At 43.2% G+C, this 71601-nt stretch overlaps 3 protein-coding genes across 3 annotated transcripts; 1 reads left to right on the top strand and 2 right to left on the bottom strand.

The window, feature by feature from the left end:
* Nucleotides 1–16804: 16804 nt before the first annotated feature.
* Gpr148 (G protein-coupled receptor 148) lies at nt 16805–17884 on the bottom strand. The gene has a single exon (XM_047543850.1). The coding sequence runs from the start codon at nt 17882–17884 to the stop codon at nt 16805–16807; it is 1080 nt and encodes a 359-aa protein (XP_047399806.1).
* Nucleotides 17885–38127: 20243 nt separating this feature from the next.
* On the top strand, nt 38128–46085 carry LOC124979426 (serine protease 40-like). The gene is made up of 6 exons (XM_047543848.1): nt 38128–38275; nt 38966–39128; nt 39234–39413; nt 40884–41170; nt 43127–43302; nt 45792–46085. Exons 1-6 carry the CDS (start codon nt 38128–38130, stop codon nt 46083–46085), a joined length of 1248 nt encoding a protein of 415 aa, XP_047399804.1.
* Nucleotides 46086–58055: 11970 nt separating this feature from the next.
* On the bottom strand, nt 58056–64932 carry LOC124979425 (cryptic protein-like). Its single transcript, XM_047543847.1, has 6 exons — nt 64910–64932; nt 64570–64619; nt 64306–64476; nt 63446–63560; nt 63230–63339; nt 58056–58210 (listed from the first exon to the last, which is right to left on the bottom strand). The coding sequence occupies exons 1-6, from the start codon at nt 64930–64932 to the stop codon at nt 58056–58058; spliced, it is 624 nt and encodes a 207-aa protein (XP_047399803.1).
* Between the last annotated feature and the right edge of the window lie 6669 nt (nt 64933–71601).

Here is a 71601-nt window from a genome sequence, read left to right as displayed (position 1 = left end):
TCTGAAGTATGATTGGCAAAGATTTTCTCCCACTCTGTAGGCTCTTTCTTCGCATTGCTGATAGTTTCCTTTGCTGAGAGAAAGCTTTTTAGTTTGAATCTATCCCAGTTATTAATTCTTGCTTTTATTTCTTGTGCTATGGGAGTCCTGTTGAGGAAGTCTGGTCCTAAGCCAACATGTTGAAGCTCTGGACGTACTTTTTCTTCTATAAGATGCAAGGTCTCTGGTCTGATTCCGAGTTCCTTAATCCATTTTGAGTTTAGTTTCGTGCAAGATGAGAGATATGGGTTTAGTTTCATTCTGTTGCATATGGATTTCCAATTCTCCCAGCACCATTTGTTGAAGAGGCTATCTTTTCTCCATTGCATATTTTTGGTCCCTTTGTCTAGTATGAGAAAATTGTATTTATTTGGGTTTGTGTCCGTGTCCTCTATTCTGTACCATTGATCCACCTTTCTATTTTGGTACCAATACCATGCCGTTTTTGTTACTATTGCATTGTAGTAGAGTTGAAGATCTGGTTTTGTGATACCCCCTGCTTCACTCTTTCTGCCAAGGATTGCTTTAGCTATTCTGGGTTTTTTATTCTTCCAGATGAATTTCATAATTTCTTGCTCTATTTCTGTAAGGTACATCATTGGGATTTTAATTGGAATTGCATTGAATCTGTATAGCACTTTTGGTAGTATGGCCATTTTGATAATATTAATTCTTCCTATCCAAGAACATGGGAGATCTTTCCATCTTCTAAGGTTTTCTTTAATTTCTTTCTTTAGTGTTCTGTAGTTCTCATTGTAGAGGTCTTTCACCTCTTTTGTGAGATTGATTCCCAAGTATTTTATTTTTTTCGAAGCTATTGTGAATGGGGTAGTTTTCCTGATTTCTCTTTCTGAAGATTCATCGCTTATGTATAGAAATGCCTTAGATTTATGTGCATTGATCTTATATCCCGCTACTTTACTGAATTCACTTATGAGATCTAAAAGTTTTCTGGTGGAATTTCCTGGTTCCTCTAAGTATACAATCATATCATCAGCAAATAGGGATAGTTTGAGTTCTTCTTTTCCTATTCGTATCCCTTTAATTTCTTTGGTCTGTCTAATTGCTCTGGCTAGAGTTTCAAGGACGATATTGAATAGAAGTGGTGAAAGAGGGCATCCCTGCCTTGTTCCAGTTTTTAGAGGGAATGCTTTCAGTTTTTCACCATTTAGAATGATATTAGCCATGGGCTTAGCGTAGATGGCCTTTACAATGTTAAGGAATGTTCCCACTATCCCTATTTTTTCTAGTGTTTTGAGCATGAAGGGGTGCTGTATTTTATCAAATGCTTTTTCTGCATCTATCGAAATAATCATGTGATTCTTGACTTTAAGTCTTTTGATATGGTGAATGACATTTATTGATTTCCTGATGTTGAACCAACCTTGCATCCCTGGGATGAAACCCACTTGATCATGGTGCACTATCTTTTTAATATGTTTTTGTATGCGATTTGCTAAAATTTTGTTGAGAATTTTTGCGTCGATGTTCATTAAGGATATTGGTCTGAAATTTTCTTTCCTCGATGTGTCTCTGTCTGGTTTAGGTATCAGGGTAATATTGGCTTCATAGAATGAGTTTGGGAGGGTTCCCTCCTCTTCTATTTTCTGGAATACTTTGAGAAGTATTGGAATGAGCTCTTCTTTAAAGGTTTTGTAGAACTCGGCTGAGAACCCATCTGGTCCTGGACTTTTCTTTGTTGGTAGGCTATTGATGACTTCTTCTATTTCATTATTTGAAATTGGTCTATTTAAATTGTGTATGTCCTCCTTGTTCAGTTTAGGCAATTCATATGTCTCTAGAAACCTGTTGATGTCTTCAAAATGTTCTATTTTGTTCGAGTATAGTATAGATTTTCAAAATAGCTTCTAATTATGTTTTGTATTTCAGTCGTGTCTGTTGTGATATTTCCTTGTTCATTCTGAATTTTAGTGATTTGGGTTTTCTCTCGTCTTCTCTTTGTTAGTGTGGCTAAAGGTTTATCAATTTTGTTTATTCTTTCGAAGAACCAACTATTTATTTTGTCAATTTTTTGTATTGTTTCTTTCGTTTCAATTTCGTTGATTTCAGCTCTGAGTTTAACTATTTCCTGTCTTCTACTACTTTTGGTGTTGGTCTGTTCTTCTTTTTCTAGGGCTTTGAGCTGTAGTGTTAGGTCATTTATTTTTTGAGTTTTACTTCTTTTATTAAATGCGCTCCATGAAATAAATCTTCCTCTAAGTACTGCTTTCATAGTGTCCCAGAGATTTTGATATGATGTTTCTTTGTTCTCATTTACCTCTAACAATTTTTTAATTTCCTTCCTAATATCTCCTGTTATCCATTCATCATATAATAGCATATTGTTTAATCTCCAGGTGTTGGAGTAGTTTCTGTTTTTTACTCTTTCATTTATTCGTAACTTCAATCCATTATGATCTGATAGAATACAAGGTAGTGTCTCTATCTTCTTGTATTTGCTGACATTAGCTTTGTGGCATAATATATGGTCTATTTTAGAGAAGGATCCATGTGCTGCTGAGAAGAAAGTGCATTCGCTCTTGGTTGGATGGTATATTCTATAAATGTCTGTTAAGTCTAAATTATTGATTGTGTTATTGAGATCTATGGTTTCTTTGTTCAATTTTTGTTTGGAAGATCTGTCCTGTGGTGAGAGAGGCGTGTTAAAATCACCTAGTATTATTGTGTTATGGTCTATTTGGTTTCTAAAATTGAGAAGAATTTGTTTGACATACACGGATGAGCCACTGTTTGGGGTATAGATGTTTATGATTGTTATATCTTGCTGATTTATGCTTCCCTTAAGCAGTATGAAATGTCCTTCTTTATCCCTTCTGACTAACATTGGCTTGAAGTCCACATTATCTGAAATGAGGATGGATACCCCAGCTTTTTTGCTGAGTCCATGTGCATGGTATGTTTTCCCCATCCTTTCACCTTTAGTCTATGGGTATCTCTTTCTAAGAGGTGAGTCTCTTGCAGGCAACATATTGTTCGATCTTTCTTTTAATCCAATATGCCAGTCTATGTCTTTTGATTGATGAATTCAGGCCATTAGCATTCAGGGTTATTATTGAGATATGATTTGTATTCCCGGTCATTTGGTTCATATTTAAAATTTTATTTATTTATTTATTTATTTATTTATTTATTTTTTGACACATCTTGGTTCCTCCTTTATTTGACAGTTCCTTTAGGGTAATTCCTCCCTTTGCTGATATGCTTCTTTGTTTTTTATCTCTTCTTCATGGAATGTTTTGCTGAGAATGTTCTGTAATGCTGGCTTTCTTTTTGTAAATTCTTTTAGCTTTTGTTTATCATGAAATGATTTTATTTCATTGTCAAATTTGAAGGTAAGTTTTGCTGGGTATAAGATTCTTGGTTGGCATCCATTTTCTTTCAGAACTTGAAAAATGTTGTTCCAGGCCCTTCTAGCTTTTAGGGTCTGAATTGAAAAATCTGCTGATATCCGTATTGGTTTCTCCCTGAATGTAATTTGGTTCTTTTCTGTCACAGCCTTTAAAATTCTGTCTTTATTTTGTATGTTAGGTATTTTCATTATAATGTGCCTCGGTGTGGGTCTGTTGTAATTTTGTGTATTTGGAGTCCTATAAGCCTCTTGGACTTGATTTTCCATTTCATTCTTCAGATTTGGGAAATTTTCTGATATTATTTCATTGAATAGATTATTCATTCCTTTGGTTTGTTTCTCTAATCCTTCCTCAATCCCAATAATTCTCAAATTTGGCCTTTTCATGATATCCATAGTTCTTGCAGATTCTGTTCATGATTTCTTACCATCTTCTCTGTTTGTTCAACTTTGCTTTCGAGATTAAATATTTTTTCTTCAATATCTGAAGTTCTGTCTTCCAGGTGTTCTATCCTATTGGTTATGCTTTCTATGGAGTTCTTAATTTGGTTTATTGTTTCCTTCATTTCAAGGATTTCTATTTGGTTTTTTTTTCAATATCTCTAACTCTTTATTGAAATGATCTTTTGCTTCCTGTATTTGCTCTTTTAACTGTCGATTGGTGCTATCATTCAATGCCTGCATTTGCTCTTTCATCTCATCATTCAATGCCTGCATTTGCTCTTTCATCTCATCATTCAATGCCTGCATTTGCTCTTTCATCTCATCATTTGCTTCCCTAATCATTTTAATTATGTACATTCTGAACTCCCTTTCTGTCATTTCTTCTGCCATGCTGTCGTTGGATTTTATTGATGTAACATCTAGATTTGTTTGGGGCATTTTCTTCCCTTGTTTTCTCATAATGTTCAGGAATCAGTGGGTCATTAAGATATTGCAGATTTCCTCTATCGACTTATAATGTCCCTGAAGATTGCTAGTATATCCCCTCTTATCCTTCAGTAGCCTGCAGACTTGGAGGAAGTTGATAATGCTGAGCTCCACGAAGAAGCTGCCTCTCTAGGGGTGGTGACCCTCAGGTGGCGTATATTCCCTGCTAGTGGGCAGAGGTGCCTCCACTTGTTGACCAATGGTCATCCAACGGGGAAGTAGGCTGCGGGCTGAGGCAAGTCCTGTTTGTGCCTGTGTCTCTGGTTTTACTGTCCCTGTGGGAAAACCTCACCGGGCAGGGAAGATTCACTCGGTGGGGACGTCTTGCTGATCAGTTCCCCTCCTAGAGGTTCCCCTCAATCTACAACTACCGCCTGGGCTGGGCTGTCTTCCTCTGCAACGTTCCCAGGGGCCCGGACCTACCTCCTGGGCCTGGGAGCCTCACCCTTCACAGACGAGTCTCCTTAGGCTGCCTCTCCCAGAGAATCTGCCCGCAGTCCTGGAAACTTTGCTCCACCCCTAGGCGTGTCTCTGTGCGGCTCTTCCAGCAAGAAGCCACCTAGCTCCTGAGACCCTGCTCTGCACCTAATTGCCTGGCTATGCGGCCCCTCCTCTGAGCCACCACCTGGAGCCCCGTACAATAGCTCCGAGACCCAGAGACCCGCCACACACCTCCTCCTCCGGACAGCGGCCGGGTTTCCGACACAGTCACTAGGAGCCCAAGCACTTCACTTCGCGTCTCCTCCTCCCACCAACCGCCCATAGCCCTAGGCAGTCACTCCAAGTCCAAGTGACCCGCCCTGTTCCTCCTCCTCCTCCTTGGGGTAGCCCCCCGGGTGTTCAGGAGTGGTGGCTCTGAGACCAAGTGACCCACCACGCTCCTCCTCCAGGCAGGCCACCGGTGTTCAGGAGGGGTCGCTTTTAGTCCAATCAACTCACCACTCGCCTCCTCCTCTGGCAACCGCCTGTGGCTCTGATGCAGTCACTCCTAGACCAAGTGACCCGCTGCGCTCCTCCTCCAAGCAGGCCACCGGTGTTCAGGAGCGGTCGTTCTGAGTTCAAACAGCTCGCCACGCAGCTCCTCCTCTGGCAACCGCCTGTGGCTCTGATGCAGTCACTCCTAGACCAAGCGACCCGCCGCGCTTCTCCTCTTCCTCCGGGTAGCTCCCCGGTGTTCAGAAGCAGTGGTTCTGGGTCTAAACAGCTCGCCACGCAGCTCCTCCTCAGGCAGCTGCCCGGAGCCCCAGCGGTTGCTCCGAGTCCAAGCGCTGTGCTGAGCTGCCTTCTCTATGATGATCCCAGTTGTCCGTGTTTACCGCTCCAGTGGGGGGAGGGGCGTCTCACCGAGCAACTCTACTTCACAAAGTTCCCTGCGTTCCGGGGCTACCGCCCCATCCGGGACGCCTCCCCAATGGGAGAGACTCACCCAGCGGCTTTGAGTTGGTCCCAAGTCTCTCACTATCTCCTCTTTTGAATCTTGCGTCCTAGAGCAACGTGAAATGCAGCCGCCCCCTAGTCCGCCATCTTGAAACTCGTAGAATGTGGCACATTGCTTTTTGTCTGTGGTGAGGCAGCACATCATGGCAGAAGCACATGGCAGAGGGGGCTGTTCATTTCATTGCCTTCAAGGGCATACCTAGAATGACTTCTTTTCCTCTCAGTAGACCCGACCTACAAAAGGCTCCACCACCTCCCTATTGCACCACAGACTGGTGGCAAGTCTTTAACACATGGGCCTTTGAGGGACAGTCAAGATTCAAACTATAGCAGTGGGTGAGATCCATCACTTTTTCATGTATTTATGAGCCACAGCCATTTTCCTTTATGTGGACTGTGTGTGTGTTCTTTGATAATTTTTAATTGAGTGCTATGTTTTGGATATTAAATGTCCTCTAAAGGTCTGTGTGTTAAAGTCATGGTCCCCAGAGTGGCTCTGCTGGGAGGTGATGAAACTCTGAAGAGGTGAAACCTAGTGGGAGGTCCTTAGGTCTTTGGCAGTGTGCCCTCGAGAAGGATTGTGGGGTCCCAGTCTCCTTCTCTCTTTTGTTTCCTGCCTCACGATGTATGCAATTTTGCTCCACTATATGCTTGCCATTATTGCCACCCAGCATCCTAAAGCAACAAGGCTACTTGAAATGAGTCTTTTTTTAATATTAGTAGCAAACATTTTGTCACAATTTTTCATTAGTCTGTTTGTTTCACTTATGATACTTTTTTTCTGTAGAATGTTATGGGTTTTATATAGATAAAAATTGAACATTTCCTTGTAACATTTTTATGTTCTAGATCCTATTTAGAAAGTCTTCCATGCTGTGAGAGTATAACAAAATAAGCTTATTATGACTTAAATTTTCTGTTTAAATATTTGATTAATCTAAAGTTTGTTTTTATCTGATGGCCTCCCACATGTCATAAGATGATTGATTGAATAATACATTATTTCCCAGATATGTGAAATGACTTCATTATCTCTCTGTCTTTCCAACTATCTTTCTCTCTGTCATCTTGTATCTATGATCTGTCTCCCCATCCATCCATCTATCTACCCATCTCTCTATATAAATCATTTCCTGTAATCTATCCATCATCTTCTAACTATTATCTTCATCTATTATCTATGTATCTATGTGTCTATCTCTATCTTCTATCTAATTGTATTAGTCAGAAACCAGTAAGAAAAACAAAACCAGTTTAATCAGAAGAATTGAATGTATGGAATTGCTTGAGCATGTTTAAACATGTGGGAAGGGATCCTGAGAGAGTAACACAGAGATAATGACCTTGAGGAAGCAGCTGTTCCCAAAGGACTGTGGAACAAAGGGAAGCATTTGGAGTTAGGAGAACATAGAGGCTCAGAGGAGGGCTTTGTGCTACTGAGACTCAGACCTCTGAGGAAGGAGTGCCAACCCAGCAGGTGCTGGTACTTGTGAGGGCACATTAGGAGAAAGAATATGAAAGGATGTGTGGCACTGTAAAATAATTATTTGGTCTTCCTCCTTATTTCTGGTATATAACTCTGAAAATCCTTGAAATCTTCAGGTGATAAGTCTCCTTGGTATGCTAATGAACTGTTGATGACTGGCAGTCCCCACCGGTTTCTGGGGCTGGGCTCAGAAAAGACCAAGGCAGGAATAGAGCCTGGATTTTAGCCTCACCCCCCAATAGCTGAGGAAATGACTAGAATTGAAATTTGAGTTGATCCTCAGTGGCCAATGATTTAATCAATCATGCCTGTGTAATGAAGCCTCCTTAAAACCCTAGAAGAACAGGGTCCAAAGAGCTTCTGAATGAACATCTGAACACACGGAGTTTCATGGAAAGTGGTGTCACAAAGAAGTCGTAGATGCTCTATAGCCTGTTCCAATACCTTGCCTTGTACCATTCTTCATCCATATTCTTCGTAATGTCCTTTACAATAAACCAACAAACTTGTGTCCCTGAGTTCTGTGAGCTGCTTTAGTTAATTAATTGATCCTGAGGAGGGGATCTTGAAAACCTGGATTTTTAGTCAGTCGGCCAGAATCATAGGTAAACCAACCTGAGGTTTTCAGTTAACCTCTGAAGTACCGGGTGGGGCCTGAGCCCAGCCTGTGGGATTTGATGGTACCTCCAGGCAGATAGTGTCACTCTATTAGGTAGAAATAGAGGACATGCAGCAGGTGTGTTTGGGGGGGTAAACCCACACTCACCTGGTATCAGAGCCTGTTGTGAGAGTACAGTGAGAAAAATAGAGTTTATTCTTTCCACCCAGAGTAGAAACTAGAACCAACTGTTCCTGCTGAAGGGAAGGCCTGCATAAAATAACATGGAGCAAGATAGGATGCATCGGTGTCTTGTCACCCCTCAGGCTTTTCAGTCCCTCTCTAGTGATCCTTTTCTGGCAAAGCCTGGCAGGATACCAGTTGATAAAGGAGAATTCACAGAAATCCAGTCCCACCATTATAAAGAGAAGTATGAAGGGCAGTTTTTGAGGAGAGACTATAGCTTAATAACCTGAATGTCATATACTTTAAAAATATTTCAGAACTTTTAATTTCATTCCATGCATCTGACTGTTCATGCTCTAGTGTCACATTTTCTATATATGTGGTAGGGCTAACCCCCTTCATTACTCTTCTTTTTCAGAATAGTCCATTTGCCTGCACACCTGCCTGCACACCTGCCTGCCTATCTTCCTCTCTCCCTCCTCCTCCCTCCCTCCCTCTTTTCCTTCCTTCCTTCTAGGCCTTGTGCATGCTAAGCATACTCTCTACCATTGAGGTTCTCTACACTCCCCCACAGCCCAATTTTTTTTTTTTTTTGTAAGAGTGAAATGCTGCAAGTATTGATTGGGATTGTGCTAATTTACAAATTTCTGGTGAGAATTATCCTGTTGATCATGTAGAGTTTTTAGGCCAGTGCTTCCTGGGAATTCAGTTCTTCTTTTGCTATTATTTAAAGCCATAACTTGAAACAACTCTGCTTTCTAGTACCAAATTCTGTGTAAATGCATGTTCTTAGTCATAGCAACAGAATCCTTGACTGGTTTAAGCAGAGAAGAAGTGCACTGAAAGATCCTGGTAGACTCAGAATGATCAGGAGGCCTGTATAACCATAACCCAGGCCAAACCACAGTCCCATCCTTGCTTTGAGTAAGACAGTAGTCCTGTTCTGCTGACCACACAGCATGGAGGAGGTGGTCTTTGCTGCATAAGAAGGTGATGTTTCACTGACCACCATGGCTGACACTGACTCCTGACTCTGGGTCTGATATCTCGCCAGTCTCACTCAGGTTGCATGACCTCCTAGCAAGACTACCTGCTAGTGAAGGGAAGGCTGTGTCTGGTTGCAGCTCCAGGAACATGAGGCAAGATCAGTACTCTGTTCTCTGGTGGCTACAGATGGCTGCTATGGGCCAACAAGCTCTCAAATGAGAGTGAAGACTTGTACCCATAATATCCAAACCTTTCCTTCTGTAGATAGGTGACTTATAATCCATGTTCACCCCTTGGACAGTAACAGTTACCTGATGCTATGGTTTGAATATGTTCTTCTAAAAGTTTTTTTGTTGGAAGTTCAGTCCCCAAATTCATGTATCAGTGGCATTTGGAGGTAATTAGGATTGGATGAGGCCATGAGGGTGGAGCTCCCATGATGGCATCAGTGGCTTTATAAAAAGAAGAGAGACTCAGTCTAGTATGTTTGCTCTGTCTCACCATGTGATTTCCTCAGCCATGTTATGATGCACCCAGAAGTTCCTTTCAAGATGCTAAGCAGATTCCAGTAGTATCTTCTTGGATTTTCCAGCCTCCAGAACCAAGAGGCAGATAAACGTTTATTCTTTTAAAAATAATCTGGTGTCATATATTCTGTTATAGCAACAACAACAGACTAAGACACCTTAGAAATGTCATATAGATTGACGATGGCTGGCTCCTGATCAGGAGTGAAGAGAAACCAGCTTAGGTGTCAAGCATGGTGCCACCACCCTGACAGCAATAACTGTGGCCCTCTCAAACCAGCAAGTCACATGATTAGGAACTGTGGAACCAGCAGGCTAGCTCCTTAGTGAATAGGTGAAGGACCCTTCTCAAACGCAGAAGTGTCATGGAGAGACTGGAGGAGAGGCTAAAGGTCATGCAGTTTATTAATTTTTTCATTTGGAAAATACTGCACATTAAACAGTGTATAGAAACTCTATGTGCAATTTTAAACACTGAAGAGTTACAGATTAAGTTACAGAGGATTTACATCCTGATAAACCCATTATAAGTTAAAAATATTATACATCAAAAATGCATTTAATCCACCTGACCTACCACACATCATAACTTAGCAACACAGCACAACCATAGAGCACATCGTAGAGTGTCAGTTCATGATTATGTGACTCTCTGGGAGTTGTGTGGCTTGCTGTGCTGCCAGAAAGGATCATGCCATTAACTTAGGAAAAGATTCAAATGCAAACTCTGAAGTAAGGTTCTACTGAATGTGTATCACTTTCACACAACCATAAAGCCAAAAACTTTGAAGTGAAACCACAATGAGTCCAGGACTATATATACAACAAATGGAATAAGGATGTGCAGCACCCATCATGCTACTTAAGAAATTTATTAGCCATAGCTGAGAACCCCTCTGTTGTTCCTTCCCAATAACATCTTTCTTCCTCCCACATATTAATCACTGCTTCACTGAATTTTGTGTTAATTATTCTCTCTTTCTCTTTCACTGAACTCTGCCTACAGTATTAATCAGTTCAGGTTGCCATAACAAAATACCACATAATAAGTGACTTAAACAACAGAGTATTATTTTTTCACCGTTCTGGGAGCTGAAAGTCCAAGGTGAAGATGCTGGTAGAATTGATTCCTAGTGAAGTTTCTCTTCCTGGCTTGTAAATAGCTGTCTTTTCACTGGTGTTTTTCTCATGTGGTGGAGAGCGAATTCTCTTTTTTTCATATAAGACCACCGAAACCTATTTTTATGACCTCATTTAACCTTAATTACCTTCTAAAGTCTCTATCACAGTCATTTTTGGGGTTAGGGTTTTCATGCATGATTTTGGGGAGGTTGCTACTTACTGTCTAATATATACAGCCCATTGCATGTATTACCAAACTACTTGTTTAATCTCCCAATATATTTGTATTTTATATTAATGAAACTAGAAAGCATATACTTCTGTGACTTGCCTTTTACCAAAAATGAATATATGAGATTTATCTTTGTTGATGTGTACAACAGTTTATTCATTTTTAGTATTGTGTAGTATTTTATGGTGTGAAAATTCCATAATGCATTTACCCACTCGCTTATGGTCATTTGGATTATTTCCCATTCTTAGTTAATTGTGCTGCTAGGAACATGGAGTACATGAACAAATGTTTCTCTAGGGAGTGTATCTTGGAATGTAATTACTGCAGTACGGGCATCTTCAATCTTGCTGTTTTTCCAAAGTGATTACAGATTGCAAAGGTAGCCCTAACATTTCCTTCCCTGTATCCTTTTCCCTTGCAATATGACTTTGGGTCTCTCCCATCAGAGGTAGAGTTTATTGTTTTCTTCCATGGACCAGATGTTGCTGAGTTTTATCCAGAATGCAGCAGCAGAAATGGCATGCGAGTTCCAAAATGCTGGGCATTTCTACTCTCTGGAAAACTTGCAACTGCCCGTGCATGACTTGGGTTAACCTGCTGGTAGGTGCAATACCATGGGGAGCAGAAAAGCACACAAACCAAGGCCACTGGATTAGTTTCTTATTGGTGCTGTAACCAATTACCCAAACCTTAGTGGCCTAAAGCAACATAAATACATTATCTTAAAGTTCTGAAGATCAGAAGTAAAATATGAATCTTACTGAGTTAAAATCAAAGTGTTTGCAGGTCTGTGTTCCTCCTAAATCTTGAGGGCAGAATCTGCTTCCTTGCTTTTTCCAGTGTGTGGAGGCTGCCAGCATTCCTTGGCTGATGGTCCCTTCTCCATCTTCAAAGCCAGCAGTACAGCATCTTCCCATCTCCTCCTGTCTCTTATCTGGCACCTATTGTCATCACGTATCTCTCTCTCACCTCCCTACTTCCTTCTTTTCCTAACAAGGGCCTTGTAGGATCCTTAATTTAATCATATCTGCAAAGCCCCTATGAGGCACAGCCAATGGCAAGCTGATACATAACCTGAGGTCCTTTTTCTGATTTCTTAATTTAGAACCTAGCTCATTTATTTTGAGCCTTTTTTCCTCTTGAGTAAAACATATAAACATACATTTTCTTCTACATTCTGTTGGCTGCAAATCACACATTTTGATATATAACAATTTTATTATCATTCAATTCTAAACATTTTCTAATTTTCATTATTATTTACTCTTTGATCTACAATTGCTGGAAAATGTGTTTGTAACCATTGCATATTGTGGTTATGGATCATGCACCATACAGAAACTGCCAGCCCAGAAAAGACAGTGAAATAACCTCTTAAAGATATGGTTATGGCACAAAATAAGTGTGTGTGGTGGGGTGCAGAATAGAAGTACTTTGGATTAAACAAAGGGGAATGAAGGGAAGGGAGGGAGGATGGGAATAGGAAAGGCAGTAGAATGAATAGGACGTTATTTTCCTATGTTCATATATGAATACATGACCAGTGAAACTCCATGTCAAGTACAACTACAAGAATGGGAATTTATACTCCATGTATGTAAAATATGTCAAAATACATTCTACTGTCATGTACATCTAAAAATAACAAATAAAAAATTTAAAAAATAAAAATAAATAAAGACATGGTAAGGCACTAGATTGGAGATGGTACCTGCAAAGAATGGGGAACTATCCCTTGGGACATGGAACATGGGTCTGGTAACCAACAAATGAGAGTTGGAATGGTCCCACTATCACTTCCAGTGACCCACTGGGAAATTATAATTCTCATTGCCACAAATTTAGACTCTGTTGGTCTAATGTTCCTGGTTCTACCAAACAACACAGGAAAAAAAAAATCCCAAGGGCATGGAGTGGTGGTGCACAGCTATAATCCAAAGACTTATTGGGAGTCTAAGGTAAGAGAACTGGAAGTTCAAAGCCAGCCTCCGCAAATTATCAAGCCCTAAAGGATATGGCTCAACTCAAAGGGATATGGCTTAGTGGTTAAGCACCCCTGGGTTCAATTCCCAGTACAAAAAAAAAAAAAATCCCAATCTGTTTTCCAAAGTTGCTGTACAATTTATAGTATATTCTCACCCGAAATTAGAATTCTTCACCAATATGTAATTTTATAAAACTTTTAAATTTGTTAAGTATGGTGAGAATGCAGAAGAATTTCACTGTTTTAATTAGTGTCTGTTTACTAATTATGATAAGAACACTTTTCAATGTTTAACCATTTGGATTTCCTCTATTGTGAAGTGCATAATCAAGTTGTCTATTTTTCTATTACGTTTGCTGACTTTTTTTTTTTTACCAATTTTATATAGTTCTTTATATATTTGAAAACAAGATCTTTGTTGTCATTAGTTGAATATGAAGGGTACAAATATTTTCTCCCATTCTATTGCTTGTGTTTTTATTCTTTTAATGGTATTTGTTGGAGAACAGAAGTATTTTAATAAAGTCAAATTTACCAACTTTGCTTTCAAAAATGTGGTTCCATATTTTCAAGAATATTTTATTTAATTAACTTTTTGTTATTTATTTCTAACTTAATTGCACTAAATTCAAATAATGTGATCTGAATAAGACTTGAGTCTTTGAAATTTACTTCTGACTTGCTTTATGGGGTAACATGTTGGCAATTTTCTTAATGATTCTAGGCAGACTTAAATATACCAATTGCCAAGTGTCACATTTTAAATTTGTCCACTAGGTTGAGCTTGTCAGTTGTGTTTTTCAAAGTTCTATATGCTTATTTATTTTACCTGTTTGATCTGTCAGGGAGAGAGTAGTCTTAAAATTCTTTTCTATGTAGGTTGGTTCATTAATTTCCCCTCAAATATGTGTCAAATTTTGCCTTATACATTTTTAGACATGCTTATAATGTGTGTTAATTTTCCATATTTTAATAAATTGGGACTTAACTCTGTTAAAACTTTGCTTTAAAGTTTATCTCTTCTGTTAACTTTTCTTTAGTGAGTATTGCTTTCTGTATCTTTTCCTTTCCCCCTCCTACCCTTTCTTCCTCTCTTTCTTTCTTCCTTCCTTCATTTCTCTTTTTTCTTTTTTAATTGCTATACTGGGGATTGAACCCAGAGGCATTTTATCATTGAGCTACATCCCTGGCCCTTTTTATTTATTTTTTTCTTTGAGACAGGGTCTCACTAAGTTGCTGAGGTTGGCCTCAAATTTTTGATCCTCCTGTCTCTGTTTCCCAAGTAGCCAGGATTACAAGTGTAATCCCCTACTCTACATCTCTTTCTTCATTTCCAATCAATATTTTCACTCCCAAACATTCTCTATCATTTGTTGAGGGTAGCCTCTTATAAATGACATGTCTGGTTTAAAAGCAAACTGGTAATATTGGTCTCCTTGCTATCAAATTTTAGTCCATTTACATTTATTATGTTAGTTCATTTAAATTTGTTTGGATTTCATTATATTATTTTATGCTTTTTACTTGTCTTGCCTTTTCTCTGTTTTTTCTTTTCTTCCTTCTTTTGGATGATTTGTCTTTTCTCTTACTCCTTTCATCTGTTCCTTAGAGCATTTAGAAAACTGTCCTCTTTTTGTCTTGTTTATTCTTGATTACCTTAGACCTTTTGACATGCATGCTTATAAGAGTATTAGATTACTACTTCAACATCACCAGAACCTTAGAATGTTTTAGATACAAATACATTTCCAATGCACATACTGCTGTTGCACAATACCTTCATTTTTCCAACACTCAATTAGTATTTTAATTACTCTTTATAGACACAGATTTTCAGACTTATGTGTATAGTTTCCAGTGTTTTTCTCACTATTTATTTATTTATTCTTATGGTATTGGAGATTGAACCAGGGACGCTTGACCACTGAGCCACATCCCCAGCCCCCACCTCTTTTATTTTTTTGAGATAGATCTTGCTAAGTTGCATGGGGCCTCACTAAGCTGCTGAGGCTAGTTTTCATACATCTCAAACTTTCCATCTGAAATAATATTCTTCTGCCAGAAATACATCCTTTAAAGTTTTCTGTGTATGGTTAGAAATATTGTCTTTCAGCTTTTGTGTCTATCATAGCCCTTATTTTGTGCTCTGAAAAGAGAGTTTCCTGTATATAAAATTCTAGGTTAATAGTTATTTTCTCTCAGCACATTGACAATATTATTTCTGTAGTTTCAGGCTGCCACTGCTTTTTGTCTCAAGTCAGCTGTCAGTTTAATTGCTCTTTCCTTATTGTTATCTCTGTCTGCTTTAAATATCTTTTGTTTGTGCTTGGTTTTCTGCAATTTCATGTGATGTGCCTCAGGGAGCTTGTCATTTATCTTATTTGTGACTGGTTGGATTTCTTGGATGGGAAGCTTGATATTTTTCAACAATTTTGAAAAATTAGCCAAGTATGGTGTCATACATGGGTAGTCCCAGAGACTTTAAAGGTTGAAGGAGGAGAATCCCAAGTTCCAGGCCAGTTCCAGCAACTTAGCAACACCCTATCTCAAAAAACTCAAAAATAAAAAAGGGTTGGCGGGGGTGTGTGACTCATTGGAAGAGTGTTCAATTCCTACTACTGCAAGCAAAACAAAACAAATTCTGAAAATTATCAGCTATCATATCTTCCAATATTTCCTCTTCCAATTTTTTTCTATTATATCCTCAAATTGGATGTATGTTTATCTTTTCTATTCTAACTTTAATGTCTCTTACTCCCTCTTTTATATAGCTTATCTCTTTGTCTCTCTGGGCTGCGTTTTGGATAATTTATCTGGACATATCCCCCAGTTTGCAAATTCTTTCTCTTGTTGTGTCTAACACACCATTTAATCTGTATTAAGTTCAATCATTTTTCACAATTCTAATAATTTTACTTTCATTCCTAGAAATTCTATTTATTTTCCAAATCAAAATGTGTTTTCCTTGCCCATATTTTCATGTCAGTTTTTTATCTTAGAAAATATTGAACATTTTTATATTAACTCACCATCTGAGAATTCAAGGAACTATAGTACAATGCCATGATCTTGTGTCTTCTTGCTCCTGTTTACTGTACCTTATTTCCCCATATGGTTTTGTAAGGTATCTATTATCCATTTCTTGGAGTTTTTTTGCCAGAGTTGAAACTCAGAGCTGGCAAAAGGCCCACACCAACCACAAAAGGAGGTATCTGAAGCAGGACTGTGGTTTGAAAAAGCTGGGGATGTACCTAGCATGTGCCTTGGGTTCAATCCCCAGAACCCCCCCTAAAATATTAATAAATAAAATGTATTTGAAATTCTGCTCTAACCCTCCCTGAAGGACGACTTCTACTTAAGAATTCTCAAGGAATTTTCTTCCTCTGTCCAGAACAATGTCAAGACCGGAAGATCTCTTGCATTTACCTTTTGTAATAGTTAGTTTCATTTCTCTTTATTCTAAAAGGGTGCTCTTTCGGGGGTCCAGCTTCATGGTGGTGTTTCGAGGATGCTCCCACTGAAGTAGGTCATGGGCTTTCTCGTTTCCCTCCCTCATCCTGAGCAGCTGCCCATGTAGGGCCCAGGGACTCAGGAGTCAGCAGGTTCACTTTCCTACCTCCCAGCTTCCAGCTTTCATAATGTTTTGGTGTCTGTCTTTTTGTCACCTGGATTCTTCCTCAGTGGCGAGGGTTGTAGAGGGTAGAGAGAAAGTCATGGGAGGGAACAGATCAAAGCCTGATCCCCCTTGGACCAGAACCTGGCTGGAGCACCTTTACTTGTTTTCATTTCCAAGTAGGATCTCATTGTCACTTTAATAGAGCTCCTTAACAACTTGAAATGTTAAAACATTAGCTGAGGCCATCCTAAAGATTTTAGGATGCATTCAACGAGTAACATTTAATTTTAACCTGCCAGATTGTGGACCTCACAGCTCTGGAAAATGGTGAAAATGTCTCCATGCCTCCTGGGTGAGAAGTGGTCTCGGACCACCCCCAGCAGCTGGCGGTAGCGAATCACGTATAGATAGGGGAGCAAGGCACGGGGCAGCATCGTGAGCACCTCACTGTTGGCTGCCAGGAGCCATGCATGAGTGCTGGGACCAATGTGGTGGTACTTGGTTAGCATGATGTCCAGGAAGAACACCACCCCTGTGCCTACATACAGTGTGATCAGCACCATGTGGATTAGCAGGGTGCCCCTGGCCCGGGAATAGCCTTGTGTGCAGATGCCTGAAGGCCTGACCTCTGCATAAATCCTCCAGAAGCAGTAGGTAATGAAAGCTGTGCACAGAAAGAGAATGCACAAGATGGAGGTGTGGGTGACAGTGACCAAGGTGCCCTGACTTTGCTCGATGTCCAAGCCTAGCGGCAGGATGCATAAGGCCCCTTGTTTTCCCAGACTGGCGTCCTGCTGCTTGCTAAACCAAAGGAGAAATGTGGGGAAGAAGAAGGCCACCAGCCAGATGAGGGCCACTGTCTTCCGGGCAGCTCTGCCAGACACGAAGGAGAGGTAGCGCAGAGGATGAGTGACTGCCAGGTAGGTGTGTAGCACAGTGGCCACGAAGGACAGGATGGTGCTAGTGTAGGAAGCAAAGACAGCATCCCTGAGAATGCCGCAGACGATGCGGCCCAGCTCCCAGCCACCCAGGCTGCTGGAGGAGATGAGTGTGTGGAAGAAAATGTAGGTAAGATCCGAGAGCAGGATGTTGGCCAGCAGCAGGTAGTGGGGCTGATGCCTCAGCCTCTGGTTCCGCAGTATGGTCACCAGCATGAGGGGGCTCAGGGCCAGTGTGGCAGCAGTCAGTAGACTGGAGGGAAGGAAGAGCCAGCGCAGCCCGGAGATGGGTACCCTTATCTCCCTGAGGCCCTGGGAGGTGTTGCTGGCTGCCTGGGGGGTGCAGAGTGTCTGGCTGAAGAGCTGGACTGGACCTGACCAGTTAGTAGTGACCAGGGGGCAGGGTTCCAGGGGGCAGTTGCTCCCCATGCTTCTTGGCAGGTTGGACTGACTGTGTTACAGGTTGTTGGTTCTGCACTTGCCCAGAGTATTGATCCACACTTCAGGGATCCTGAAGTTACCCGCTCCTTTGCAGAGATATTGGGCTGGGGCAGACTCTAGGAATGACTGTTTAACAAATGCAAAAACGACAGTGCAGAACTTAGCTCACACATGGCTCCTTTGCTCAGGCACGTCTCTGCAACTGTGGGTGTGGATTCATGTACCAGATCAACTCATCCGACAGGTGCGGGGGATGTTGAGTCCCATCTTGACGTCCCCCCCCACACCTGTCTGGGTGGCTTGCAGGCAGTGCGTAACAAATGGTCACCACGTTGGATTAGATTCAGCGCCACCCTGTCAGAGGGAAGGAATAGTCATCAGGGAACCAAGATTGCAAGTCTGTGGATCCACCTGATCTCTGACCTGCTGGAGGCTCAGGAAATGGGGCCAGGCTGGAGGAGCCTGGGCACCTTCACATTTTGCCTCACAGAGCACTGGGTCCCTGTCACTGTGGGGGATGGCAGTGTTGCATGCATTACACACCCCTTCTACACAGGGCTCCATGTGAGAGCAATCTGCAGGCTCAAAGTCTCAGAAGACTTGTGTGGGGTTTCTGTGTGGCGAGAACTTCCTTTGCACTGGGGAGGAAGAAAGAGGCTGGGCAGGCAGAGACCTCAGAGAGGCCAGTGAGGAGGAGGGGGAGGCCGGAGGAGGTCAGTGGGTGGCAGGCTTCTGGGCAAGGGGGGCAAATTGAGTTGTTGGGTGATGTAAACAGTAGGGTGCACTCAGATGAGGCCCATGGCTGGGGTGGCAAGTCACATGAGCCGGCTCCCCTCCCCTCTCTCTTTCTGTCTCTGTCTCAATGCTGGAGAAGATTTGCTCGCCTTTCTGGAAAACATGAATACTATCCATAGTGACAGCATAGAAACATTGCAAAAAGTCCAGAGGTATTTTCACTAATAGATTTTAAAATAGTAATTACTATTATACGTATTTACAATTATACATATTTTATAATATTAATTACTATTATACATATTAATGGTGTACATTTAAATACATGTATGTGATGTATAACGATCAGAGTATTTGGAATATCCATCACCTCAAACATTTGCAATTTCTTTGTGTTGGGAACATTTAAAATCCTATTAGTCAATTTGAAATATCTAATTACATGTTATCATTTGTAGTTACCTTTCTGTGCTATAGAACTTTAGAAGCTATTCTTGCTATCCAGCTGCACTCCTGTGCCTATTAACCAGCCTCTCTCCACCCCTCCCTTCATCAGACTCTTCCTAGGCTCTGATAACCACGATTCTCTTTACTTCTTTGAGATCAACTTCAGCTTCAGCATAATAGACAGGGAGGCAGTGTACAGACTGAGGTAAATGTCTAATAAATATGAGCCCTGCCACTCACAACACCCTCTGAGGCTTCAGATCCTTTGCTATCAGTGCAGACCCTGCGTGCTATGCTCTCCATGCTCCTGAGACACCTGCCCCCAGTCCTGGCACTCTGACTGCTCTCTGGGGCAGCAGCCACAGGGAACAAGCAGAATGTTCTTCCTGAGAATAGGCAGAATATTCTGAGGGTCAGAAGTTAAGTAGGAATTTCAGCCCCTGGGTTGTGAGAGGCCCTGCTAATGTTTCTTGGATACACCAGAACCTGCCCGATCCATCAGCCACGGGCCCTTAGACCTTGTGAATCGCACACCTCTTGCCCATCTTTTCTTTCTCAGCGTGCTGTGGCATTCTCCTCCGTGGACTTCAGAGGAATGTGGCTCCACCTGTAGTCACTAGCTCTGTGATCCTGACCAATTGCTTCACTTCTCCAGGTCTCCGTGTCCCCTTCTAGGGTCTGTGATGGCAACACACCTGTCTTGCAGGGCTGCAACCCATCACTCATAGGAGCTGGTGTCCCCTAGGAGGCAGCCTCTTTCCTAAATGTGCTCCATAGACTGATTCTACCCTCAGATCTTTAGGACACAGTGAAGCGATGAGGCAAGGAGAGGCTGAGACATTCGGAGTTCACACACTTGGAAAACCTAGGGAATCTTGTCCAATACTTGTTCTTCCCATCCATGAGGCCCTCTCTGGAATGGATTTTCTTCAGAACCCATGATGGCACGGGGAAGACTGTCTTCCTGCCCCAGTTTCCCTGACTTGCACACCCTAGGGTGTCCCCTAGTACTTCTATGAATTGCTTTGCAAGTCTAACTGGGCCCAGGCCCTGGAGAGGGAGCAGAGCCCTTCCTAGCACATATATACTCGGTCAACGCCCTGGGGGCAGCAGAGCTGGGGCCAGGGTCAGGGCCACTCTTTGCTCTTGTTGAATGCAAATTTCCTGGGAGAAGGAAACTTGTTAATTAACAAACTGTCAGTAAAATTGTAACTGGGAGTTTAATCCTTCTGATAACTGGTGGCAGGTGTGACAAATCACAGTTCCTTGGAAACCGGAAGAGCATGATTCCCATGCTGAATGAGCTACTGTTAAGTGTAATAAAGAGGACTGCCTTCTGGTGAGGATCATTTTATGACCAAAAATGTACATAAAATGTCTCTTAGCAGAGTTCCCCAGGGTGCTGCCCTTGGGGAACATCAGTTTCGTCTCACCTTCCCTGAGTACCCCCGCTCAGATTGCCCTTCCTCCTAATTGTAGAGTGGCATAGATGTGGGATCGCTCAGGGCCAGCCTCGCTTGGACAGGATGAAAGTGTCCTGGGCTAAAGGGGTGGGGCTGGAGCCAGGGCAGATGGTGGTGGCACTGCCTTTCCCTGGTTGATTATCCCTAACCTTTAACTGGCCAGTCACACTCCCCACACTCAGCCTTGCCAGCATTGTGGGTGCTAAGTGGGGCCAAGTGCATACTGACACAAGATAGGTACACTGCACAGACTGGTGACTGACATCGCTTTGGAAATCCAATTCCACCATTTGTGTCACCTCAAAGTCTGAGGATGCTGGAGCATCCCTGCCCTCCAGGAAGGTAAAGGTCTACGCAACTGTGGAAGGGCCTGTTGCAAACAAGTACAAACCACAGAATGGACAACACCCTAAAGTACCCCATGCCCCAGATAAGGTAATAGTGACTCTACATGTCCTCATCGTGGAACACCTACTGCATGCAGGCACTGGGCACATTATCTCACAGAAACTCCATGCTGCTCTGTGAAGTAGGGATGATGGGTGGCAGGGGGAAAACTGAGACCCAGGGAGGTTAAGTGCCTTGCTTAAGGTCACATTGCAAGAGAATTATGAAAAACCATCTTTCTCAAACATCCAGAGTCCCTGTGGCCTTGTCACCCAGTTGGCGTGGGATAGGAGTTACTCACTGTGGCATCAGAAAGAGGCTCGGGGAGTCAGGAAGTGGGCAGCAGGCAGTGGCGAGATGGCTGAGACTCCCCCAGTAGGACCCCTTTTCATACACTGTTCCCACAGGCAGCTAGCAGCCAGGACTCCCAGGTCTGAGAGGATGATCTAAATGGGGACTTTTGGTCACCTGGAAGCAATACAATGTCCCTCAGCAACTGGCCATGTCACCTGACCAAGCTTCAGGATTGAAGCAGGGAAGGAAATCTCCACCCCCTGGGCCCTTATCATTGCCCATCTGGATGCATGCAGACATGGCAGGGGTGAAGCTCAGGAAACTAATATGGCAACTACTGGGAGCTGGGCACTTTTATACAAACCATTTCATCCTCGGGAAACCTGCTGAAGACAAGGAAATTGAGGTGCATGTGGGGTCAATTAATTTTCCCAAGGTTACCTAGCAGGTAAGCAGCAAAAGTTGGTATTATCCAGCAAAATCTGGATGTGAGCTATCTCCCAAAGATCATGTGTGAGACAATACAAGAAGCTTTAGAGGTGAAATGATTGGGTTATGAGAGCCTTACTCAATCAGCAAATTGATTCCCTGATGGGACTAAGTGGTAACTTACTGAAGGCAGGTAGGGTGTGGTTGGAGGAGGTGGGTCACTGGGGGCATTGCTTTGGGGTATATGTTTGTATCTGGCAAGTGGAGTCTCTCTCTCTCTCTCTCTCTGCTTCTTGATCATCATATGAGCCACTTCCCTCTGCCACACTCTCCCACCATGATATTCAGTTTTACCTCGAGCCCTGAAGAATGGAGCCTACTGTCTGCAGACTGAGACCTCTGAAACTATGAGCTCCCAAGTAAACTTTCCTCCTCTAAAATTGATTTGGCCAGATCTTTTTAGTCACAGCAGGAAAAAAAGCTGACTAAAACAGCCAGATTGTATAATCCCCTCAACTCAGGGAGACCCTGTGTAAACAAACACATAAATAGATAAATGAATAAAATAAACAAATGTCAGAGCATAATGTCTCACTCCAAATTCTCTGTTATTTCCAACTTCACTCCCTCAGTTTCCCTGCCTCTGTCTTCTGGAAGGCATTGGGCACCAAACCCTTCATCATTATTACCATTTGGATCAGCATCTCGGTGTTGCCAGTATTGCCATGTCTTCATCACTGCCATCATCACCCCATCCTGTCCCCATCACCACATCTTCCTTTTCATGATCATCATCATTGTCATCACCAGCACTCCACTACCATCCTCATCAGCATCACATCATCAGCATGTTGCTGATAATCAACAAAACTCTCCACTGGTTTATCATTGCTCTTGAGATTAAAAAAAAAAAAAAAACAAAGACCACTATTCTTGGGTCTGAAATGTCACCAAATGCCCATGCATTAAAGGTTTGATCCTTAGCGTGTGACACAGTTTGGAGGTGGTGAAACTTTTAATATGTGAGGCCTAGTTGGCAGAATTTAGGTCATTTAGAGTATGTCCTTGATGGTGGTATTGTGGTCCTGGACCCTTCCTCTGTCTTTGCTTCTCAGCTGTCATGAGGTGAGCTGACCTCCACCATGCACTCCTGCCATGATGTGCTGTCCTGTCATGGACCTAAAGAAATAGGGCCAAGCAATCATGGACTGAAACCTCTGAAAGCACCGGTCAAAATAAACCTCTTGCCTTTTTATGTTGATTACCTCAGGTAGTTTTTCACAGTGATAGAAATCTGACTAACACAAAGAACTTCCTTCTAATGCACAAGATGCAGTGCAGCCTGTCTTCATTCCTCCCTCCCTCTTTAGTCCTTTCTGTTCCAGTGATTTTACCTCCTTTCCACTTGTTGAGGCATGAATGACCCTTGTAACCTGGAAACATTGCTATCCTCTGTGCATACTTCATTTCTGCTCACTCAGGTGTCAGTTCTAATGATTCTTCTTCTGGAAAAAGCCCCCTGACATGTAGGGTGGACCTTAGCTCCCTTCTTTAAACTTATATATTGCCCTTTAGTTCTTTTATAATGTTTACCCAATTTTTTCTTAGTATGTTCTTGTGTGGTTTATACTTGTGGAGAGTGGTGACAGAGGATGGGAGAGCAGTGACTGAGACTGGGGGTCTCTGATGACCTCATGGCTGTGGCATGCCTGGTGCCTGGGAATGTTCCTGTGCAAGGGCACAGGATGCTTAGCTGCAGCGGCAATGCCCTGCATGAGGAGGCTCTGTGCAAGAGCCCTATCAGCTCTGACCTTGATCTCAGGCATACAGCTCCTTGGGAATAGAGGAAGTCTTCTGCTAGACAACCAAAAGGTTTCACCAGCCCTGCTTCTCCTGAGCCTGCCCACTTCACAGTAAATTTTAACAATGGACTTTCTTGAGAGCTACACAAAGCTCCTAATATTGTACTTTCCAACTGTGGGTAACAATTGAGGAAAAGCTACATAGATGTCCTAGTTTCTTTGACTTAAAATCTTTAACCTCTTAATGAGACTTATATAAAGATTGCTGGTATAACTCTTTAGATCTGCTTCTCCATCAGAGATCAGCACTCCACCTGATCCCAGTTTTATCTTCAAAATCTACGTTTGTGAGTCTTTATTTTCCTCCCCTCACAGGTACCTCAAGTTTGGCTGCACTGGATATGACGCATACCTAACTTTACTATCAGGATCCAGTTCATGAAGGCAGGGGCTAAGTCTGTTCAGCCCACCAGCACATGCTGTAACACAGAGAGGTCAGTGCTGGACTGAAGATTAAAATCATTTGTTAACACCAGGTAATTTAAACGAAGGCAAAAAATGGGGGAGAAAATTCCAAGTGAAGCACTCAGTTTGAACAGAGCCAGAAGTGTGAGGGACCTGGTACTGCCTTGGAACATGTGGGACAACTGGCTGCAGTAGGAAGGAGGAAGGTAGGTAACCTAAACTTCAAAGTGACAGGACCAAACTCAGCATCTGCAAGGACAAAAGGGCACCCAGGTTCACAACTGACTGGAGAGGACCTGGAGTCAGAGGGAGGTGTCCTTATGATAGGCCAGATGTACGAAGAGGACTACCCTTGCAAAGGCAGCAGAACTGATCAGGAATATCACAGTAGTGATATGGTGCTTTTCCAGAATGGAACTTGAGATTCTAGAGACTTTGACCACATTGACACATTTGGAATTACCAGATTTTTGGTGTATATCAAAAAATGTTGGAATGTTGGCTGAGTCTCCTGGTTAAACCCAAATTTTTAAAAAATTGAGTCATATTTATTGCTAATGACAACTATTCTTTCTTGCCCTCTCCTTCCCCTCCATTCCTCTCCCTCTCTGCTACTTTCTTCTCTGCTCCCTTTGATCAGTCACTGATCCAGCTCTGCACACATTTAACTTCTTGGATGCAGGGCTGGATCTTATTGTTATCCATGCCCCACTTCCACTTCACAAGGTGACTCCTAACTCAGCCCAGTTGCCCATACCAGTTCTGGGACAGATGAATAAATGATTGATGACACCTGGATCCATAGCTGGGGAGCTGGCAGGAAAGATCATGGCATTTGGTCTTCATTTCTCACATGCAAACTGCCAGTTTCCTGCTCTTGGATAGCCACATTTACTTCCGATACACATAGCAGCATCAATATCATCCCTTTACCCAGCAGTCAGACCTTTATATTATTCCATTCCATAGGTGGTAGGATTCATATTATTGGCTGTCAGCACAGATGCTTTAGAAAAGTCTCTTTAGTCCATGCCCATGTTTCTCTTCTGACCACCACGTCCAATCCCCTTTGGAAGCCACCTGAAAGTCCGTAATGTCTGGAAAATAAACAAAGTAGCTCCAACTGCTCTCCAGGTCTATAAAGCTCTGTGGCTGTCCTCTAGCACTGCAGGCTGCTGTCCCCCTCAACCCTCTTCTCCTTAGCATAGCGTGACCAGTGTGCGCCAAGCCTGGAGTCTGTGTGCTCCCTGTTCCCCACCCTGGAATGCTCCCCTCTGGCCAAAACCTTTAACTGGCTCCTGTGCCTGCTCTGGAGGTTTCCTCCTTCTCATCTTCTGTCTTCCATATCATCCTGTGTCCTTTGTTGTTTAGTTTACAACCAGAATTTGTTTTATTCATTTATTTAAATTAAAATGTTACTGCCAGCACTATTTTTTATTGACACTGTGAACTATCCTAACAGATGCTCATGGATGACTATACACAGTTAACAAATGTTCATGTTTTGCCATATTTGCTTCCAACCATTTTTAATATCAAATTTATTCTTCATAAAATATATTTTATGTTATGTAATATTTCACCTTAAAATATTTTATGTAATTATATTTATTTATATGATAAAATATATTACTTTATTTTTAAATAACATTTAGAATATTTCAAATATTTCTTTCCTCAGAGGCATCTTCTACCCTGGATTAACTGTATAGTCTTTAAACCCATTTTTCACAAATTCAGTGCAAATGTGTGATTCCCAAACTATCTATTACATTGATTTCTATGTTTGGTATTTCAGTCACTTCATCTGTTACTTGCACTTTCCATGCAGTACCCTCTCTTCCAAATCAATGTTGTCATACATGGATCTAGTTTATTCTATGAAAATACTCTATAGCATTCTGTTCTCTGTTGCACCACTTACTTGCCTTCCTGATGGGTGTTGGTTCCATTTCTAGAATTACAATCTGAAAAACTGTAAGGATGCTAAAGCAAGTATCTGTATGTGCACCTGTGATGTTTCTCTAGAAGTATGCTGTATCATGAAGAATCACATCATCATCTATGCAAGCTGCACTGAGTGGCCCTCCACAGTATTAATCCTACATTCCCCAGGATGTGTGAGGGAGTCATGTCCTAGTGACAGGACAGTCCAAATGAGGGCTGGACTCACATCAGCTGAGGTGAGTGTCCTTCAGTTCATTCCGGTACCATCTTGGAGACAGACTGCATCTTGGAGAAGGGACTCTTGACATTGAGGAAGATGCAGATTCCTGGATTGATCTAGATGTGTTATAGGTAACATGAGAAGCACACTGTGTTTCCCCAGCCCAGCGAGGTGGGAGTACAGCCACAGTTGACTCCATCCTTGAGCACCAGCATGTCATGATGCCAGCAAGAGTGGACAGCGCTCCTCTTTCGGGTATCCTCACCTGCTGCTTCCTGGAACCTGCTCACCTAGGCAGCACTGAAGGTTTCTTCATATATTGTTGAGACTGGGGAGGGGATCCTTGGCATCCAGTATCAAAAACCTGTGTCCTTGGAGCTACCCTCAAGGACAGTAAAGACAATTTTCCTTTCTCAGACAACATGCAGGTAGGTGTGGGGGGTGCCTTTCATTTTTGTAAAGGAACAAACTGCTGAGTGCCTTATCACATCTCAAGGCCTCATTCAGTCTCACCACCCCCAGAATCAGAGGGGAGGATCTTCACAGAGGCATGGATGGAGCCAGCTCCGCTCAGTCCTGCCCACTCTAGGATCCTTCCCGATCCTATACAACGTCTCACAGGAATGCAAGGGATCACTTCCCTTCTGCCATCCTTGCCACCATGGTTGTGGATGAAGGGACAGTCACAGAGGCCTTAGGACATCATATCCAAACTGGACAGAGCTAGTCCATTACGACAGGTCTATGACACAAACAAGAGACAGATGCAGTCTCTTCCTCAAGGGACTCTTCAGAGCAGCTGGGAGAGTGAGAAAGGTGTACGTCAAGTCCATAGGACAGAGGAAGAAAGTCTTTCCAAGGACACACAAAATACAAAGGGGATTTCCAGAGAGAATAAACTTCAATTGATAAGCGAAGAGGAGAAAGAGGGACTCCTAAGGGGTCTGGGGTGGTGCTGGCAATGGGAAGGATACAGAGATCATAGGTAAACTGAAGCCGAGGATAGTTTAAAGAGTGGGTACCAGTCCAAGGATTTGGAGCCATGACTTTAGGTCCTGGTTTAAGTATGCAAGTGGGTTAAGGCTATATCAAATGGGTGAGTGCTGCCACCTGGTGGCAAAGCTGGTAGCAACTTATTCCTAGGAAACCTGACTGGGCAGGAAAATGCAGAGAATGTAGAGATGTAGGTCTGCCCTTTGCTGAGTTTGGGTGAAGGCAGGCACTCAGCCAGCAGAGACTGTGCAGAGAACTGTGTGGATAGCAGTTACTGGTGTGGTTCTCATGTTGATGACTGGGGCCAGGCTGGCACTGACCCTTCCCACAGGTCACTTTGCTCTGGGTGATGCTGGTTCCTCCTCCGTAAGTTTATATCCCAGAGCCACCGATGTTCCATGTCCAGCCTGAACTCAATTTACCTTCTGCACCCTGTTTGGAATTGCTTGGAGTGGATGCAGGTAGAGGTAGTTGTTAGGTCTGGGACCCACCAGGAGCAGGACATCTGAGGATGCCCTTAGAAGCAGCCCAAATGGTGGAGAGCAGATCCTTGACACTCCAGCCTCTCCAAAGTGCCTTTCCTTTCCCAAATTTCTTTAAGACATTTTCCCCAACTTGCTGGCTTTGTCCTCAGACCACCTGCCTGGTTTGTCCTGGCCCTGCCCAGTTGTTGCTCCTGCCTTCTGGAACCCTGCCTGTCCCCACATAGAGGCCTCCTCTGAGGCCCTCATCATATTTCTTGCCTCCCCACTCCGTCCACTCCCTCCAGATTTCCCATAAATTTCTCCATCTTATCCTCTACATCTCTGACCATATTGGAGAGGGAACTTTTTCTTAAGTTTCTAAAAAAAATTGTGGTAAAATGTACTTAACATAAATTTACCATTTTGACCACTTTTAAGGACAGTTCAGTGGCATTAAGTGAGCTCAAAAGTAGTTTATATCCCAGAGCCATCAGTGAACCTGTAGCCAGTAGACACACTGAATGTGAGCTCCTGAATGGAGAACCAAGTTGAGCCATACCATAAATTTCTGATGTTTTAATCAGAATTTAATTTCTAGGCTTATGATTTGTTGCTCAGTATGTTAGTCAGTTTCCAGTTACTGTAACAGAGAGAATCCATTTATAAAGGCAAAATGTTTATTTTGACTAAAAGTTTTGAAGCTTTCAGTCCATGGTTGGTTGGCCCTGTTATTTTTGGTGAGACAGCACATCATGGTGGGAAAACATGGCAAAACCCTGCAACTCATGACTGGGAATCAAAAGAGAGAAGGAAGAAGAGGTGAGGTCCCTTTGAGGGTTTACCGCCTGTGCACTAAGACCTCCCACTAGAACTGTGCTCCCTGAAGCCCAAAAGGAACATGACCAAGCAAACATGGACTGAAACTCTCTGAAACCAAAAGCCAAAATACACCTTTTGCCTTTTTATGTTGAATACCCCATGTATTTTGTTATAGTGACACAAAGTTGACTAACACCAAAACAAAAAATAGAAATTTTGATTCTAGGAATAGAGTGCTTCAGTGCTTCCATAACTAATACAGTAGGACCCCCTTATCCATGGGCCACATGTTGTAAGAGCCCTAGTGGATGCTTGAAACCTACATTTCTGCCCTTTCCTTTTCTGAACGTCTAATCTTATTCCTCTTTAGTTCAAACTTATTGGTTATACATCAGTGCACCCTTCTTGCACAAGGGGGCCTAGGAAGTTTTTTCAACAGGCTTAGCTACCCAGGCACTCAAGAGACTGCTACAGTCAGGGTCCCTGGAGGCTTGGTTACTCCAGGTGGCAGTAGACGTTGGCATCAACCACATGGTGCTGGTTTTACAGAAATGCGGGATGCTGGAGTTAGGGGGTTGTAGAGTAATATATTCCCATTGGTGCAAAATACAAAACCCTCAAATGATTGGTGGTTCTGGGAGACTAAATGATTGGTGGTCTCGAGTGGTGTGACACGCTGAGTGAGGCGCTGATTGGATAGGTACTCAATAAAAGAAGAAGCAGCTTCCGCAATAAAGGAGTCAGCAGCTCTGGTCTGCTCTTACCTGGCTCCCAGTGTCTGGGTGGTTATTGACACTGCTCTCTTCACCCCCCATTACATGAGCCCCTGTGGGATACAACATCTGGTGTCCAATGATCCCACCGCTGCTGGTCGGCCCCTTTCTTCGGCTCTCAGCTCCCGTGGTTTCTTCGGCTGTCGGGTAAGGGCCCCTATCGACACTATATGTGTCTCTCGGGGTTTTTTCTATGTTTTGTGTTATACGGAACCTATAGGGTAAGATAGGCTCCTTCTTTTTCCCCCGTTTTTGTTTGTCTCGTCATATTCTCCCTAGTTTCATTGAGCTGCAACACTTTCGTCTGGGGCGTTTACTTCGGCCCTGATCACGCCTAAACGCTGAACCACTCTTGCCTGAATTGGCTTGGGAACAATCAGAGACACTGTGGCAGGCATACGGGCAACGCCTGAAAAACGTTGCAAGTCCCCTGTTTAAGCATTTACACTGATCCACCACATTTTTAGGGCTCCCTTCTTTGTCTCCCTTTTTACTTTCACTTTCTCTCTTACGATTTCCTTTCACTTTTCTCTTTTTGTGTGCCTCTTCTTTGTTTTCTTCGCTCTTTTTTTCCTCTGTTCTCTTCTGCATCCCCTCAACATGGGCAACCTCCTTTCTACCTGGAAAATGCCTCAATTATCCGCTTTACAAATTCTTCTGTCCCAGATAGGCCTTAAAGTAAAAACTTCTGACCTTGATAAGTTTTGGGATGAGACTATAGTTCTGGCACCTTGGATTAATCCTGAAAATATTTGGGACCCACAAATCTGGATGCGGCTCCTTCTTTTGGCCTGAAAAAGGGAGGTTTAGATGGTCACTTTCCCTCCGCTACCTTTTTTCCAATTCTCCTAGCTATCATCGCGTCCCTCCAGGGTTCCTCCGCTGAAGCTATACTTCAAAAACTTAATGCTTCCGTGGATGATGATAAGTTGACTTTGCACTCATCTCCTTTGTCTTTGTCCTCTAAAGACGCTCCGTCTTTCTCTGATTCTGAGGAAGACACTGAACCTTCCCCTTCTAACGTCCCGCATTCCATTCCTTCTCCTCCCCCTAAACCCCCATGGACTTCTTCATACATGTTCAGACTGCTGTTGATCGCACTATTTCTGATGAGCTCGTTAAGGATATTCTTGTTAAAAAACTTGTTTGGGAGGGAGCCACTACCGCTGTTAAAAATGCCATTGCTCCTCTCCGTGCCGAACCTATAGCTAAATGGATTCAAGCCGCCAGAGAAGTTCTTCCACTCCCTCCTTCTGACCCTGGTCTCTCCTTTTCTGCCCCAATCTCTGCTCTTGCTGCATCCATGGAATGCTTATCTGCTTCTCTGCAGACTGCCTCTCGCCCAGCCGCTTTTGCTGTTTCACCTACGGGACTCCTTACCAGCTCATTCTCCTTTGCCTTTAGTTAGGTGGAAAGACCCCATATCATCTCAATGGCATGGGCCCCATCCCCTTCTCTCTCAAGGTAGGGGTTATGCTTCTGTCTTTCCAGAAACCAGCAAAACTCCGGTGTGGGTACCTGTGAGGAATGTCAAACCTGTGCTTGACTAAAATGCTTCTAATGATATACCTTTCTATGCTGTTAAGGAATTCATTACAGGTTCAAATCGAAGATTACAGGGAGCAGAGCTACCTAATAATGATGATGACCTCCAGAAATATGATGATGTGTACCAACTAAAGAGGAAGAAAAAGAAACAACAGCAAAAAACTCCAAAAGCCCCTACATCAACATGTTGTCTTTATAATATGTGCTATACACTCAGGATTGATGATGGCTGGTAGGCAACGATGGGTAAGATCTCCAGAGGGAGACAACCTAAGACAGGCACAGTCACCTATCTCCTGCAGTGTCCACGCAGGTTGGCCACCTGGTGGTGTTATAGTGTTACTCTTGGCCAGAGGACACTTAACAATGCACAAAAAAAAAAAAGAAAAAAGAAAAAGGGGAAAATGTAGAGTAATATATTTCCATTGGTGCAAAATACAAAACCCTCAAATGATTGGTGGTTCTGGGAGACTAAATGATTGGTGGTCTCGAGTGGTGTGACACGCTGAGTGAGGTGCCGATTGGATAGGTACTCAATAAAAGAAGAAGCAGCTTCCGCAATAAAGGAGTCAGCAGCTCTCGCCTGCTCTTACCTGGCTCCCAGTGTCTGGGTGGTTATTGACACTGCGTCCTTTACCCCCCATTACATGAGCCCCCATGGGATACAACAGGGGGTCATGGAGGCTTCCATCAAGGAAGGATTTAGAGGCCAGGCAAGGTGCAGCAGGGTTGGAGTCCCTGTGGGCACCCCCAAGAAGGCAAAGTGCAGAGATTTGAAGAGGAAAACAAAGTTGCTGTGGAGACCCCTGAGATTAAGAAATGCGAGCAATGTGGGACATTGTCCTAGGAAGGCTGCAGGAATTGAGCAGACACAAGCCAACAGGAAGGCCACTTGGGCTGCAATGAACAAGGTCATGGGAGTAGAGCTACACAAGCCCTTTGGAGAGACCATCACGATGCCATGTGCCCCAGATGCTAGATATGGACCAACAGGACTAGTTTGCCCAGCTGAATTTTGGGCTTGCTTTGGTCCTATCCCTTCTTTCTATGCCCCTATTTTTGCAAATGGAAATGTTTACTCTGTACCTTTATATTTTGGATACTTGTCAATACCTTTTGAATTTTACAGGAACTCACAATGAGAGACTACCTTGAGCCTCAGAGAACTTTAACAATCTTGGAACTGCTGAGACTCTGAGGACTCTTAGGAATGACTAAATGTATTTTCCATTGTCAGGTGAGTATGAGCTTTTGGGGACCAGGGTTGGAATGTTATGGTTTGGTTTGAGGTATCCCAGAAAAGCTCACATGTGAGACGATGCAAAAGGGTTCAGAGGGGAAAGGATTGGGTGGTGAGAACTTAATCAGTGAATTAATCACCTGATTGAGTGGTAATTGAAGGAAGGTAGGGTGTGGCTGGAGGAGGTGGGGCATTTGGGGTGTTGCTTTGGGGTGATTTTTGTATCTGGTGAGTGGAGTCTCTCTGCTTTCTGGTCATCATGTGAGCTGCTTCCCTCCACCACACTCTTCCACCATAATGTTCTGTCTCACCTTGAGCCCCGAGGAATGGAGCCAGCCTTTTATGGACTGACACCTCTGAAACCATGAGCCTTCAAATAAACCTTTCCCCCTCTGCTGTTGTTCTGGTTGGGCCTTTTAGTCACAGCAGCGAAACAGCTGACTAAAACAATGCCTAACATGTAGAATAAAGATAGAATTTTAAAGCTGCAAGAGAAAAATGACTGGTCACATTTAGAGGTAAACCAATTTGAATTTCAACATAGACCCTAAAAGTGAGGAAGGCTTGGAATATACCAAGCTCTGAATGATAATGATGCCAATCAAGAATACTCTACCAAGCAAAAATAAGCCTCAAAATTAAAGATGAAATAAAATCTTCTGTGATAAACAAAGCTAAAAGAATTTATAACTAGAAAGCCTGCACTACAAAACATACTCAATAAAATATTTCATGAAGAAGGAATGAAAAATAAAAATAAAAACCAGCAGAGAGGAACTACACTAGAAGCACAGTCCCTTGATTCAAAGGAAAATCAAATTCAACTTAAAAATTAGAAATAAATCAAAAAGGCAGAAAATAAAAATTCTCTCCTAATAATAACATTGAATGTAAATAGTCAAAACTCTTTCATCAAAACACGGGTTGGAAGATTAAATTAAAAAAACAAGACCCAACAATATGCTGTCTGTAAGAGATTCACTTCACAGGCACTTCACAGACATTCACACACTGAAAGTAAAAAGATGGCAAGAAACCATACCACTCACATGAATCTTGCAAACAAGCACGATTACCATTTTCATGTCAGATAAAGTGAACTTCAAGCCAAAATTAATCAGAAGAGACAAAGAAGGACATTTTATACTGCTTAAGGAAATCATACATCCAGAAGATAAAACAATTTTAAATATTCATGTTCCAAACAATGGAGCATGTATGTATAGCAAACAAACACTTTTCAATATTAAGAATCAAATAGACCACAATACAATAATACTGGATGGCTTTAAAATGCCTCTTCCATAACTGGATAGATCATCCAAACAAAAACTAAGTAAAGATTCCATAGAATTAAAAAAACTACAATTGATAATTTGGACCTAACAGACATCTTTAGAATGTTTCATCCATTAATGACTAAATTTATTTCCTTCTCAGAAGCACATGGAACATTTTCTAAAATAGACCATATTTAAGTCACAAAGCAAATCTTAGCAAATACAAAAAAATAGACAAATACCTTGCATTCTATCAGATCATATGAATGAAATTAGACATTAATGGTAAGATAAAAAACAAAAAATGCTGTAACACCTAGAGATTAAATAATAATTTCTTGAATGATAAATGGATATCAGGGGAATTAAGGGAGAAATAAAAAATTACTTAGAGGTAAATGAGAATAGGGATATTACACAAAATCTTTGGGACAGTATGAAGATAATTCTAAGAGCAAAGTTCACAGCATTAATACATTGATATATGCATACATACATTAGAAGTATGGAATGATAATAAACAACCTAATACTACTTCTTAAGACCCTAAAAAAAGAACAAACCAACACCAAAATCAGTAGAAGAGAGGGAATTATTAAAAGCAGAGCCAAAATCAATGAAATTGAGATTTTAAAAAATACAAAAGATCAATGAAACAAAGAATTGATTTTTTGAAAGAATAAACAAAATTGATAAACATTAGGTCAAACTAAGTGACTTGGGAGGCTGAGGCAGAAAGATCACTAGTTCAAAGGGTGCTAAACAACTCAGTGATACAAAATAGGACTGGGGATGTGGCTCAGTGGTCAAGTGCCCCTGAGTTCAATCCCCAATACCCTCCAAAATAAATAAATAAATAAATAAGAGTGAAACCCCACAAATTATCAAAATCCAAGATGAAAAAGGAAATATCACCACAGATACTACTGAAATCATCAGAAACTGAGATCATCAGAAAATTTATATGCCAATAAACTAGAAAATCTTGAAGATAAGAACAAATTCCTAGAGACATACAACCTACCCAAATTAAACTGGGAAGACACAGAAAACTTAAACAGATCAATTTTACTCATGAAATTGAAGCAACCACCAAAAGCCTTCCAACAAAGAAAAGCCCAGGACCAAATGAGTTCTTACCAAACCTTCAAAAAAGAACTAACATCAATCCTCCTCAAATTATTCCATCAAATAGAAGAGGATGGAACTCTTCCAAGCTCATTCTATGAAGCCAGTGTTACCCTGATTCCAAAACCAAAGACACATTAAGGGAAGAAAATTTCGTGCCAATATCTTTGGTGAACATGGATGAAAACATTCTTAATAAAATATTGGTAAATCACATAAAAAACACAACAAAAAATTATTGCCTCATGATCAAGTGGGATTCATCCAAGAGAGGCAAGGTTAATTCAACATACAGAAATCAATAAATGTAATTCATCATGTAAATAGACTTAAAGACAAGAATCACATGATTATCTCAATAGATGCAGAGAAAGCACTGGGCAAAGTACCATGCCCATTAAAGTTTAAAACACTAGAAAAACTACCGATAGAAGGAAACTACCTCAACATTGTAAAGAACATATGACCAACCCAAGGTCAATATTATTCTGAATGGAGAAAAACTGAAAGCATTTTCTCTACAAATAGGAACAAGACAAGAATGACCACTTTTACTCCTCCTATTCAACATAGTTCTTGAAACTTTAACCACAGCAATTAGGTAAGAGAAGAAAACTAAAGGAATATGAAAAGGAAAAGAAGAACTCTAACTATCCCTATTTGCAGAGGATATGATTCCATATTTAGAAGACCCAAAAATTCCACTAGAAGACTTCTAGAGCTATAAATGAATTCAACAAAGTATCAGGACACAAAATCAACACCCAGCAATCAATTGAGTTCTTATTCTCCAATGATGAATCTGCTGGAAAATATATTAGGAAAACTATCCCATTCACAATAGACTTAAAACAAAACAAAATTTGGTAATCAATCTAACAAAAGAGGTGAAGGGCCTCTACCATGAAAACTATAGAATGCCAAAGAGAGAAACTGAAGAAGACCTTAGCAGATGGAAAGACCTCCCATGTTTTTGGATAGGGAGAATTAATATTGTCAAAATGACTATATTACCAAAGCACTCCAAGATTCAATCTGATTCTCATCAAAATGCCAATGATATTCTTCACAGAGATAGAAAAATCAGCCATGAAATTCATTTGGAAAAATAAAAGACTCAGAATAGCCAAAGCAATCATTGATGAGAAAAACAAACAGGAGGTATCACAATACTGAATCTCAAATTACACTACAGAGCTATAGTAACAAAAACAGCATGGTACTAGCGCCAAAACAGACAAGAAGACCAATGGATGGAATAGAAGACACAGAGCCAAACCCACATAAATACTTATCTTGTGCTAGACAAAGGTGCAAAAAACATATGTTGAAGAAAAGATAGCCTCTTTAACAAATGGTGCTTTAAAAACTGAAAATCCATGTAGTAGAATGAAATTTAACCCCTATCACTCACCCTGCACAAAACTTAACTCAAAGTAGATCACAGACCTTGGAATTAGACCAGAAACCCTGTACCTACTAGAAGAAAATGTAGGCCCAACACTCCAACATGTCAGCTCAGGAAGTGATTTCTTAACAAAACTCCAAAGTGCAAAAAGCAAATTTCAACAAAATGGATTCTACTGTCATGTATAAGTAAGACGAACCAATAAAATAAATTGCTTTGAAAATTAGAAAACACTGTAGGCATGTGCATATATATATATATATATATATATATATATATACACATACACACATACTCATAGAACCTAGTACATGTTATTAGAGATTATATGTGTATACATGTAATTTCATATATAATTTCATGTAATGAACATATATATTACATATACCCATGTTTCCTGATTCTCATTATAGTAAATGAAAGTCCTAAATCTAATATTATAAACCCCTATTATACTTTCCTGTTTTTTATTCTTTATTCCATGTAGAATAAGAATTATCAGTAAATGGGCAAATAAAATAAACAGACATTCCTCAAAGGGAGAAATTAAAATGGCAAACAAGTGTGTGAATAAAAATTCAACATCATTAACAATCAGGGAAATGCAAATGAAAATGGCACCAAAATTTAATCTCACCCTAGCTAGAATGGCAACCATCAGGAACAGAAACAATACATACTGGTAAGGATGTGAAGAGAAAGGAATACTTATATGTTGTTGATGAGACTGCAAATTATTATTTCCTAGTTATTCCCTACAAATTATTAAGGAATAAGATCAACCATATTGTATTATATACATGTACATATGTAACATGATGAATCCCACTTTTATGTATAGATATGATACACCAACAAAAAGTTTATGAATAACTAAAAGAAGACCTGAAGAGTAGAAAAAGGGAAACAGGGGAAAGAAAGGGGAAATACTGGGGAATCAATTAGAGTAGACTACATTTTGTGCATGTTTGAATGTCACAATGGACCCCACTATTATATATAATTACAATGCACTAATAAAACACAAATATAATTATGAAAAAATTAAAAATCTATGAACAAGGGGAAGAGAGGAGGGACGGGATAGGGAAAGTCAGTGGAATGAGTCTGATCTAACTTTCATATGTATATATATGAATATAATACAGTGAACTCACCATCATATACATTTATAAGACACTAAGTAAAAACAAACCGACAAAAAACTATAAGTAAATAGTAGAAAGATCAGTAGAGCAGAGGGTAGGAGAAGAGGAAGGGAGAGCAAGAGGAAATCCTGGGGACTGAATTAGAATAAATTATAGTCTTTGCTTTTATAATTATGTCATATGGGGCTGGGAATATAGCTTAGTTGGTAGAGTGCTTGCCTTGCATGCACAAGGCCCTGGGTTCAATCCCCAACACCACAAAAACAAACAAACAAACAAAAAAACCCTACATATTTATAATTATGTCATAGTATATTCTATTGTTATGTATAACTCAAAACAAAAAAGAAAATAAAAGATGATTCATATCCTGGGTGGAATGGAGCAGGACAGTGTGATATTTCATTACACAAACTCAGAATGGTTTGCAACTTAAGTTTATTTCTGCAATTTTCCATTTAATATTTTTGGACCAAAGTTGATCATGAGAAACTGTGGAAAGCAAAACCCAGGACAAGGGGAGAACTACTATACCTAAAAACAGGTCAATGACTTTGGAATTGGGCAATGGGTGGAAGTTGCAAGAATTTCAAGAAGCATCATAAAGACAATAAAAAGGAACCAGGAGGCTGGAAATGGTGGCACACACCTGTAATCCCAGGAACTTCTGGGGCCAAGGTGAGAGGATCACAAGTTTAGGCCAGATTAGACAATATAGCAAGAAACGGTATCAAAAGAAAAAAAAAAAATAGGTTAGGAATGTAGCTCGGTGGTACACCAGTTATCTAGCTCGCACAAAGCCTTGAGTTGGAAATGTTTCAAGAAGTGTGCTCAAGAGCCATATTAATAGATTACTGCTGGGGAAGCTCATCCATACCTGATTTAGAGGATTTTGATGATGACAGTGTGGACTTTGAATTGATGAAGTGGTGATTTTTCGGTTTGGATGATGACATTTTGCATTTTGAGTGGACGTTTTAGTGGGATGAGACTCAGAATCTTTGGGATGCGGTGAAGGTATTCTGCAAAGGAGCCCTTTGACACCCGGTCTCTTCCATCAATCTGGGGGCTCCCAGGGATTGTTGTCTCCTGCAAACCAGAGGTTCTAGCACATTTGGCTTGCCACTTCCTGCACTGGGCAGCCATTGGTGAAGTCTAGTCCCTGGAGCCCCTGGACAGGACCAGGCCGTTTGCCAGCAGAGCTGTTTACTAGGGAGCACGCGCTGTGTGATCAGTCCGCGATGCAGATGCAAACTGACCAGATGGCGGGTGCCGGGCCCAAACAATCAGGCCTAGGCAGGCAGGGGCCCTGGGTGCTGGCTGCCCTCCTGTTCTGCTTGTGCCTCCAGCCACTGCACGCCCAGAACACCGTGCCCAACCTAACAGAGAGTAAGTGGGCAGATGCAAGGGGTGGCCTCAGAGGGGCGAGGTCCCAGTCGCCTCTCAGCCAGACTCATATCCCTTCGCCTACTCCTGACCCCTGACATCTTCCAGGATGACCAGAGTCAGGCCAAGTCTAGCTGTGGAAGCCCTGGGAATAGGCAGCCAGGAGGCCTTTGGACTGAGGAAAGGGGGCAGAGGGAGGGGGACTGTGAAGGCCTGCGGAAGGAGAATACACAAAGGTACCCCTCTCCCCCGCAGTTTTTCTCCTGAATGAATCGCATCTCAGTTCAAGTACCAAGGTCCTGGATTAGCTCTTCTGGTGGGTTTTCACACCTTCTCTTTAACCAGTGGAGGTGGGAGGTCACGCCCAGTCAAGCAACCTAAGCTCTGAACAGTATCCCTCTGTCAGTTTTCAGTTTGTCTTCAAATAGGTCTGTGCTCCTTAAGTGAAATAAGATCTGAGAAGAGCCCCCAGTTCAGGACCCGCCACCCTCACTAGAGCTCTGCTCTCTGGGGCCTTTTCCCTGAGACACAGCATCAGGCCTCTCACTTCATCCTGGGCCTTGGATATGCCTGCCAGTGAAATGACAGGAGGGGCCATGGTGTCCCCGAGGTCCTGTTGAAGTTGATATTTGGGGGCACCAAGGGTTGGTATCCTGAATGCAGGGTGCTTCATGTCTGGAATTGTCTCCACAGTATGTGGCAGGACCAGATTTACAGGGAAGATCTTTGGTGGTCAGAATGCAGAACCTCAACAGTGGCCATGGCAGGCCAGTCTATTTCTCAATGGCACATATACCTGTGGAGCTGTCCTCATTGACAGCAACTGGGTGGCCTCTGCAGCCCACTGCTTCCAAAGGTGCAATTTCCTTCTGTGGGGCCCCAGCCACTAGAAAGGGACTGCAGGAGGGAGGCGCAGGGTGGGCAGGATAGAAAGTGAAGGTGCCCAGACTTTGCTGTCTAGGCTTTGCTCTGGGATAGCCGGCTGCCATCAGGTGTCCCTGTGCTGTTGCCCCGCCTTTGGCAATGGTGCCGTGCAGCTGGAACGCCACCCCTGCTTGTCTGTGGGCATCTTCCAGGCAGAGGCCTCAGACTTCATCTCACACCCTAAGGCTGCTCTGCACTCCCCCACCCCCCCATTTTGGTAAACCTACCAAGATGACGCTAACTGGAAATTAATTTACTCTAGTTGGGATTATCGACAAATACCAGAAATCAGACTTTAGTTCTGAAATGCACCTCTACTTCTTATTTTCCGTAAACACTAGGGAGCAAAATCTCGTTCCCCTCAGGGTGGATTTTGTGTCCTGGCTGCCTCTAGAAAGTGTCAGCAGGTATCATCAGACCTTCATTAACTCCTGTGCAAATGGTAGTGACTGTGTCCTTGTCCCTGGTCACACATGCAGCACAGCCTCCAGCTGTTAGTCAGAATGCTAGTCCTAGGGCCCTGTGTCCCAGGGCAGGTGGATTGGGGCTAGCCTTGCATCTGGCCTCCTCTAGCCAGTGTTCTCCACAGCTATCCAGGGCACACTCACTGGAGGCTCCCCTGGGTCCTGGCCACCTGCACATCCCACTACATTCCTCTCTGGAGTTGTCCTGGGACCCTGTGTTTAACCAGCACCAGGGATTCCTGCCACTCCTGTGGTGTTATGTACTTAGGAAGAGATGAGGGCACCACCATCCCCCAGACCGGCATAAGGGGTGAGTAAATAGCTTCTGCCCTGAGAGAGCGAGGCGGATCATCAGGAGAGTGACTCACTCTGTGGCCAGAGAGAGAAAGGAGGACGTCACAGTTCAACCCAGAAGCCGCAGCTGCAGGATAGCTGACTTTGAGATCCCAATTGGGTATTACTCATGTATTCAGCACCCAGGAGTATCAAGCCCCATTTAAAGCCCACATGGGAGATGTGGAGTTGCACGTCCCACCTTGAAAGCAAGGCACAAGCCTAACTTCCATGGTAGACCCCATGGGCATGGTAGGAGAGCCCCCATGTTTCCATTCAGAGTGGAAGCATGGAACTGGAGGGTCTTTGGGAGAGAAGGATCCAGGCATGAGGAATCTGGGTAGGGGGACCACACAAGCAGGACATGTGGGCTGGGAGGTCACTAGTGTTTCAAAAACAGGAAGTTTCTATGTATTCCTCCATTTCCTCCACCACTACTTGTTGGGTGCCTGTGCCCAAGTTGGGAGCCAGCTTGTAGAGAGGCTGGTGTGTGAGGATTGGAGGGATGGGTCATGTTGGCCTGGGATGTGGGGACTTGGAGAAGCCTGTTGGGCCTTAAGAGGGTTTGATCAGGGATGAGAATGAGCCTCCTCTCTTCCCCTCCAAGACGGAGAGCAGCTTGATGTATCCTATATTTCTTTCCAGCAATAAGGTCCTCTGCTCCTTGGATTCTGGAGCATTCCTGAAAAGCTATTAGAAACCTTCAAAGGACTAATATCCTAGGGCTGTGGGCAGAACTGAACTCACCTGAAGAGAAGGGCTATCCCAGTATTAGAAAAGGAAGAGAGAGAAACTACTGAAATGATGGGGTGAGGTCTGGTTGCCTGCAGGGGGTTGGGCAGTTAGGGCCAGGGTGCCTGTGCAGCTCTCAGAGGATCTGCCCCCAACAGGTCCTACAACCCAGATGACTACCAGATCCTGCTAGGATACAACCGGCTGAGGGACCCCAGTAACTACAGCATGCAGATGACAGTGGGCAAGCTCATTGTCCACCCAGACTTCGACAAGCAACATTTCTTAGCGAACGACATCTGCTTGATGCAGCTGCACATGCCTGTGAAGTTCAACCCTCACATCCTACCCGCCTGTCTCCCGAGGAGCTCCACAAAGCCGGACCCTAAGATTTCCTGCTGGATAAGTGGCTGGGGGATGACAGTCGAGGAAGCTGAGCATACAGGCAAAAGAGGGCAAGGGGTTGAGAGACCATTGTAGGCCCTTCCTGTCCTTCTACAGCTTCACAGTTTCCTCAGTCAACTGTGAAAAAAACAAACAAACAATAACAACAACAACAAAAACCTCTTACTTTTAGAGTCAGAAACTTGGGTTCTTTGACTCTGAGCCATTCTCAGTTCCAGGGCTCTGAACAACCACACTCCAAGACTCTGCTTTATCTTTCATGACCATTGAAGGTGTTGAGTGTCCTTAAGGAAAGGACATATATCTGGCTGAGACAAGCTGGGGTGTTTATGGCAGAAGGGCATTTACCTCTGTGAACCTCACTGCTCAGTCCATTCTGCCAACTTCCACAGGTTCCACCTCTGTAAACTCAACCAATGGTGGATCTAAAGCATTGTTGGGCCAGGTATGTTGGCTCATGCCTATAATCCCAGTGGCTCAGGAGGCTGAGGCAGGAGAATGACCAGTTCAAAACTAGCCTCAGCAACTTAGTGGGACCTTAAGTAACTTAGTGAGACCCTGTCTCTAAATAAAATTTTTAAAAGGATTAGGGTGTGGCTCAGTGGTTAAATGCTCCTGATTTCAGTCCACACACACACACACACACACACACACACCAAAATGGTGGGGGAAACATGGGGGTAGAGCAACACCTATTTTCATTATTCCATAAAAATTATAGTATAACAACTATTTACACCAAACTCACATTGTGTAAGGTATTAGAAGTAATCTAGGGATGACTTAGAGCCTAACAGAGTATGTGCATAGTTCTATGCATATACTATACCATTTTGTTTTATACAGGACTTGAACATCTGAAATTTTGATATGGGGGTCCCAGCACATACAGAGGGATGACTGTGTAGTTTTAGATTGAGAGAGAAAATGTCAAGCAAAGATTTTTGCACAATGGAGAATGCTTTTGATTTTGAAAAATACATTGTGAATGAAAAGAAAGCAAAATAGAAATTTGGCATGATTCATAGAGTTATGATCTGGCAGAACATCTCTATGTAGGCATTTGGGAACAGGAGCTTCTTTGGGGTTCAAGTCAGATCCATCATTCCTGTTCCTGGTGTATAAACGTTAGTCATATAGTCTGGTCTTTAGAATAGCTAACCCTTCAACATTTCCAAAGACACCCTGCTGGGATGTATTGTCACTCTTTAAGAACCACTAGCAAGGCAAGAAGGATCTCCAAAATGGGTCTGGATAGTAGTTGGAGCATAAAGGGAAGTCATGGACTGGGACAACCACTAGGGCACAAAGTAGCTGACATTAGTGAGAGACTATGCCCTTGCCGTCCTTTTACCACACCCTCCCTTGACCACGGTTGCTGGGCCTGGACTCAGGTCTGGGATTTGCCACCCATAAGGGCCTTAGCAAGCACTGTGCCAAAGTAAGCCATCTTCTTAGCTCATGTGGGGACCCCAGCCACATCTGTGAGTGACAACCAGATGTAGGATCCAGTTATCCAAGTCTACTTGCTCCTTGAGATGGGTCCAGTCTTACTTGGCACCTGTGATACATGCCACTGCTACATCCTAGCCAGACTGGGAATCCTATTTTTCATCCTTTCTGCCTCCAGCCCTGTCTCCACAAGTAGCCAGAGAATTGTTTCTGAAACATAAGTAGAACTTTCTGATATTTTCAAGTGTGCTTGGGATAAAATCCCGATGCCACAACCTGGTGAGGAGGTCACTGCCTGTTCTGGACCCTGCTATGATTGTGCCTCATCTTTTCAAGTCCCTCCTCTGGGCCTTGGCAGCCACACTGACCTCCATCCTGGTCCTTTCCACACAGACCCCTTACCATGGCTCTCTAAACACCTTTTCCCCTGGTCTTGCATGTCCCAGCCCCTGCCATCTAGAGAGCACCCTCCTTCAGCAGGCAGGATGGAGAGGGAGTTGGCTTTGCTCTGGGCTGCACCTCACATCTGAATCCCCTCCCACAGAATTACTGCCACCTGACAAACCACTTCAGGAGGCAAAGGTCAGTCTCTTAGACAGTGAGGACTGTAACGCCTATTATAGATATCCAGATCCCAACACAACTGACCCAAGACCTGTTGGTGTATTCGAGGACATGGTGTGTGCCAGGGACCACATGAATGGATCATCCATCTGCCGAGTAAGTGAACCAGCTCATACTCTGCAGCTGAGCTTGGCCACCTCTCTGCTGCTGTGTTGTCTGTGTTCCCTCCCCCTATATCCTCTTTGTACCTAAAGCCCCTAAAGAGCACCATATATCCCATCCATTTTCTTTGTATCTTTAAAAAAAAGTTGTCAAGTATAACATGGAGGGAAGAGGAGATATAACTTGAACAGTTTGATGAATATTTAGAAAGGGATATATTCATATACCAGCATCCACAGGATCCCACTTTTTGCCCCTTCCTGTTACTAACTCCACCAAAATACCCCCCTCCTGGCTTCTAAGGTGCCATAACTTTGTGTTTTGACTTAACCTGAATGCAAATTATATGTGATATAGGCTTTTGCCTGGTCTCTTTTAGTCAATAATATGCCAGTGACATTTATTTCTACACATTTATACTTATTCATTCTTATAATCAGCAATTTTGGGCAGGTTCCATATGGGGTCTGTGTGAATGTCATTGCTGTGAACATCCTGCTGTGTGTGAGCTTTAGGTTCACATTTTGATTGGGAGTTACACTGGCAGTGGAGTTGTTATGTCATGAGGTATGCATATGTTCCTCTCATGAGGATACCCCAAACAGCTTTCCAAGCTGGTTGTATCCATTTACACTTCCACCAGCAGAGAGTGAGTGTTCAGTTTGCTGTACATTGTTGCCAGTACTTTGAATCACCCAAAATTTTCATTTTAACCACTGTGATTTTTAATCTGCATTTCTCTGGTACCTCATGAAGATAAATATTTTCTCATATGTTTACTGCAAACTTTTTAAGACATGTTATTACCCTTTTTATGAAATGCATACAAGTTTCCTCCCCCCCAACTACGGGGTCATCTGTCTTTTGTATTGAATCATAGGAGTTCTTTATATATTGTGGATATGAGTCCATCATGGGATGCATGATTATGAATGTTCGCTGTGTAAACTTTCCATTCCATGGTGGGGAAACTAAAGCCCAGAGAGGAAGTGGACAACACTCTAAGGATACATGGCCCTAGCCAAGCTTGGAGAGGCTCTGACCTCCTTGAGAGCTGTGGCCCCCAGGTGTCCTCTTGCAGCCTCCCCTTCCTCTTTTGCACTTTCCCTCTTGCTCCTGCTCTTGCCTTGGCTGTCCCTGCAGCTCAGAAGTATACTACTCTGACACGTCAGGAAACACCTCACACGTTCACTTCCTGCCCCCACAACCTCCTCCGGTTACTCCGTCCTCACTCCCCAGCAGGACTCGCCTCTGGGGTGTTTGCGTGCGTTCTTTCTTGCTTTCCATCCTTACCTGTCTGTCAGATGCTGCAGGAGGTCCCTCCTACCTCCCCTGCACTCTTCACCTCTCCTGACACTGAGACCCAACCACCACTCCAAGCTCAGTCTGCTGTTCTTGCCTTGCATTTTGAACCTATTGAAGAGGAGGTCAGGCATGGCACCCCTGTGTGCTGACCATTTCCCATCAGACACTGCCACCCCTCTCCTACAGCTGCATCTTCACTCGTCCCAGAACCCTGCTGCCGGCCTGGCCCCAGCAGTCCCAGAACATCCATCCTTTCAGAATCTGCACTGGGTCCCCTCACCTCCCTGCTGAGCACTTCCATGTCTCCCCCTGTGTCTGACCACACTCAGGCCTCTGCTCCCCGCAGTCTCCTAGAGAAGCTTCCGATGGTCCAGTTGGTGCAGTCCTCCTGGGCCTCCTCCTGTTGCCTGTGTGGCCCCCTTTTCACATTTCACGTGTGCAGGGGTGGGGACATGTGGGCCTGCCACACTGGTGACTCGTGGAGCACTGCTTGTGCAGAGGCTGCTCAGGGGTGTGATTCGACAGATGGCTGGAGGGCAACATGTTTCTTAGAGTTCCATTTTTTTGGCCTGTGAGATAAAAGCATTTCACCTGTGACACCAGGGACCTTCCCTTCTGGGGGCCCTGCCATTCTTAACAGTACCCAGTCTTCTTCCGGAGATCCGGCAGCTCCCTGTGGTGCCAGCTGACCCCCAGGCTGGGCCCAGCAGCACCTTTTTACCCTTAGCACATTCAACAGCTTGGCATTAGCTAAAGAAGCTCAATCAAGGAATTAAAGAAACACTAGAGACAAAGGCATAGATGCCATGCTGGGCAGAGGGTTCAACCAAAGTCCGTGGGCCAGGCCTCCGGGCCAGCCAGCCACCCACCCCATGGACCTCAAGGGCATCTCTCCCATGTGGACAGAAGGGTGGAGGGCATACTTGTGGATGGGAGTCCATCATTGGATGCATGGTTCTTTCTCGTAGGTCTGAGACTGCCAGCTGTGGAATGGGGCTCTAGGGTCCTGCCCTGGAGATGTTGAGCCAGGGGTTTCCTCTGTACCTGGATTTTAAAAATTACCCCCATGGTTCTGATGAGCACTGCTCAGAAAGTGTCCATCTTGTCCACTCCATACTGGGTAATGCATATTGCTCCTTGTCTTGGTTCTACTATATGGTCTTGGTTTCTTTCCTCAGGGAGATTCTGGGGGTCCCCTGGTCTGCCCCGTGGAAGGTGTTTGGTACCTGTTTGGACTGAGCAGCTGGAGTACAGAATGTCACTCTCCCATTGGTCCCAGTGTCTTCACCAATCTCAGCTACTTTGCTGACTGGATCAAGTACCACAAGCAGGAGGCTTCTACCCCCAGCACCACCATGGCCCCACCTACACAAAAGCATCCTGCTCTGAGCCCTGTTCTGAAGCCCGGGATGATTGCGCTGCTGTCTTCTCAGTTCCTCCTGCTATGGCTGATTTCGTTCAATGCTCGGTGACAGGCTCACAGCACCTCAATGCCCAGCTTTCCTCCACAAAGGCCCTTACTGCACTGTCCTTCCATGCTTCCATCTCTGGGCTGTGCTGTCCACCTAAGGCCCAGGGCTGACGAAATAAAACAACCCAAGAAGCTTTTGGCTCCTGCTTTGGACCTGTCAGTGCCACACCTCATGCCCCACTGGGCTTCAAGTTGCTCAGTAGCAGAAGGCCTCCCTCCTCCCTGGGCAGGGGCAGTTGAGGGGACATCCAGGAGACCAGGCTGGTCATCCGGGGGTTCAGTCACTGTCCTCAGGTATGCAGTCTTCTAGAAGAAGGAGCCACAGTGAGGCTGGAACCTCGGTGTGTGGAGGAAGAAGTTCACGCTCAGGATGATTCGCTGCAGATGAGCATGAGCAAGTGTCTTCCAGGCCCACAGATCACAGAGGCGATTCTGGAGAAGTTTCAAGTGAAGGGCAAAGGGCCCTGAGGTCTGTGGTCTTGGGTCAGCAGTCTTTGGAGCCCTGGTGCCCCTGTACCCACCCTTCCCATGACTCCGTAAGCGTGGGCCCCAGTGCCTGTGGGCTTGCTTCAGCTTGTGTGGTTGAGGCTTGGAAGGCCCAGGACTTGCTGGCCTAGCCCTCAGCTGGCCCCTGGAGCACTGGCCACCCACGGTTCCTGTTGCCACTTTCCTTCCACGCAGGGTGGTTCATGCCGCCTGACCTGGTGTTCACCCATACGACAACTTCTGTAGACCTACTGGATCACAGCTTCAGCCCGACTCTCCTCTACCTGGGACCCACCTCAGCACTCCTATTATCCAGGTTCAATCTACTTTTACAGATCTAGAACCCAAAGCCTAGCATGGCTCAGTTACTTGTCTGAGGTCACATAGATAGTAACCTGTAGAGGAGGGTTTCACACTGAGATCTGGACAGAGATCACAAGAGTTTGTTCTTCCCACTCGTGCAGGTCATTTCCAGATGCCACAGGCCCTGTCTGACTTTCCCTTGGAGGCCACAGTTTAGAGACATTGCCTCCTTGCCCCAAGTGCAGTGTAGGAATCCCTCTGGTTGGTAGCAAGGGAGGTTCCCAAATAATAAAATGGAGGTCAGGGTTGAGAACAGATCTGCAGGACTGGTGAGCCAGGGGGTCAGGGTGGCCCTTGCATGACTTTCACCAAACTCAACACTGGGGCTCTCAGGTCTCCCTGTATGCTGCTGGCCCTCTCTCAAAAATCAAACCTGGATGAGCCATGGAGGAGAGAAGAAAATGTGGACTTCAGAAAGTAACCAAAATCAGAACCTGGAGGTGGCTGTAGCTGGGGGTGAGGGTAGGGCAGTGGAGGATGGGCCTGAAGAAGACTGTTCTCCTGCTCCACTCTTACTTCCCACTATGATTTCTTCCAGGCTGTGCATGTATATTGTGTGTGTGTGTGTGTGTGTGTGTGTGTGTGTGTATGTGCTCGAGTGCATTGTTAGGGATGGAACCCAAGGGCTCACATAAACTAGGCAATTGTCCTACCACTGACCTGCATCCCAGTCTCTCTTACAAGGCTTTGAGTTGAAGCCCTGGCTATTGGAGTTGCTCAGCAGGTAACAGGGTGCAGGAGAATGAAAGAGAAGTGCTGTGGTGCCTGGGGCCCTCCCCTTCAGCTCCTCAGGACTTTAATCTTTCGAGGGGCATGTTAGCAGACTGAGAAAAGAGCAGCTGTTAATTCGGTGAACACGTACACATACACCACAGTCAGTACCCACCTCAGAAGTAGGATTGCACATGGGAAATACAGCAGAAACTCTATCGTGCTGGCAAAGACAGACAACACAGTTTTAATAAGCTCAATATGTATCCTTATGGATATAAATAGCAAGAAGACATGAGACAAAAAAAGAACACACACAAGAAAAAGCAGAAGTCAAAATATTACATATGAAAAATATAATTGTTAAATTAATGAGTGCAGTAGATTGGGAGAATAGTAGGATCAATACAGATGAAAGAGGAATGCAATCATTACTTTGTATGAACATTATGAGGTATGGACTTTGGAGATGGTACATTTAAGTTGGTATATTTTCAGAGTACTTATTTACAAAAGAACCAATTTTCATCTGGATGCATTGACACATGCTTGTAATTCCTACAATGTGGGCTACTGAGACAGGAGGATCACAAATTGGAGACTAGATTTCACAATTTAGGGTCAAAATAAAAAATAAAAAGGTCTAAAAATGTTGCTCAATAGCAGAGCTCTCCTAAAAAAAAAAAAAAAAAAAAAAAAAGAAGAAGAAGAAGAAGAAGAAGAAGAAGAAGAAGAAGAAGAAGAAGAAAAACCAATTGGTTGGGTGTAAAGGCATGTGAAAACCCAGAGCAAGAACCTGCACAAGCAGCAGCAACAGAGATTTTTGTCACTCTTAGGCTCTCAGGAATAAGAAAGGGAGACTTGGAGAGAAGGGACATTTAGAGTTGCAAGGACAGCCAGGCATGGTGGCCCTCACCTATAAACCCAGTGACTGGGGAGGCTGAAGCAGGAGCATCACAAGTTGAATACCAGAGTCAGCTACTTAGCAGAATCCTGTCTGACAAATACAAAGGTGTGTGTGGTGGGGGTGCACTGGGGACATAACTCAGGTATAAAGCACACCTGGGTTCTAGTCTCAGTACCATAAATAAGTAAATATAATAAAATGAAAATGAACAGCTCTAAAGTTAAATGATTCAAATAATGATAATGCATGAATAAATAATAATCTAAAAATTAACTATCAGAGTAAAATTCTTAGGCATAAAAATCAGTAAAAATAAAGTAACAGCGATGAAATAATTTTAAAATATGCATATAATAAAAAATGACTTTAAAGCTAAAAAAATCAGAAAGCGTACACCATTTAAAGGGCATAACTAGATTTTAGTGGGACAGTGGCAGTGCTTCCCTCTGAGCTGTCATAAGGTTCTCCCTCTGCTGATGGACAGACTCAGTCGCAGTCACAGAAGTGGTCATGAGAGAGGTGACCCTATAAAAGTGGGGAGAAGGACAAAGTCAGGAAATCTCCAGAAAAAAACTTGTGTGTTTTAGCATTTCACAGGAGAGATGGCCATGTAAAGTTAGGAAAACAACATAAATCATATTTATCTCTAGGAATTTAAGAAAACAAATCTCAGATTAAAAAAATTATCCCAGTACTGTGGTTGATGCACACCTGTTTCCTACAGACTTAGGAAGTTGAGGCAGGAGTATCACAAGTTCGAGGCCAACCTGGGCAACAGTGAGACCCTCTCGCAAATATAAAAAGTAAAAAGGGCTGAAGCTGTAGCTCAGAGTAAAGCGTCCTTGGGTCAATCCCCAGTACTTAAAAGAGAAAAAGAAAATTAGTGGTTTTACCGTAATAAAATGATAAATGCTTTAGGAGATATTCATCTCCTAAATGCTTCATCTGGTTTAAGCATAACATTACATAGTGTATATACTCATTGAAACATCATTTTACCCCATTAATATTGACAATTTTTATGTTTTATATCCTGTTAAAAGATGAATTTAATCATCAAGCAAAAATACATCAACTAATTAAGTAAAATTTACCCAGAGAGTAAAAAGGGGAAAAAAAAATTAGCGACAGAACAACAGTATGAGGAGAGGGAAGGAATAATTGCAGAATAACACCACCGCAGAAAATGAAAGCACTTCTCTATACACTTCATGTACTACAATATATTTTTTTTCAAAAACAAAGTGCAAGGCATAAAGAAAGGATAGAAACCAGGCACTTTAATCCCAAGGGAGGCTGAGGCAGGAGGATTGCAGATTTGAGGCCGGTCTGGGCAATTTAGCGACACTCTGTCTCAGAACAAAAAAATAAAAAAGACTGGGAGAGTAGTTCAGTGATAGAGTCCCCTGGGTTCAACCCTCAGTACCTTAAATAAAAGAAAAAGAAAGAGAGAAAGAAGAATGTGCAAGATATTAACTGACACCATAAATCAATTAGAAAAACTTAGGGGGAAAAGTAATAACTGAAGAATGAATAAGAAACATTGGAAAAATCACTTCAGAGAGTTGGGTATGTAGCTGAGTATTAGGGTACTTAGCATATAGGACGCTCTAGGTTCCTTCCCTTGCAGAAAGAAAAAGAGAGGTGGGGGGGTATTAGGGACTGGGGCATGGAAAGGGAGGGGAAGAATTGAAAATGAAGAAAAATCACTTCATAAATGAATTGCACATTAAAGGAAAATAAGGGAGAAGTGTTGCTTTATGAGAAACGAAAAGTGAAAGAGAAGAAAACGTTTTAAAAAAAATTAAGCAAGAGGCTATAAAGTTTTGAGAGGGAATGTCAAAATTGATGGATAAGCACAGAAGAGAAAGACGAAAACAAAGACACAAAAAGTCTACTATAGTTTGGATGTAAGATGGCCCCCAAAAGTTCATGTGTGAGACAATGCAAGAAGGCTTAGAGGTGAAATGACTGGGCTATGACAGCCTTAATCCAATCAGTGAATTAATGCCCTGATGGGATTAACCAGGTAGTGACTGAAGGTGGGGAGGGTGTGGCAATTGTTCTCATGAGGTGGTTTAGTCTCAGCAGTGAAAGAGTCAACTGAAACAACACTGGGGCAGCTGTGGGGACATAAGCATTTATAGGTTTTCTCATTCCCCTCCCACCTACTCCATACCCATGTCCCCTTTTTTTCTTCCTCATCAGCTTTTACTTCCCTGATCCCTTCTCCTGAGTTTATGATGGAGAATTCCTGGAGCAGGAGCAGATGACCCATGCTGCATGTCCAGGCTCACTCAGTGCAGGGAACCTCTGTGCTCAGGTCAGGGCCAGGCTTCACAGGTCTTCTCCAGCAGAGTGGGGCCTGGATCTTCTGACCCCCAGCCCAGATCCCTGCCTGGCACTTAGGGCTGCTTCACATAATTTGCTGTTATAGCCTAGTATTGAGAAACCAGGGCAGTTCTATGAAAGTGAGCAAGGAGAGCCAGAGGGAGATTTTATAGACATTGAAACCCACTAATGTCAACTGCCTGGATGAGACCAAGTCCTTCAGGATGAGAATCATAGAAGAGAAAAAAAAATGAATGGGGAAGAGTGACAGAGGGAATTTATGAATAAGGAAGAGAGTGAATGAAAAAGAGACAGAGGGATTAAATTGCATGCTGCTTGCTCTCTCCGTGTCTGCGCCTGGGAATGACATGAAGTTGTTTAAGGACAATAGTCCCATATTGGGTAGATAGCAGCCCCTCAGGGGAGCATCTGTGTGGGTGGCCATGTCCTTCCTTTGCAGTGTCTAGCACAGTGGACGCTGGCACTGAGGGCTGATGAGCATGCAAATGGGGGTGGAGTGACTAAATGTTTTATTTCATTGAAACAGAGATAGATCTCATGCCCACTAGGCAGAGACAAGGAGGGCGTATCCTTTCCTGACCTCCTTGCAGCATCCTGAGCACAGATACAAGGGGCAGGCATTGTAAGGTCCTGAGGACACTTGAACAGTAAGGTCAACTTCTAGGACCTGTAGGAATTTCCAGCAGGAGCCACTGAGCAGAGGTACAGAGCAGGCTGGGTAAGCCCTATGCTGGACACAGCCAGAGCAGAGGGGAGGAGACATTCCCTGTCATCAGTAACTGTGAATGAGAATTTCAAAAGCCACATAGCTTAATGTGGGGCTCATAGTCTGGACACAAGATTGGGGGGTCCTTCTTATAACTGAGCTATACCCTATAGAGGTGGATTCAGCAGAAGTTTTTGCAAGAGCTGAATATACTGGGATGAGCAACGAAGAGGAAAGACATCAGCCCTTACAGGGTTTGTCCTTGGCTAGGATTCTGATACCGCCGTTTACCGGTGACAAGTTCTGCTCCTTCTAATGTTGAAGATTAAGCACTAGAGAAGCACACCAAGGCAAGCATATTAAGCAGGTTTATTTAAAGGGAATAATACAGACTTCTCCCGGCAGGGAGAAGGGGGCCATGGCTGATGTTCTAAAGTCCCAAGAAGTGAGCACACCCTACATCTTTTATAGGTTAGGGTCTCTTGTTCTCCAGTTCTCTCCCCCCTTATCTCTCCTTCCTGCCTACATGACTAGGCCTGGTTTTGCATTAAGTGAGAAACCATGGGCAGGAGGAGGGCCAGGGTGATTCAGGCAGATAAGGGCCCAGGGGGCATTAATTAGCAGCTCCTTGCTTGCAGTCCTTGATAAAGGCAGGTAAATTTGGTAATCAATGGACTCCGGAGATCCTTGATGTTCCATTCTTCCAGGGGCAGTCTCCAACTTCCAGAGGCAGATGGCTTCATGGCTTCATTTCCTCGAATTGACCCGATTTCCTATTTCTACACTAACTATCTGTCCTTAATTCTGGCTTCAATTCCTGCCCCTATGATGATACAGTCCTGGGAATTCCAATACCATTTCAGAGAAACTCTCAAGCTGATGCCTTCTGAACCCCAAAGGAAGCAGCAACATCTGCTGACCCCTACCTCCCATTTCCAAGCTCATCCTGATCCCAGAGTCCCTCACCCCTTCCTTCCATCCCAACTGAGATGTGCTGCCAAATCTGCCCTGGTTGCAGGAGGACATGTCCCCCTTTAACACAAATGTGTTTGTGGACCAGACAATTCTCCTCCAACCATGTTCGGATGAGGACTGGATGTCAGGCAATGTTCAGAAGCAAGTAGAGTAAAGTGGTTTCTGTCCCAACCTGGGAGGGAAACAGCCTCAGAAATTGCTAGTCCCTGTCCAAGTCTGCAGTCTGTCCTTACTGACTCATCTCCTGGTCAGTCTGCACTGGAGAAATAGAGGCCTGCCTTCTCCACCTCTCACCAACCTCCGTCAGTGAGATTAGCAGGGTTACAGGAACATACCTGCAGTGTGTTGCAGGTGAACAATGAACCCGGAAGGAAGCTCTTCACTCCAGACTTGTAGAACCCCAGGCCACCTCATGCTCACTCAGAGGGAGCACAAACATCATAGTCACAGGCAAAGCTGGGCTCAGGAGATAACACTGCACTGATTCTCCTGATGATGAGAGCCCTCCTGCTCCATGGACTGGATGCCCTAGTGTCTTCCTCTGACCTTCTAAATCTTTTTCCTCTTAGGGCTGTGCCCAAGGACAGGTGCCAGTCTTTCCCAGAGAGTCCACCATTGCCATCTCTGAGTTCTTAGAGCCTCTTTGTGGGTGTCGCTCATTTTTACCCTTAATCATCTTACCAGGGGGCTCCTTAATCACCATGAGGATAACCCACAGATGAAGGGTTTTTAGGATGATCTGGCCATGGCAAAGGAGTTCTGGAATGAATGAGTGACATTTTTCAATCCAGCAAAACTTTTGTGTTCTGTGGAGGAAAATAATGACAGCTACAGGACAAACGTTCTACTCAAACATGATGCTTCTTACATCAATAAGTGTGACCCTAAAAGAAGTTCAAACTGTAATTTGTCCAATCCTAAACATGCTTACCCTGCCTTTCCCTATCCTTCCTATAGAAACCAGGTCTTGTCAGGACCTGGAGATGTACTTCTGTGATAGGATGCGTGCATAGCATGGGTTCCATCCTCAGCACCAAAAAGTAGCTATTACGCATGTTTTCCTCTCACTCCTGACTGACCCCGGTGGCACTGCATGGAATGCTGTGCCTCTTACTACCAAGGCGCTGTGAGTATTAAAACTTCTTCCAGCACTGGGTACAGTGGCGCACACCTGTAACCCCAGCAGCTCAGGAAGCTGAGGCAGGAGAATCACAAGTTCAAAGTCAGCCTCAGCAACTTAGCAAGGCCCTAAGCAACTTAGCAAGAACATATCTGAAAATTTAAAAATTAAGAAAGGTCTGGGGATGTGGCTCAGTAGTTAAGTACCCCTGGGTTCAATCCCCACTACAAAAAGAAAGAAAAAAATCAACTTCTTCCAGGACCTGGTGTACACACCTATAATACTAGTAACATGGGAGGCTGAGGTAGGAAGATGAAGTTTGAGGTCAGTCTCTGCAACTTACAGAGACCCTGTATCAAAACAAAGGGACAAAAGTGATAAGGCACTCCTTAGTTCAATTCTCAGTATTGCAAATAAATAAAAATAAAATATCTTCCAGGCCTTGGGGAACTCAGTGGTAGAGTGCTTGCCTAGCATGCATAAGGTTCTGGATGTTTTGTGTTTGGGATTTTTTTTGTTTTTTTGGGGGGTTATTCGTTTATTAACCTATTTGCAGTACTGGAGATTGAACCCAGAGGAGCTCTATCTCTGAGCTACATCCTGTCCTTTATTAAGATAGAGTCTTGCTAAGTCGCCCTGGCTCAACTGGAACTTGCTATCCACCTGTCTCAGCCTCCCAGATGCCCTTGATTTGGTCCCAGCTTTGCGAAAGGAATGAAGGAAAGGAGGGTGGGGGAAAATACCTGAATTCCATGAAAAGGTTGATCCCAGAACTTTCTTCCTGTGCGATGTAAAGCTATGTGTGCTGGAGTAGCTTTTGCAGACAACAAAAAATGCAAATACAACCAGAGGCTGGTTTTGAATGTCCCAAGCCGAGAAGAGTCAGTTTTCATAATGTGGCCAAAAGGAACAGAGGGACCCTTCAGCCGACAGTTCTTTGCTGTGCTTCTAAGGTAAACTCCAGTGCAGGAGCAGGCTGCCCAGTGTGACTGGTGTTATGGGGCACAACTTAAGAACAGACCGATCACCACTGAGAAGTCCAAATTTGAGAGTCTTTATTAAGGCGGCCGGCTGACTGTCACACACAATGCCCCAAAAAATGGCTATTGGGAGAACAGCCCCGACCATAGGGTTGTAGGGGTTCTTATACCAAAAATCACATTAATCATAAGTGTCTGTTGCTATGATTCGAAATTACAAACTAACATCATGAGATCATCCAGAGGGAGAAGTGAGTCAAATAACCCTTACCTAGGTACAAACTAAAGAATGGTTACTAACATCCACACAATCACTGTTCACATGGTACATTGTTTAGGAGCAATAGGAATCAAAAGAGAGCAATGTTCCTTTACATAGGAATTGTCATTCTGTATTGTTAAACATGTCACACTAAGTAACTGATGATGGGTACAGAGGTGGGGTGTTTCCATGGGAGAAGCTTATTTCCCTACATAACATGCGAGTCTCAGAGCAAAATGGAGTCAGTTCAGTCATTTTCCTTAGAGTCTGGCCTATAATATTCTCATGGAGTCAGATCTGTCAGCCCATCGCACTGATACAAACCCTACTGCTTCTCTTAGTGTTCTTGAGTGGCTCCCTCAAAGAGAGTATGTGTAGGCAAGAGGTGACAGATCCTGTTTTTCTAGAATGTTCCAGGGTAAACTGAACAAGATGAAGCAGGCAAGGAAGAAGTGGTTTCTACCACTGAACTGCATCTCCAACCCCTAACAAGAGACTTGGTGGGAAAGATAAAGAGAGGCAATAATCAGGGGAAGGAAGGGAGGCCTGTCACTCTCTGTCAGGATGATCAGGTCAGGCAGGGGTGTGAAAAGGCATATCACAGGCACAGAGGCTCAGAAGCAGGGTAGGAGGACTGTCTGCTCTCAACAGCAGGAGGCAAGTAGATAAGATCTGGGACAATTCCATGTGAAAATTTCAACTCAACGCTCCAGTTGCTCTTTTGTCTTCCAGAAAGTTTCTCCTTTTTAATAATATTCCTGAACACCAGAGGTGCTATTTACAGAGAAAATGCTTCAAGTTCTTCAAGTACTACAGAAAAAACTGCTGGCGTGGGGGGTTACTTTTTGTAACTCCTGGATGAGATTTTATGAACTTTGCAGAACTAAGTAAAGTCTTCTCAAGTAGGTGTTAGTTGGTTAGTAAAATGGATGGATGGGTAGATATAAATAGATGATAGATAGGTAGACTTCTATTTTATTGCTTATAATCAATAATTATGGGCTGGGGTGTACCATAAAGGTAGAAGGCTTGCCTAGGAAGAGCAAGGCCCTGGGTTTGAACCCAGAAAAAAAGAAGAATCTATAGAAGGATCTATAATTCAGTTCCTAATTTCTATTTAAAATGCAATTAGGTGCTTATGCCCGAAGTATTCATCCTTACAATGATTAAGTCTTTGTTTTCTTTTTACCACAATTACAGCCTCTCAAATGTGGGACTGGCCTCAGTTCAGTTTCCTAAGTACAGTTATTAAAAATAAGATGTGTTTCTTTTATCTCTGGTAATGGTTTCTCTGCACACTTGGAATTGGTGTTAAAAAAAAAAGACATTTTGTTAACATCAGTTTTACAAATGGCATAAACATATTCATTGAGTTTTTAGGATAAATGTGCAAAGTTTTTCACTTGTTTATTCCTATAATTCCTGTAATTACTAAACAGCAATAGAAGGCACTGCTTAGAATGTACTTGAAACAATTCGAAGACAACTTTGAGATAAAACATTACTGTCTAGAAATAATTGTTTCAAAATGAATAATTATTTTTCTCATGAACCAAGGAACTCTAAGTCAACCCTATTAAATTCTACCTTGTTTTATTTTGATGTCCATTTGAACATTACATTCAGTTCATTTTTTCATAGCCAAGAGTTGAAAAGGTTGAAAATGCCAATAAATTTATTTACAATATAAAAATTTTAAATACTGTATCATACAGGCTTATGAGCTAAAGTGGATTTAAGAAGCTGAACAACTTGGTGGAAGTTTCTTCTACTTGAGGCATGTGCATCTCAACAGGGATGATTTTTACAACAACATCTTCTTGTCTTGACCTTCCCTTTAAATTCAACTTAGAATTTTTTGTGTGTATGTGATGCTGGAGATGGAACCAGGACCGTGAACATGGTAAGCAAACACTCTGCCATTCAACTAAACCCCTAGCTTTACATATTCTAAATGAAGTTTATAAGGCTTATAAAATAGCAGTCTTTTGATCAGATAATTCATTAATTCAGGCTGTATTACCTATTCCAAAAGCTTTCTCTGTTTTGTTTTTCCCATAATGGACTGGGCCTCACGTGTGATAGGCAAGTGCTCAACCACTGAGTTATATCCCTAGCCCTTTTCATATTTTACTTTCAAATTGGTCTTGCTAAGTTGCTCAGACTGTCCTCAAATTTGCCATCCTCCTACCTCAGCCTCCTAGTAGCTGAATTACAAGTGTACACTAACATGCCCAGCTTCTTTTCCATGAATAACTTGGAATATCTACTTGTTCTCACTCTCCTGATTTCTAACTGTGGTCTCTGTCTAAATATGCAATTGACCAATCAGTGGGGAGCCAAAGTAGAGGAGTAGAGGATAGGAGATTCTCGGGTACCTTATGACTTGTGTGACAAGACAGCACTTTACCCTTCTTTAGTTCTTCCAAAGTTTTTTATACAGTTGGCACCTGTTTCTTACATGGTGCTGCCAGGAGACCCTTGTTGGGCCTCTTCAAGCTAAACTGGTTCCCTTCCTAGCCTTACTGGGTCTGCAGCTATTGAGGACTCTTCCCTTTTTGGAGATGTTGTGATCATCCCAGGAAGGGGCTAATTGTAGCTGTAGAAAAGGAGACTTGGGTGCCAGGCTATCTGCTTCCACAATCTCTCCCTCCCTTCTGCCTTTCTTTCTCTACTCAGGGAGCATCTTTAGGCAGTTGCTCTTAACCAGATCTGCAGCACAGGAGCACACATACACTGGACTGATGAACAAATGGATGAGATGTGCTGTTGGTGAGACATTGGGGATGAGGGCTGCTCAGAGAGCAGCTGTTATCTGGGAGGGGCCGTGTCTTTACGGTTAGTCAGACATATTCATCTACACTCTGCAACTATCAGAGAGGAATTCTGGATTCAATTGGCCCAGTCTGTAGTATTCACGCATGTCTCAATGCAGTCCTTAAAATAAGGCTCAGGAAGCAAGAAAGGCTCTTTCATATTTATTACACAATACAAGTATTCATCTAATGCTTCACTTTGTGTAAGAATAAGTAATTCTATTATTTACAAGAGAAAATTAAAGAGGATGCCCAAGTCCTGGTTTTCCTGTTGAAAACATAGTGGCTCTTGTTTAGTCTTCCCAGTTCCAGGAGGGAGCTTCTGTCCATGTAGAGACTCCTTCACAGACAAGGCACTGCAGGAGGGCACAGGAAAGCAGGAGGAGAAAACTCAGTATGCTACATATGCTTGGCCCATTGGCTCCTGAGGTGAGAAAGTATTTCAAATCTGAAAAAGAACAGAATATGTTGTTACTCACCTGGCTTAAAGGAATGAAATAGAAATGTTTGCACCTGTTCTTATAAAGGTGCTCTTTTGCCTTGACCTCCTCACCAAAATCTCTTGGGCCCTGCTTCAAGGCTGGCAGGTTGGGAGGTGGTAGGGAAGTGGGGCAGGAATCCGAGTTCAATGTCTTCTTGAGAGGGGATTCCATTGGAGCACACTGTTCAGGGACAGCCCTGCAAGAACCTAGCTAGGGGAGGTGCATCATTTAACAACTGGGGCAAGTAGAACAGGGTTAAAACAATACAACAAAATAAAACAGTCTTCAACCATCTGCTGCAAAGGTAGTCCAAGTTCTCCCCAGATTAGTTCTAACAATATTGCTTTGACTAGAGACCCAGTTTATTAAATAGGAGGATGCAGCAATCCCTAAAGTCACCATCATTCATTGGAACATTTGAGAAATGCTGGGTCCAGACCTCAGATGAAGACATCCAAGGTTGACTACAAATGTTTCTTTTTAATCTCTCACTCTATTGGTTTAAAAAAAAAAAAAAAAAAAACTTGAGCATATTCCCCATTCAGTGTTGGAAACAGTTGAGCATGCACAGATCTGATTTACATCTTCCCTTTCAGATACGAACAAGACTCACAGACATGATGAAGATCTCTGCTACATCTAAAGTCTAAAAAGAACCTTTTGATAAATACATATCCAAGATCATAGTCATTAGGCTCACCTGTTGGCCTGTTCATCCGCCTCCCCTTCACCACCATACCTGAGCACCTTGCTCTGCAGCCCCCCTCCCTATCTGTGTCTCTTCCACAACAGTCCTCACTCATCTGAACCCTAAGAGTCCCCAGTCTGGCTCTATCTGAGCCTGGGACTTCAGCCCTGGGCAGCTATTTCTGAAGTGATGGGGCTGGGCAGGAATCTTATAGTGATGACCATGTGAACCTGCTAACCCCACAGGTAAGTAGCCAATTACACCAAATCACTCTTATATCAAGACTGGGGCTGGGTGTCTGTGCTTCTCCCCAGAGCTGCTCAGGACATGCCAGCCAGATTGCCCCAGACAGGCACAAACAGTGAACAAGTGAGATGGACAAGCAGTGGCAGCAGGGACTTCCTAAACCTATTCAAGGGTGAGCTGCAGTGGGATCCGCCCAGAGTCCAACTCCAGATGGGACCATGGTCAAGTCTACTCTAGGCCTGAGTGCTACCTCCCTATATCACCCCACCTTGGATGAGAGGATTGTTCCAGAGTGTCAGATCCCTCAAACAGGGACCCTAACATCTGGACCCAGGTGATTTGACAGGTCCATACACCTGATTAGAAGCTATTCAGATGGTAAAGGAGTCAGGTAGTAGGTATATGATGACCTCCCGCTGGGAGAAGGGATCAGGTTGCCCTAAGGGGAGAATTCAGGCCCCCTTGGCTATAACCGCTTTTATACAAACCCCAACTCTGTTGTTTCAGTCTGCTTTGCGAATTTGTGAATAGGTTAGACTGAGATAGCTGCTTAGTTAGGGTCCCCAGTTGGAGATGTGAACACCATGGAATGTGCTCCCCAGAGGGCCTGAGGTCACCCATGAGCTTAGAAAGAAAAAATATTAGAATTTCCAATCTACATTTATAGAAAAATTTTAAAATATAAAAATATTTACTGTGCTTACTAAAATTGATAAAATCAATGATTGTGCCACTCTCCATTATTTTATGTCACACCAAAAGGAAACTCATCTACTGATGGATGGCTTATTACTGTGAACTGAGAGTATTATTGTGTATTTATTGAAAGGTCCTTCTCAGCTGGGTATGGTGGTGCACACCTGTAATCCCAGGAACTCAGGAGGCTGAGGCAGGAGGATCACAAGTTCAGCTACTTAATTAAACCCATAAAATGAGACCCATAAAACTGGTTGGGGATGTAGCTCAGTGGTAGAGTACCCCTGGGTTTAATCCTCACTATCAAAAAAATAAAATAAGGAAGGTACTTCTTAGACTTTAGACATAGCAGCGACCTTTGTCATTATGAGTCTTGTGCATACATGAAGAGGAAAATATAAACGAAACCAAGTTTGTGTGGGCTCAGCATGGCAACCGTGTCTCCACTGCTGAATGGGGAACATGCTCACATTATTTTTTACTGATGGAGTTTTTGGAGACCACAATGAATGAGGATAATATCACCTCTCGATTTGAGGGCCAGACCCAGCATTTCTGAAACTCTCTAATTTTTTGCTTAACTCCCTAGATTCCCCTGGGAGCCAGAAGGCTTCCTTTCCTGCCCTCAACCCAGAGAAGCTTGGCCATGGAATGATACCTGTCACAGATGATGTCCCACGAAAGCTGGACAAAGACTCAGAGTTGACTGGTTCCAGGACCTTTAAGGGTCAGCCTCAAGGCTGGGTCTGGTTCACAGATGTTTGTTTGCTTATTTGTTTTTGTTTTACCAGAAATGCATTTTTTTAAAATTGAGTTTACAATAAATAAATGTAAAATAAAATTGAGTTTGTAGCAGTGAGGTAAAGCTTGATCTGGCCCCACTTCACATTTGTGTTACTTATCACTTGAGTTTGCTATTTCACTGTGCCATTACATAGGTTCTAAATTTTAAATTAAGATTTGAAAAATTATTTCAGTATGGGGGATTGAACTGAGGGCCTTGAGCATGCTAAGCACATGCTTCACCAATGAGCTACACCCTCATCCCTAGAGTATTTAGTTGTTCTTGGTTTGCTTGTTTTTGCGCTGCTGGATATCATACCCTCAGCTGCCTGCATGCCAGACAAGTGATCTATCGCTGAATTACACCACCAGCGCTTCAGTTAGTTCTTGATGCTAATGACAAGTTCTTGGCTCTCTGCTTCATAGGTAGAAAATGCCATCCTGTTGGTCTAATTGAGGTGAGCTTGAGCTGCCTCAAGGTTTGAGCAAAGATCCCTTTTATTCTTGAACATGCAGGACATCAGAACATAGGGGGTACCCTAGGAGACCCTCAGCCTAAAGGTCCCTGAGTGGGGAGAAGGGCAAGATTTTGTGTCATGTTATTTATTCCAATCCCTCCCATGCATAGATGTCTTTTCCCACTATTAAAATGATATTGTGAATACAATTTTTCCTCTATCTCTCATATACTCTTGAAAGCATCATAAAAAGCCATTAAAGGATTTAGAACATAGTCACATTTTCAATATGCTAAGCAACACTATCAAAAATATCTTCATTCTTTTCCCATTGAGAATTAGTCTCACAGGAATGGGACAGTGGTTAAGAATCAGGGCCTACTTGCTAACTATGGGAGTTAACCTCTCTCTAAGCCTCAGTCTCCTTAAACATAAAAAGGTAGAATACATACTTCATAGGCTGTTATGAGAATTAGATGGGATAATAGGCATAAAGTGCCTGAAGTATGAAGAGCTAACAAATGCACTTATCACCACCATTATCGGACACCACCTCGCCATTTGATCACCATCAGCACAGCCATAACCACCATTGCTGTAATTTGCCTGAAGCGCAACCAATAGGTCAAACAGCATAATGGTGTTACTGTTCTTTCTGCCCCTAACACTGCTCTAAAATGAGACTGTACAGTACTATTGTATCCGGTTTTGATGAGCAGAAGTCACATTTTTAGAAGCCACTGTGACCGTACTTAGCAAAAAGACAGCAGCCTCAGTCCTAAAAGCTTCCAACAATAGAAAATAGTGATTAAGATAATACTGGAACCCAGTCCCTGACCTGATGATCTTGCATAGGATGCTGACCCCAGCTATAACCGTCCTCAAATTCCTGCTGAGAAACCTCTTGCAGGTGGAATCTGACCTCATAAGCCTGTCCCTAAAATGTATGTCCTCCAATCTCTGACCATAGTAGAAGCAGCTGGTGAATCAAAGGCATGACCCCACAAATGGGAGAGACCACAGAAAAGAGAGGGCTTTGGGGAAATGTGGCTTGCATGAAAGGGAGGGAGAGATGAATATGGTTAGAATCTCCCCCTCACTTGTAGGTGCAGAACTAACTGAGAAGGGAGTGGGTGGTGGGCCAGGAGGGAATGAGAACTGTGCCTTCATTAATAGAGTCCCTTGACTCCTGGTCCCACTCAGAGGAGAAGAGAGGGAGGTGGGCTAGAAGTTGCACATTCACTGGGTGCTTCTCCAGAAATGGCCCACCAAGGTAAGAATGAGCGGGAGAAGACAGTAAATGGAGTTGAAGGCTTTCCCTCCTGGCTGTCCTGGCAGGGTGGTTTGAGGAGGAGGGAAGTGGAATTGAAGGGCTGTGCCAATATTAACCACATGGCTCCACTGCTGGAGAAGCCCAATAGTTGAAAGCAGGAAAGGGGCTTTGGCCTTAGTTTCCTCTCTGGACATAACTGCACAAACTACCCAGGATGACACACGCAGAGGCCCATGACTTAGGTTGAAGGGTGGTGCCTTCACTGACTATGCCCACCACTGCTAATCCCCCTTAGTACCTATTGAAAAGCAGTACTGAAAAGAGACAGGTCCCAGGCTATTGGATAGAAATGGGGTGCCATCTCAACCAACTTTTACAGCCTGACAGAGAAGGGGAGCAACTGCCCAAGCCACCAAAGCCGAGGCCTGATCCCTTCTGGCTCCAGTGCCCTCTGGCAGGAAGAGATGGTGTTGATCAGTGTAGGGACATCGCCAGAGATTTAGTCAGCTAACCTGACTTCCAGGTTCAACTCTGCTTTTACCAGCTTGTCAGCTCTGGAAGCTCTGCACACTGTAAAGAACGCAGAGGTCACTGTTTGGAAATCATGTTAAACCCAGCAATCCGGATATAAGAAACTTTAAAAAAAATTAGTAAATAAAAATAATGATAATAACAGTTCACTGGCTAAGTCACAATGAGTGTGACTTCCTTCAGTGATGGACTTAGTTTGCTTATTTCTTGTCGCATAGGAAGCTGTTGTTTGAATCCCTACTCGGGGTGAACCACAAAAAAGGAGCAAACGCATACGTGTGTCAAGAGCTGAAGTTTCGGTTCCTCTTACCACAGCCGCCGAACGTCTGGCGGGGAAGACAGTGCAGGGCCCCAAAGACGCACCTGCAGAGGCGGCAGCTGCTGAAGGTCCAGGCTCCATGCACCAGGGCGCCACAGTCGCTGAGGAGGCGGACACCTGGCATCAATGCCTAGGCCCACGCGCCCTTCCCGCAGCGCCCCCTCCCGCCCCTTCCTTGGGTCGCGTCCCCGGGTCCCTAGCGCCCACCTGCGCCTCTGGTCGTGCTCGCAGTAGCGGCCGGTGAAGTGGGCAGGGCACACGCAGAAGCTGCCCAACACACAGGTGCCGCCGTTCCAGCAGCAGCGCTGTCGCAGGGACGCACCTGTGGAGGCGGGAGGCGGGTTCGCTCAAGCTCATCTCGGCGCACAGCGGAGCGCACTCTCCTCTTTGTCCCGGCGGAGAGAAAGCCGCACTCGTGACCCAACCCAGGAGGCAATAAAGCCGACTTTGGGCTAAGTGTGTTTGCTTGGGCAAACCCTGCTTGTTATTTTAGGGATTAAAAACAAACTACCCAGGGTGCAGGAGGTCAGCAGAGCCGGGTGACACACTGCAAATTCAATTTTTCTCTCTCCTTTCACATGTTAAAGTCAGGCTGTGGCTTTACTCGACAGGGATTGAGGACAGGCCTCCCAGGCAGGACCACCCACGGGGGTGGTGACGCCAAATCCACCGCCAGAGGGGCCCCCTGGGGACGCGGACACTGGAGCCCCGGAGTCTGCCATAAGCCAAAGCAGGGTGCACTGTTATCTTGGTTTGGAACGTTTGTCTTAAACACATTTAAATCACAATTCTCTGGACCTGTGGAAAATGGCCATTGGAGAGCAAATTAACGTTTTGCCAATGAAATTGTCAAACTTTTTAAAAGAGGAAACTTCTCACTAGGAAATATTTTTTTACTTTGCCGTGATTCATAACTTGAACATGACATATGTTCTCTCTGGGGTTTCTTATTTTATCCCTGATTTATCCCACGGGTTTTCGTTTTGTTCCGTTTTTCCAGTACCTATAGTCAGAGCCCAATGACTACCAAGACAAACGTTTCAGGGGTTGGGGGTGCCTATACTCACGCTCTCCGAAAGCTCTGGAATAGGGAGAACCCTGCAGCCACCAGCCCTCTTCGCTCCCATTCACCTCCCTGAAAGTACTCAGGGTCCAGTTGAGCGTTGTCTGCTGGAGTTTGGGGGCTGCAAAAATTTTTACTTCTTCTCTACCACCTTTATGTTTTCCTCTTTGATAGCCTTTTCAAAAACATTAAAAATATTAGACCAATTAGAATTGAGAAACATATTTTATGAAATAAAAACTGAGACTATGAATAAAAAGTGTCTTACTGTTTCCCAAATGGATGATCTGTAATGCCAAACCAATCACAAAAAGAAGCCTAGAATATTTGAAGAAAATTATTATTAAAGTTTGAAAAAGAGTGTAAGAAGAAATTCATATTATACATATAAAATATAATGCAATCATACATAACTATACAACATATTTAGCATAGTAAATGCAATCATTCTGTTATTTGTTTATTTTTACTAATGTTGTCATAGCTTAGAAAGATTTTGAGATGAAAGTTCATACTTCCTTTAATAAGAAGAAACAGTCATGCATGCATCGCAACTTATCCTGAGAATTTTAAACCCTCATCTAAGATCTGAATGACACTGTTCTTACCTGACATGGTGCCTCCAGGTCATTTTCCCACCGACTTGTCTGATTGGTATGAGAGTCTTCTGTCATCGATACATTGAAGATAATTTCCAAGGAAGTTGTGTCTGAGCAGTTTTTGCATCGGAAGGTATCTTTACTCAGAACATGGAATAGGTAAGTATGGAAAAAACAGGCATTTCCTTCCCTATCTTGACTAAGAGAAGCAGTGATGAGATCTTTGAGTTCTGCTGTTGAAGCCCAATAGGCAAGGGCCTGCTGTGACAGTCTGAAGGACTGTCCCTCAATGAGTCCTGGCTAGAAGTGGGTGGAGACATGGGCTGATTCCCTCCCCAGCAGTATTTGCAGTCCTAACCACAGGAGGGGTGGCCAAACCCTGGGGTAAAACATTGGTGACCAAGGTGACAAACCCCAATCTGAATTTAAAAAAGGAGATTTTCTATTCCATACTGTTTGTACTGGGAGCTGTGAGAGAGCTCAGCTAGAGAGGTGACATAACCAGTAGCTGGGGTCCCAGAAAGTCATGAATTGTGAGCATGAAAGTAAAGGGGGACATTTCAATCCCTGGTTTTTGAGATTCATTCTTACTTCCACAGATGGAGACTTTGCCCAGCTTGGTGGCAGCTGTTCCCATTTACTGTAGCATTCTGCTGGGGGAGGTGCAATTCTTACCCCCAGGTAAAAGGCAATGAAACTGAGGTTTCTAGAGGCTAAGCCCCTTGGTAGTTGATCTTTGAAAAATGCAAAATGCACGTATATTATGGGAAGCCCAGTGGTTATGGCATGCAGAGCCCCCTGTGCACAGGCAAAACTGCTGTACACAGTTGTCCGATGAGCCTACCTGAATTCAAGAAGGGAGAGACTTGGATGTCTCACCCAGCCCTTTTTGAGTCTTGGTATTTCTAATTTCCAAAACAGGAACTCTGGTCCTTTGGTCAGCACTATAAAACACTCCTTGGAAATCAGTGTGGCAAATTTTTGTGTGATTTTAATTGTAAAAAGTCACTTTGAGAAAAATCATATGCTTCTTTCAAAGTTGAAAGAGTCCTTGAGGCTAATTTGATTTCTTAGACATTGAAATGTTTTATTAGAGAGACTGTTAAGTAATTTTAATTATATGTAAAAAGTAAGTACATTTTATGACTTTAAAAGAAACTTCTCTATGAACTAAGTGTGTTATGTATTAAAATAAAATTATTGAAATAAAGGATTGTATTTCTTTATATAAATACATTTAAAAACTTCATTTAGCAGAATGCTACGGAAAACAAATCTTTCTGATAATACTGAAATTTTAAAATATCTAAAATCTAATCCCCCTTTATAGTTTCTTTTATTCAAATTTTTTTACAGGGGACTTTTCCAAACACACCCACAAACTGGGAGAATGATGCAGTAAACTCAGGTTCACCAATTAAGTATCAGCCTTTGCCAATCTTATTTACCACAATTATTTTCTTGGTGGAGTTTAAAAGCACTTGCTTATTTACCAGCACTTACCCCAGACATTGTGTTATTTCATATCTAATAAGCTTTTGAAAATCTGCAATTTATAAAGGGAAACTGTAGAAAAAGGTAAGGAAATGTTTTGCTTGCAAGACAGGTTGGAAGTCAAGAAAGGAGGGCTGGGGTGTAGCTCAGTGGTAGAGTGCTTGTCTAGTGTGTGCAAGGACCTGGCAGAGAGAGAGGGGGACAGAAAGAAACAGAGGGGGGCGGGGCAGGCAACAGAATGTCCCAATTCTGTTTACTTAAGATCAGCTCTGGGGATGAGGCAGGGCCTTGGGCCTCCTAGGCTGATAAAGCTGCTGATAAACTATTTTTCACCACACTGTCACTCTGCACTCAGAGCTTTGTGGTCCCCTGTTGTCTCATTTGCTCAAAGGTTTTATAAAAAGAGTTTTGCATTTCAGTGCAGAGGAGCAGCCATGTTTGTGATTAACAAAGCCCAGCTGGTAGGGGTTGCCTGGGAAGGACTGGAGTGGGGGAAGGCAGGTCCTCTGCCCTGGGGAGGTCCTCTTTCTTGTTATCAGCTGTAAACAGATAAGATGGGAGCCACCAATCCAATCTCCAGTGGATGCTGTGACTATTAGTTGTGTGGGAACTGGGACTCCCATGCCAAGATTGGGCACTGTCCCTTGTCATGATCTCAGCACATCAAACATTCACAGAGGAAAGTGCTCTGTAACAAATCAGGTGTGAAGAACTCTGTGAGAATGACTTTAAAGCTGAGGCTGTCCTCATGGGCTGCTCACTGGGTTCTGTGGGGGAGTGAGATGTCTTCTCTCCATCCTCCTAGGTGCTTTGGCTGGGCTACTTTCTGTCTCTCTAAATTTTTCTTTTTTTTTAGATATTTTATGTTAATGAAATTATACAGTGTTTGTCCGTGTGTGTGTGTGTGTGTGTGTGTGTGTGTGTGTGTGTGTGATGCTGAGGATTGAACCCAGGGCTTCACATTCTAGGCATGTATTCTACCAACCCCATTCTTGTCTTTTGGCACCTTGCTTATTTCACATAGTGTAATGCTTTTAGGTTGTAGCACATATCAGAACTTTGTTTCTTTTCATAACTGAAAACTATCTCATACAATTTCTGTTTATCCATCATCTGTTCATGGATACTTGGGCTATTTCTACCTTTGGGTAGAACAGAGAGGGAAAATGACCATTTATACACCAATAAGGGAGGACAAAATTTTGATCTTGAACTTCCAGCCTCCAAAACTATGAGAAAATGAATTTCTGTTCTTTAAGTCACTCAGTCTATGGTATTTTGGCATGGGCCTAGGGGCTTATACCCAGAGTTTTTGTTTTTTTCTACTATTTATTTTTCTTTTTTCTTTCTTTTTTCCTTGTTGGTGCTGTGGACTGAACTTAGGGCCTGGCTAATCTAAGCACATACTTTACCACTGAATTATACCTCTAGCCATTTGTTTTCTATTGTTGTTACATATTAAGTGTATTAGCAGTTTTGTGTTGTGATCAAAATACCTGACAAGAACAACTTAGAGAAGGAAAAGTTAATTTGGGCTCCTGGTTTCCAAGGTGTCAGTCCATGATCAGTTGGGCAAGAACATCCTGGTAGAATGGTGTGGCAGAGGAAAGCTGCTTAGCTCATGGGAACTGGGAAGCAGAGAGTAAGAGAGAGGATCCAGGGACAACACACAGTCCTCTAGGTAGGCCTGCAGCAATCCACTTCCTCCATCCATACCCCTACCTACAGTTATTGCCCAGTAGTCCATTCAAATTATTAATTCATCAAATGGATTTATCAACTAATAAGGTTACAACCCTCATGACCCAATCATTTCCTAAAAGCTCCACCTCTCAACTGGCTACATTGGGAACCATGCTTTCAATACATGAGTTTTGGGGGGAACATTTCATATCCAAACCATACTTAGCATTACGCAGTTTAGTAACTCCTGCCAATTTGAGGCCAGCCTCAGCAACTTAGTGAGACAGCTTAGTGTCTGAAAATACACAGTAAAAAAAGGTGTGGCGGGTGTTGGTCAGTGATAGAGAGACCCTGGGTTCAGTCCCCAGTGTGACAAAAAAAAAAAAAAATCATAAATGAAAAATTTAAATTCCTTGAAATTAAAAGAAAGCTTAAAATAAATGCATCTCAAGAGAGAGATTTGATTTTTCCAAAACTGTGGAAGAATCAGGTACTGGTGTACCGGAGGCCAGCCCTGGGGTGTAGCGGGCCATGGTGGAAGCACCAGCAATTAGCGGGGGGGGGAAGCGGGTGGGTGCTGTCTTCTGGTGCCTGAAGAAAGAGTGCTGGGGACTGGGAACCAGTCCATCCTCAGCATGGAGGCTCAGTGCGCTGTATGCATCAGGTCAGTTTCATCTTCTACCCATCAGAGCCTGAGCTGAGCTCTGGGGACCAGGACACAAAGAAGGAACCCCTTGCTCAGGGAGCTTCTATTTTCATAGGGGAAACAGTCAAGAAAACAAGAGTGACTCTATTGTGTTTGAGTGCTTTGACTGGGAACATTTGAGATTTTGTGTGTGTGTGTGTGTGTGTGTGTGTGTGTGTGTGTGTGTGATGGAGGAGAGAAGGAAGAGGAGGAGAAAAAGGATCCCTAATACTCATGGTCAGCTCTTCATGCTTCATCTTGCTCTCTCTCTCTCTCTCTCTCTCTCTCTCTCTCTCTCTCGTTCTTAGGTCACTCAAGATTAACTTTAGATTCAGAACATTTGACACATGGTTTTAAGTTTCAGTTTATTTGAGCACCCTAGAGCCTCCCTATCTTCTGCTTCTAGCCTCATGGCCTCTCCCAGGACAGACCTATGGCCTCCATGGGACAGAAAAGAGAGAGCGAGAGTCAATGTCTGCTCTTTAGGCACCTTCTATCAGAAGTGAGTTTCTGGCCCACAGTCAGAAGAAACGGTCCCACAAGGTCATGAATACCAGGAAAGCTCTGTGGGGCCATGTCAGAGACTATCTGCCACACAGGTTAAAATTGTTATTTTGCTGTATTTGCTATTTTATTTAATAGTAAATAAATTATTAATGTAAATTTTATATATCATGATATCTTCATCTCCTAAATCTTAATAATTCAAGATGTCTGAAAGTTAAGGCCATTCTCTTCTATAACCATGAATCTGTTATTATATTGAACTGAATTAATCAGTTTTCAATTTTCCTTTATTTAGTTTTCTTTTTAATGTTTAACATCTAAACTTATAATTAGAATATATTCTTTTCCAATTCTATTTCTTAAAAATAATTCAAGTGTGTGTGTGTGTGTGTGTGTGTGTGTGTTTGTTTTTGTATTTGTAGTGTAAATTAAATTCAGGGCCTCAGATATGCTAGGCAAGTGCTCTTTCACTGAGCTACACCCTATTCCTTATTAAACGTAAAGTATCAGTTTTGGTGGTGGAGAATAACATATAGAACTAAGACCAATTAAAGAGTTTTGGGCAGGACAATATCAAGGATGTAAGGTTTTTAAATAATAAACCTATTAAACCTACTTTTGTGTAAAATGTAGAGACAAGTTTTCCTTATGTCAGACAGATCTAACAGAGGACAGAGTGGGCTGTGTGGAAAAAAACAGAGTTCTGAATGCCCCAAGCATGGCCATAGTGTCACACTTGAGGCACATGGCCACAAGCCCAACAAATGACTCGATTCTGATTAACAAGCTAAGTCTTTTCATTTCTATTAACTTCATTTCATTTCACTTCATGGTGCAGGGATTGAATCTAGCACCTCATGCACGTTAGGCAAGTGCTCTTCCACTAAGCTGCGCTCCCAGTCCAAGACTTCTTGTTATTTATGATTTTTCAAAAAAACATGTGCAGAAGTGGGCCTAGGAGAAGGTTCTGGAGGTCAAGCAGAGAATTTATCAGTCCTTTCAGAGGCAAAGGCACGCTGACTGAGTGGCTGCTTGAGTCACTGAGCACCAAACTCAAACTCTTACACATCCATTTGTTTTATATATATATCCCAGAGAAGCTTGTTTTTAGCCATTTAGGACCTGCTTGCTTGCATACCCCATGCAACTGCACCAGATCTGTTAGTCATAGATAAGATAAACCTAGAGGCTTCAAAAGACCCCAAGTTATACTGCCTTTCAGAATTCTCTGACCCAGTGCTACCCCACTGTGCTTCTGAACTGAGGTCACCTGGACCTGTGGGCCCCTCTAGATTCCACTCCCTCCCCAGGATTCTATCCACCTCTTCTCTTGGCAAGGGGCACCCTGCATCATGATCTCTGAAAGGTTTCATGCTATAAAGGACTTTTCTTTCTTTTTAAAAAATTATAGCCTTGTGATTATATGTAGTATTTGGGTTCTTTTGACAATATAATACATGCAGGGAATTTGATTTCAATCCAATTCCCCTCTTTTCCTCCCTTCCTCCCCTTTTCTCCCTCTTTATTCTACTGATCTTCTGTTCACTCCTTTATTTATTTATTTTTGATGGATATTTTCTACATAAAGGTGAGATTCCTTTCAGCACATTTATGTTTGAATATAACATGATTTTCTTAAATTTATTACACATTTCTTCCCCTTCCCTTCTTTCCTTCCCACCTCTGTTCTCCTTCTACTCCACTGATCTTCCCTATCTCTTCTCCCACTGCCTTCTTTCCCTTGTTTTGCTCTAGTGTCTACGTACAAGAGAAAACATTCAACTCTTGATTCTCTGAGTCTGGCTTATTTCACTTAGCATGATGTTATGGTTTAGATATTAGGTGTCCCCCAAAGCTCATGTGTGTGACAATGCAAGAACATTTAGAGATGAAATGATTGGGTCATGACAGCCTTGACCCAATCAGTGAATTAATCCCCTGATGGGTATTAACTGAGGGGAAACTAAAGGTGGGGAGGGTGTGGCTGGAGGAGGTGGTCACTGGGGACATGGCTTTGGGGTTTATATTTTGTATCTGGTAAGTGGAGTCTCTCTCTCTCTCTCTCTCTCTCTCTCTCTCTCTCTCTCTCTCTCTCTCTCTCTCTTTCTCTCTCCCCCTCTCTCTCCTTTCTGATCATCATGTGAGCATCTCCCCCCCACCACTCTTCCCCCATGATGTTCAGTTTTACCTCGAGCCCTGAGGAATGGAGCCTACTGTCTACAGACAGAGACCTCTGAAACGGTGAGTTCCCAAATAAACTTTTCCTCCTCTAAAATTGTTCTTGTCAGATCTTTTAGTCACAGCAATGAAAAAGCTGACTAAAACACATGCT

The sequence above is a fragment of the Sciurus carolinensis genome, chromosome 3, assembly GCF_902686445.1.
Source record: "Sciurus carolinensis chromosome 3, mSciCar1.2, whole genome shotgun sequence".
Lineage (NCBI taxonomy): Eukaryota > Metazoa > Chordata > Mammalia > Rodentia > Sciuridae > Sciurus > Sciurus carolinensis.
Note: the sequence above shows the minus strand (reverse complement) of the source record. Positions and strands in the feature narration are given on the sequence as shown.

Bases quoted from the DNA above. Each gene is read 5' to 3' on its own strand.
- Gpr148 (XM_047543850.1), bottom strand. From the start codon at position 17,884: ATGGGGAGCAACTGCCCCCTGGAACCCTGCCCCCTGGTCACTACTAAC.
- LOC124979426 (XM_047543848.1), top strand. From the start codon at position 38,128: ATGCAGATGCAAACTGACCAGATGGCGGGTGCCGGGCCCAAACAATCA. The intron at 39,129-39,233 runs GTGCAATTTCCT...TTTGCTGTCTAG, and splicing joins GCAGCCCACTGCTTCCAAAG to GCTTTGCTCTGGGATAGCCG. The intron at 43,303-45,791 runs GTAAGTGAACCA...TTCTTTCCTCAG, and splicing joins ATGGATCATCCATCTGCCGA to GGAGATTCTGGGGGTCCCCT.
- LOC124979425 (XM_047543847.1), bottom strand. From the start codon at position 64,932: ATGACCTGGAGGCACCATGTCAG. The intron at 64,620-64,909 runs GTAAGAACAGTG...CAAATATTCTAG, and splicing joins ACCTGGAGGCACCATGTCAG to GCTTCTTTTTGTGATTGGTT. The intron at 58,211-63,229 runs GTAAGAGGAACC...GTTCTTTTTCAG, and splicing joins CCAGACGTTCGGCGGCTGTG to ATTTGAAATACTTTCTCACC.